The sequence below is a fragment of the Zingiber officinale genome, chromosome 7A, assembly GCF_018446385.1.
Source record: "Zingiber officinale cultivar Zhangliang chromosome 7A, Zo_v1.1, whole genome shotgun sequence".
Classification (NCBI taxonomy): domain Eukaryota; kingdom Viridiplantae; phylum Streptophyta; class Magnoliopsida; order Zingiberales; family Zingiberaceae; genus Zingiber; species Zingiber officinale.
The window spans coordinates 78,552,805-78,624,893 of record NC_055998.1 but is presented as its reverse complement, the minus strand read 5'-3'; the positions used below and the strand labels follow the sequence as shown (position 1 = coordinate 78,624,893).

At 39.1% G+C, this 72,089-nt stretch overlaps 1 protein-coding gene, 1 long non-coding RNA gene and 1 pseudogene across 2 annotated transcripts in view; all 3 read left to right on the top strand.

Moving 5' to 3' along the window:
- Positions 1–3,826, top strand: part of LOC122000493 — a 4,197-nt gene extending 371 nt beyond the window's left edge. Inside the window, exons 2-3 of the long non-coding RNA XR_006117150.1 lie at positions 3,572–3,638; positions 3,723–3,826. This is a non-coding gene — a long non-coding RNA (uncharacterized LOC122000493). The remainder of the gene's footprint in view (positions 1–3,571; positions 3,639–3,722) is intronic.
- Positions 3,827–36,583: 32,757 nt separating this feature from the next.
- On the top strand, positions 36,584–38,702 carry LOC121999453 (annotated as a pseudogene).
- Positions 38,703–52,591: 13,889 nt separating this feature from the next.
- LOC121999452 (receptor-like protein EIX2) lies at positions 52,592–55,330 on the top strand. Its single transcript, XM_042554136.1, has one exon. It carries the CDS (start codon positions 52,592–52,594, stop codon positions 55,328–55,330), a length of 2,739 nt encoding a protein of 912 aa, XP_042410070.1.
- The last annotated feature ends 16,759 nt before the right edge of the window (positions 55,331–72,089 follow it).

The following is a 72,089-nucleotide window of genomic DNA, read 5'->3' as shown; positions in this document are numbered from 1 at the left end:
AGGACCAAACAAAAACAATTCCATACATTTTGTTAGAAAAAAATTATAATAATTAATTTTACATGGCCCTCCTTGTCCTTCTTGGTTTCTTGCTGCTGATTGTTGAAAGTGAAGGTTGTTTTAGATTTTTTTTTCTTTTACCTATAATATATGCACACACAAGCAAACATATTATATTATAAAAGATATCCATCAATGGTCCTACCATTTAGTTGTTGGGCCCGTGACTTTGAAGTAACCTAAACCTATAGATTTATCTCTATTATGACTTATGATTTATAACATTTTACTAAGAATAGAAATGTTTAAAGCCCATAATTTTACTAGATTCTTTTATTTTGTTTGCTTTTCTCCTTTTTGCTAGATTCTTTTGTTTGTTGTTCTCAAATGATTAATTTTAAGCATTTAAATTAAATCTTGTGATTTTAGAAATTAAAGTGCCTAAATGATGAAATAGTTGAAGTTGGAATTGTTGATTTAATATTTGATTAATAGAAAAAAAAAACTTGGTGTTTTTTTTATTGTATGATGTTGTTATTATTCACTGACTTAATATTTGGTTTAATATTGTTGTTATTAATTATTATTCACTTATTTTAAAATAATTTGAGTTTTTCATTGTTAAAAGTTTCATATATTTTAAATGGGAAAATCTGTTACGATTGATAAGTTTTTTCAAAGGAAGAGAGCAAATGAACCAAATCCGGCTACTCCTATAACCCCATCGACAAGATCAAATAACAATGATCTTCCATCTGAATTTTCTCCTAAAAGATTCAAAAATACAGAAATTGAAGAGGTTGATCTCGATTCTTTAGAGCGTGATCCAGGATTGCGTCGACAAATTTGGGAATATCATCCTAACCAAAGAGAGGAAATTCGTCGAGCTTATTTGAATCTGAAGGCATACCAACCTATTCTTCAAGAATATCCACTAAATAAAAATATTAAGCATCCACGAAGATTTCAATCTACTTGGTATGAACAATTTCCTTGGTTGGAGTCTTCACCAGCTAAAGATAAAGCATATTGTTTTCTATGTTTTATCTTCAATAAGTCATCGGGATGCTCAAATCAAACTGCATTTACTGTTAATGGATTTAATAGTTGGAAGAAAGTTCGAAATGGAAAAGCTTGTGCTTTCCTCAACCATATAGGGAAAGATAATGTATCTTCACCCTATTGTAATGCTGAAAAGGCATATGAGGATTTAATGAACAAACAACAACACATATCAAGGAGATTCGATAATTTTAATGATGAACAAATCGCAACTAATCGTCTTCGATTAAAGGCTCACATACATGTGGTGTTGTTGCTTGCACTTCAAGGAATTCCATTTAGAGACCATGATGAGAAATCTAGTTCATCTAATCGTGGCAATTTTCTTGAATTTTTGGATGTGCTAAGCATGTACAATGACGAACTTTCAAAGGCAATTGCGAAAGCTCTAAAAAATGCCAAGTATACAAGTCACGATATTCAGAAACAAATACTTCATGTGCTTTCAGTGAGAGTAAAAAATGCAATTCGTGAAGAAATTGGAGTGGCAAGTATTGTATAATGTTGATGAAGCCCGAGATGAGTCAAAAAGAGAGCAAGTGTCTATAGTATTGAGGTTTGTAGATACTAATGGATTCATTCAAGAACGTTTTTTTGAGCTTATTCATGTATCTGATATTGCAACTTTGACTTTAAAGGACGCTATATATTCTTCTTTGGCTCACTACAATTTGGATGCTCAAAATATTAGAGGTCAAGGCTATGATAGTGCTAGTAATATGAGGGGCGAGTTTAATGGATTGCAAGCTTTAATCATAAAAGATTGTAGAAGTGCTTATTATGTTCATTGCTTTGCTCATCGGTTACAATTGGCTTTAGTTGCAACATCAAAAAATGTGACACCTATTCATCAATTTTTTGATAGATTAACTTTTATAGTTAATATTGTTGATTCTTCGTGTAAGCGTAATGATGAATCGAAGAATACTCATGCAGATGACATTGCACATTTGATTGTTATTAATGAACTCTAGATAGGGCGTGGACTTAATCAGATAGGTACTTTATAACGAGCTACTGATACATGTCGGAGTTCTCATTTGAGATCGTTGAAAGGCTTAATTAAGATGTTTAGTGTATGGTATTGCTTAAGGTTATGGATGATGGACTTCCTTCTCAACGAGCAAATGCAACATCTGTTTATGATGAAATGACTTCTTTTGATTTTGTATTCATCTTGCATCTTATGAAAGAGATTATGGGAATCACAGATATCTTTTGTCAAGCTTTACAAAGTAAGTATTAGGATATTATAAATGCAATGGAGCTTGTATTATCTACTAAGAATTTACTTCAATAAATGAGGGATAACAAGTGGAATGATTTGCTTGCAAAAGTGAAATCTTTTTGTGAACTTCGAAATATTGATATTCCTGATTTCAGTGCTCCATATATTAATAGATGAGGTCGAGCCTGTGTTCGTCAAGACAATTTCACTATTGAGCATCATTATCAGGTAGACCTTTTTTATGCTTCAATATATTCACAGTTGCAAGAAATTAATGGGTGCTTTAGTGATGATGATATGGAATTGCTTATTCTTAGTAATGCCTTAAATCCTCAAAATGCAGTGGAGTCTTTTAGAGTTGAGGATATATGTAAATTAGTTGAAAAGTTTTATGCCCAAGACTTTACAAGAGATGAAAAAGAGCAATTAGAGATGCAATTGAAGCATTACGAGTATAATATAGTCAAAGGGCCAACTACAACAATCTTGCAACTATTTCAGAATTATGTCAATGGTTGGTGAAAACTAACAAGTCTATTACATACAATCCCATTTTTAGAGTGATTGTACTTGTGCTTACTCTTCCAGTTTCCACTGCTACTACAGAACGATCATTTTCTACAATGAATATCGTGAAAACAAGACTTCGGAGCAAAATGGAGGATGATTTTCTCTCAGACGCGTTAATGATATATATGAGCGAGAAATTGCTAGAAATGTGAGCATAGAAGCTATCATTGAAGACTTCGAAAATTTAAAAGAATGTCGAATTCCTTTTAGTTAGATAATTGTATTTGATACTTAATTGAATGTATATGAACTTCATGTTTATTCTTTGACTATGCAACTATTTTACAATTAGTTATACTATTCTGTATTTCTGTTTGAAAATAAAAATCTGTTGCTCTCTAAATTTAGCAAGCTCATAGCTTCTAAGTCTTGCTGCTATTGCCTTCAAGGTTATTTAGCAAGCCTTTCAGACGTGAGGTTGAAGTAGGGATGTCAGAATGATTCAACATTACATTTGTTGATTATTTGTGTTTATCTTTGTAGTTAAAAATGAATTATCTGATTTATTGTTCATATAATTCTCATGTTAACATGGTGTTTGTGAGTTGAAAATCTCTTGAAGAAATCTTTGTCTTCCCGACCATCATTATTCCAATCAATATGATACATGTCATCTTCAAAATTTTTTATTATAGGTTTGGCAAAATACATTTCCAAATATCGCTACTGATTTGTTGTTACACAACTTATGATGCTCTTATTACTTCATAGGACTTTCATTTGACACTAATGATGAGTTTAAAAGAAGCATTTATGAATTATGGTGAAGTTGTTGATGGTAAGTCGTTATTGTCTTTTTGATTTCTTTTTAATCTTTGCAGTACATGATTATACTCACTGGTATTTACCTATGCTGCTAAAGTGCATCATTGGCAGGGAAAGTGGAAGGTCTAGAGGGTTTTGGTTTTGTGATTTTTATATCTAGCGAAGAAGCTTCAGCTATAATCAGTGACATGGATGGGAAGGTAAGTATGCTTTGCTCTTCTTTGTGTTTATTTTATATAATGTTAATAGAATATGTAGATGTTGTTGCATTATTCATTTTAAAAAGCATGAAAGTGTCACACTTTATGGGATGCATAGCACAAATTAGTAATATGATGCATGGAATTTTATGTAGTGATTATAGTATGCTATGTTAGATTTATATACTAAGGATTATAAATGCTAATTTAGTCTCTTGTTTTTTTTAATCATAAGGTTGTGCTTAGGTCCTTGATAAGTATCTTTAGATAGTTTATGGATTTAAAGGAGTAGAGGATTTTCATTATACGACCGCCCCAAACTTAAAATCCTGGATCGCCCCTAGTAAATGGCTTGCCATCTACAAAGACAAGGGAAGTGTTTGAGGAGATTAGTTCGTATAGAAAGTGTTGAATATACGTGGAACCGCCACATCAGTGGCCCTAGAGCCGATTCCATAAATATAGAGGAAGGTAAATACAAGTACACAGTTGAAAGCGCATGACATAGACGTTAACCCAAGGTCATGACACCCCAAGGATCGAACCCTAGACCTCTCGACCACAAGACCATGTACCCCCAACTATGCTACGACCTGAGGACAAGTGTTGAATATATGTGAATGGAAAAGATACGGAAGAGGCATAAAACTCTATTGTGAATGAGACTTTAGTCTCACATTAGGAGTTTCAAGGTATGTTTGTTGGTTTATATTCATTAACATACATTGATGATGTGAATAAATGCATGGGGAGAGACTTTCTCTCATGCGTGGGTGCGCGGATGGGGGTGCAAATCCAGGGCTTGGTCAGGGCAAAATTTGGCTAAGTGAAACAATCAATATTTTGCTACGTGGATTCTTTTTGCTGCTCAAGAAGATAACGGAAGCATTAACCATTATTAATGGCAATTTTATAACCTCCCAGATAGTAATGGTTGCTGACTATCATTAATCACTGGGTATTAAATGGTCATTACTCGCCATTCAATGTTAGGAAGGGATGGTGCTCCTATATAAAAGGAGACCATGTTCTTGAGCAACACACACAGAAAAGAAGTAGTAGCTCTCCACCTCTAATCCCCTCCTCCTCTATCGTGCAACTCTAGCTCGGCGAAGCGCTCGCGATAGCAGTCGGGTACCACTCAGTTCGTCGTGACCACAGTGCTTGGTAGGAATCACGGTTAACCATTGTTCCTGGGAAACAGATGACACGAGTAAACCTCGAACTACAACCGGAGATGGGGCAAATCTGTTTCAAGGAAAATGCGACCATCACAGGCCTCGGTCCATTCTGTTGGGACCGATGTGCCCGCTAGAGGGGGGGTGAATAGCGTCTCACCCAAATCGATGGCTTCCTACATATTCGTTAGTGCGCAAGAGGAATAATACAATACAAATTACGAATACGAAAGCTAAAGATAAAGAAAAGAACAAGCAAACCAATGCACGTCGATGTAACGTGGTTCGGAGATGATGCTCCTACTCCACGGCTGTCCGTAAGGTGGACGATCCCTCAATCCGTCGGTGGATTAGTCCCCGGAAACTCCGGCTAGCTCAAACCGCTCCTTGTGGGTGGAGAAACCTCACCACAACTTCAACCAAGAACACTTGGACACAAGAGATCCTTGAGCACTTTGGTGACTACTAATTAGGCTTTAACCAAGTCTAATTTCGTCACATTGGCCGGCCATCCCAAGCTCCTTCTTATAGAGCTTGGAAGCAATCAGTAAGCTGATTTGCCCGTTACCAGTCGACTGGTCCTTGCACCAGTCGACTGGTGTCAGCCCAACGACTCTCTCAACGGCTCTCTACAGTGCACCAGTCGACTGCTACAGTACTGCTACAGTAACGCTACAGTAAACCCTAATTCTAGGATTTTACCTCGAGTACATTCACTCAGCACTCGTTCTCGCCCGACCAACCTAGACCTAGCCTTCTAGCCTCCTCCATCAGCCTTGCGTCCCTCGGATGCCTCCCCATCCTTCACGTCTTGCCGTCTGGAGCTTCCATCGACCTTGTCATTGTTGTCGGGTCTTCCTTTACCAAGAGGTCGCGCCTCCGAGACTTCATCCATTGCCAAGTCACACTTGGACTTACGTTGCCAAGACTACATGCTTGGACTTGCACCGCCAAGACTCATCCTTGGACTTTCCTCCTTTTCCAAGATCACACTTGGACTTACGTTGCCAAGACTACATGCTTGGACTTACACCGCCAAGACTCACCCTTGGACTTTCCTTGTTGTATCTATATCCTGCACACTCACAATGCATATCAAATACAACAATAAACCTAACTTAAACCTTTGCCCAAACATCAAAACTTAGGGCACCTAGATTGCTCCAACAATCTTCCCCTTTTTGATGTTTGGCAACCTGTTTAAGTTAGGGAAACATAAATGCAATACATATGCAAATAAATATGCAAATCAACTCATGCATAAATAATGGAACCTAAATCCCTAGGCTCCCCCTTCACCTAAGCTCCCCCTTGAGCTAGGATTTTCCGCAAAGGTAAACTTCTCCCCCTTTGCCTAAACAATCGCTCCCCCTTCACCTAAGCTCTCCCTCGAGTTAGGATTTCTCGCAAAGGTGTATAGGTTTCCCACTTAAACCTAGACTTCTCCTCCTTTGGCATACATCAAAAAGAGCTCCAACAATATCCCAATTGTTGAAAACATGTCATCCAAATTGACCCTAAACTCATGTATTTATCCCCCATGGATCTCATACATTTAAACGAGTTGACACGGTCAAGAACAACGTTGAAAAACACTTTTAGGCTGGTATCAGTCGACTGAACTAGGTACCAGTCGACTGCCCCCTTCGACAGAACCTTACACAAGCATTCTGTGGTCGAAATCTACTGTTACCAGTCGACTGGTATCGGCACCAGTCGACTGGTATCGACAAAATGAGCTTACAGAAACATTCTATGCTTAAAAATACTGTTACCAGTCGACTGGTATCTGCACCAGTCGACTGGCACCCTATTTCTGCAAAAATCAACCTTTTCAGGCCAACTTCAGAAATGCACCAGAAATTCCCTAGACCTCCAAAAATTCTCAAATTTTGTGGAGAGGTCTATTGTACCCTTGTCTACTTGGGAAAAATATATATAAAAATATATTTATCACAGATCCCAAGATTGACACAAAATTCAAAACTAGCTAAATAGTTCAATTGAACATTGACCTAAAGTCCTAGTTTTGACTTCCTTTTGATGTATTTGCCCATACCAACCCACAATGCATCACTAGCATTAGTTTATATGGCATCTATACATCAAAAACTAATTTTCATGTAATATGAACCCAATTCATATTTCTATGCATGAAACTCAACTCAATTGTGCCAACCCACTATGTTAGAGACTTAAGTCCGTCTCCTAACCACTTGGCACATTTGATAACCCATCTACCATGGGTCCCAAAGGCTCTTCCTAACCTTAGGAATCTTAACCTTAGTCACCTCCCTTGGTGATTCATCCACTATGGCTAGGCCACTTCGGTGCACCTCGGTTGACACTTGGCCTACTAAACTCACCTTCTTAACCTTAGACACCTTGTCTTTGATTAATTTCTTCTTGTCCTTAATCTTGGACACCTCATCCTTGCTATAATTATATGCTACCCTAGCATATTCCTTCTTATTGGCCTTGGATGACTCTCCCTTGTCCTTGGTAACACCTCTCACACCAATGTCATGTGCTACCTTAACACTTGACCTCCTTTTGGTCTTGGAAAAGATTTTTATGTTTCCAAAGCGTAACTCCCCCTAAAAATATGGTCAAACTTCCATCATTGCACCAACAATGACTTGGGATTCCTAAATAATTAGGAAAACCAAAACTCGAAGTTTTGAGGTTCAAAATTCAATAATGAAACTAAACCTCAATCGAAACTTCACTTTGATTTTTCTTAACCAATCCATACTTGTTTTCATCATGAAAACTCATGTAAACATTATTTAGGGTATACTTTATCATGAAAAAATAGTTTTCTATGAAACTACTTCCTGTTTTCAAAGATTGACACAAATTTGAAAACTCTTGAAAACTTCAATGTTTTCTCCTAATTTGTATCTAACTTTTCAATGATGATTACTATCAAAAGATAGTCTTCACCAAGGTTTTTCAAAAGTATTTTGAAATCATTTTCAAAACCAATATCCAACCACGTTCTTTGGGCTCAATGCACATGACTTATACATTAGCTTTCCCAATGATTGGAAGACACATAACTATGTGTTTTGATGAACCTAAAACTCAACAAGATGCACTAGATCAACATCTTGAGTTTTGTTCACCATCTTAACATCTCACTTGTATCTAACGTGTATTAAAGTATATACAAGTCACCATATAGTTCTTTGTGAGATGTATATTTGGTCTTGCCCTAAACTAAGGGATCATGCATCTTTATCTAGGCATTGTAAAAATCATGATCATCCATCTAGGATGTCACTTGATATGATCCCTCTCGTTGGGACACTTCCATACATAATAGATGTCTTTGTCCTTAATTACAAGAAAATTGACATACTGCATGATGATTAATGGCATACATCAAAATAAGCAAAGCATGCTATAACTACATGATATATGCATAACATGACATGGTATTTTTGTATTTTTCATAATAAAATGTGAATGCTAAATATGATGTCATGGCATATGATGGGCAAACAATCATGACAAGTTAGCATAAATAAAATGTACCTAGATAATCTATCTAAGTATCCTTAATTCTTAGCTATACCTTAAAATTAAATCCTAGATTGCCCAATTTCATCAAGAAAGTGTCAAACCCAATTTTGACATTTCTTTTTCCCTTTCTAAATTTGAGCCATTTTTAAATTAAACAAATTCCTCAAAGTATGACACATTTTATTCTTTCAAAGAGTATATGAAATCAAATTAAGGCTTAGATTCACCTTTAACCTTCTAAGAAAATGCCAAAACCCCCAACTTGGCATTTCTTATCCTTTTCCAAATGTGTCAATTTAAATTAGATTTAACTCCTCAAATTTTGACACATTTTTACTCTTCAAGGCTTTAAGCACATTTGATTAAAGCATGAGTTTTCTCTTAATTCCTTAAGAAAGTATCAAAATTCTAACTTGATTTTTCTTATACTTTTCTTAAGTGTGCCAAGTTAGATTAAGTTTAACTCTTCAAATTTTGGCAAATATATTACTCTCTCAAAGAGTAACCCAATAACCTTTTTCTTTTTCAAAGGTTAACAATAACCTTGAAAATGCTCTCAAGTGTCAACTTTACAAAGGTTGGGTTAACTACCTTTCCAATTAGAGTTGACACTCTCTAACCTATCTAGGGTGTAGAGAATATGCTCCTAGGAACCCAAAACCTATTGGTGCTCCTTGGATGCTCTAGGTACTCACTAGGGATGACTTCCATAGATACCTTCCTAAGGACCTTTCTAGGCTTCTTAGAAGCCTTGGTCACTTCCACTAGGTCACTTCTAGGGCTAACTCCCCTTGTAACCTTATTTGTGACTTTGTTTGGCCTTTTTGGAGCCTTAGTCACCTTTACTAAGTCAACTCTAGGGATGACCTCCCTTGTGACCTTCTTTGTGACATTATTAGACTTCTTAGAAGTCTTAGTCACATTGGTCTTTGCAAAAGTACTCTTAGGGACAACTTCCCTTGTACTTTTAGCTTGACCACTAAACCTAGGGTTGGTCCCATAACTATATGGAACCCTATGAAAGGAAGTCACATCCTTCTTGGCTTTAGGTTTGTATCCCAAACCTATATAGCCATTGGATGGCTCTTGTCTAGCTTTTCCTAGGTTATGCTCATTTTGACCCCTAAGAATATTTTCCATTCTTGCTAGGGTTCTTTCTAAATTATCAAGTCTTGACCTCAAGACTTGGTTTTCCGTCATTGAATCCATAGACTTGGATTTTTCTTGACCCCTATGAGCATTTCTATATCTAGGCATATATCTATAATTCTTAGAGTTATTGCCTAAATTATTATTTACCTTCCTAGTCTTAGGTGTGATAAATCTAGCATGAGGAGGGATATATTTTTCCTTAGGTTTATCATGCATTCTATTTTCATGATAAATAGCATTATAACGATTTAAATTTGAACTAGCATTCAAATTAGGGTTTACCTCCCTTACCCTTGAAGCTCTCTTCTTCTCCCACTTCTTCAAGTGCACCAATTTCTTGAGCGCTCCTCTCCTTGGGCACTTTGTGTGGTAGTGACCCCACTCACCACATGTAAAGCACCTAATGTGCTTCTTCTCCTCCTTCTTCTTCTTCCTACAACTCATATTAGTTTCTAGATTAACTTTAGTGAGTTTAGGGTTTACCTCCTTTACCTTCTTGAGTGAAGGACACCTACTCTTGTAGTGCCTCATCTTACCACACTCAAAGCATTTGATGTGGTCCTTTGTGCTCTTCTTGGTAGTTGAGGTGGAGGGTTGAGCTTCCAAGATCTCCTCTTCCTTGGATTGCTCTTCTTTCTCTTCACTTGAAGATGTCGATGATTCCACTTCTTCCTCCCTTGAAGATGTGGATGATACCTCCTCATCTTCCTTCTCCTCCTCGGATGTTGACCTTATGTCAACATCAGATTGGTCCTTCTCTTCTTGGACCAATGAGCCCTTCTCCTTGGACTCCTCTACTCCTTGGAATTGTGACGGGTCTTCATGATAGGCAATGATCTTTTTCCAAAGATCACATGCACTTGTGCATTCACCTACACTCACAATGATATTAGAAGGTAGTAAATTATGCAAAATTCTCGTTACCTCCTTGTCCGCCTCTGATTGCTCTCGTTGCTCTTCGGTCCAATGCCGAGGTCGGAGGTGTTTACCCTTCTTGTCCGTAGGAGCTTCAAATGGGTCACTCAAGACAACCCATTGATTCCAATCCATTTGGAACCATGTCTCCAACCGCTTCCTCCAATAATTGAAGTCTTCTTTGTCATACGGAGGTGGAATTCGGATATCCCATCCGAGCGGTCCTTCGGACTCCATCTTCTTCTTCCTCTAGCTTCTTGCACTCTTGGCGGTTAGTCCGTAGAAGAGCGACCTCGCTCTGATACCACTTGTTGGGACCGATGTGCCCGTTAGAGGGGGGGAGAATTGTAACGCCCGCCCTCCCTGCTAACCCTAAGGGACGGGGCTACGATACTCTACGTATAAATTTTTCTTTTTAAAATAGCGGAAGACTTAAAATAATTTTCATAGTTTTAATAAAACTTTTCTTTTAAATTTCTTTTGAACTATACTATCACATGACATCAAAATCATAACATCAAATCCAGTGGAACCATAATGTCAAGCCACACATGTTTAGGTATCACAAGTAATAAAATATCAATGCATAGTTCTTTAAAGAAACTTTAAGCAGGTTCTTATTTATTTGGTTGCCTAGCCACTGCCACACACATCTTCGTTGCCCCTCCTGCTGCTCCTCTAACTCATCCAGCTTTTTCCTTTATCTGTGGTACAAGGAAAGTAAGCTATGAGCACTCATGGCTCAGTAAGTTCCTTTCCTACTCACTAAAACCAACAATCAACACATAATCAAGAATGCATCAACAAGTCATAATCTCAACTAATCATGGCATAACATAGCATTCTATTCAAACATATCATGCATCATAATATAATCACAACTAGTCATAGCATATCAAGCATCACCATGGCCGAAACATATACATAGTGCATTGCATAAAACATAGCTAGACATGACATAACAAACAAGTATCATGGTATATCAAAGCATGGCCGAAACATGTATATCAAAGCATCATACTATGGCCGAAACATGTACATCAAGGCATCATCATATCCATGGCCGAAATTTATATATCAAGCATCCACAAATCCATGGCCGAAACATGTCTATAAGGTATAGCATGAACATAACATAATCATACCTTATCATGGCATATCATAATCAAGAGCATAACATGAAACATAGCATAATCATAAGGTGTATGCAATATGATTTTGGAAAACATGTATCCGAAAAACATGTGTATGTCTCATGATCTTTTAAACCATTTTCTTTTACATATATACTTGAAAATAATCTCAACATAAGGGGGATCCCGGCTATGTACCACTTACATATTGCGCGCAACCTTGTAGGTACAAGGTAGCAAGTCTTGAACCCTACGAGGCAAACATACTAGGCCCTTAGTCCTAGGGGCACTTAGGAGCCCATCCCTAACGAGGTCCTTAGTCCCCGGGGCGCTTATGGAGCCCACCCTTGGTACAAGTCACTCACATATAAAGTAAAGTACATGTCATACATATCATGTATCATAAAATCATGCATCACTTAGGCACACATCATATCATAAAAGTATGCATCACTTAGGAATACATCATGTCATAAAAGTATGCATCACTTAGGCATACATCATATCATAAAGGTATGCATCACTTAGGCATACATCATGTCATAAAGGTATGCATCACTTAGGCATACATCATATCATAAAGGTATGCATCACTTAGGCATACATCATGTCATATCAATATGCATTACTTAGGCATAGATCATAAAAACATGCATATCTTAAGTATAAAGCATATCGTCAAGCATGCATGATTTAACCACATATCATATCATGAAAGCATGCATATTTTAAGCACTAAACATAGCATCAAGCATGCATAATTTAACCACATATCATAACATAAGCATGCATAATTTAAGCACAAAGCATATCATATCATAAAAGTATGCATATCATATCATAAGTCATAAATCGAAAACATACATATTAAGCATAAGGGTGTATCTTGTGATTATCCTATCATAGGAAACATGGTATCATATTTATCTTGGTTTTAAGCTTCCTAAACCCTTGTGGCCGAAACCCTTTAGAGCTCAATTTAGGTTAAACACAACATCCAAGCATGTGGCACCTAAATTATCATCATAACATTTTCATAGGAAGCATTATAAACATGATTAACTTAGTTTCTAAGTTCCTCAAGTCCCTAATTTCATATGGCTGAAACCTTAAGGTGTGAAACAAGGTTCCATATGACATAAAAGCATGGACAACTTTAAATCATATTTATAACATTTTTACCAAGGAACAAGGTAAACACATTTGACACATTTGAATTAGTTCCTAAGTTCTTTAAGCCCTTAACATATGTCATGGCCGAAATTTAACAAGTTCTCATTAGGGCTACAAACAAGCATACAAGCATGTGAACTTGGACTAACATTATGTATAAATTCATACAAGGCATCATCCAATAGTTATGGCCGAAACAAACCCTAGCATCATTTTAGGTCATAAAACAACATATAGTAATTGAACCTTGGCTTTCTACTTATCATATTTCATGTAGGGTGACATGAGCATATTTAATTTAAGTCCTAGGGTTTCTAGGGCATCTAAACCTTCATGGCCGAGACTCACAATGGTCCATTTAGATCATGGAAAAATTATACAAGTATGTGACAAAATCAATACATTATCCTATTTACATAAAAAGTACTTTTAACACATTTGGTTTCATTTCTAAGGCCTCTAGGTCTTTTAAACCCTACTTGGCCGAAACTCACAGAATATAAACTTGCTTCAAATAGCCTAAAAGCATGAGAATTTATACAAGTTTCATAGCATGTATAAAGACAAGCATAATGAGTATACATATGAATTGTGTCTTAGGCTTTCTAGGTTTCTTTTTCTCTTTTTCTTTTATTTTTTTCTCATGGCCGAAACCTACCATTCTTTAGCTAGGTTTTTAAGTGGCCTAAAGCATGAAAAACCTAAGTAAGTTTCATGGCAAAAGTTACTAAGAAACATATATACAAATTGGTTCATGAATAAGCTAGGACCCCTTGTGGTTATACATGTTATATGTCATCCACTAATTTTTCTACACCCTAACTAAGCATGAGGGCATTGAACAACTTTCATATCTAAACAGCACAGAGGTCTTGAGCATATTAAAATATTGTTTAAGCTTTTCTAAGCTATCCATCTCATCATGGCCGAAAAACCCTAAGAAGGAGTTCATGGAATTCTAGCAATATTCAAGCATACCAATCCTTTAAGATCTTTGTATTCTAACACATGAGCATGGTTATTTAAATTTAAAAGTCTTTCTAACCCTAAACCCTTTCTTGGCCGAAACATATGAGTGGTTTTCTTTTAGTTTCAAATATCTTCTAAGGAAGAAACACTAATACATAACCCTTAATATTTCATAGGGAGAACCTTGTACTAGTTGGGTGAAACAATAAATTTCCCTAGCCTCTTAAGAATATTTTTGGCTGAAATTCTAGGGTTCAGTACTCCTCTGATCAAGCATCATATAGGTATAAAAGCATGAAGAAGAACCCCTTTACATAGCATAGAAAAAAAATCTATCATGTAGTGAAGACTAGTTTAAACACCATTAGATTTTGGAAGCTCTTCTTGGCCGAATTTTCTCAAACTTGTTTCTAGGTTTTAAAATTTTCATAAAATCTGAAAAACACATAAAAGCCTTGTACCATAGGTGAGGGGAAGCTTACATCCTTTTTCGCTTGTGGATCTAAGGTATGGTGAAGAAGAAGTAGCCTCTTCTTCTAGTTCCTTTCCCTTGGTTCCTTTGCTAAGTTCTCCTTGTATCCTAGGCTTCCTTAGGGAAAAAACTTGGATTTGGGGCTGAAGATGGAGGAGAGGGGACTGTGGTGTTCTCGGTGAGGGAGAGGATGAATGAGAGAAAAATAGTTTTCTCTTTTCTTGCTCCCTTTTATGTTAAGGGGGAAGAGGTAGCAAACTTAGTTTTTGCTTTCCTTCTCCCTTAGCCCTTTTTCTCTATTTTATTTTTATTTTTATTTGTTTATTTATCCTCATCATTCATGGTGAAATAAGGGGGAATGAATCCCCTTAATTAACTTCTTTTATTTTCGGCAAAATCAAAGAGGAAGAGGGAGAGGAAGGGAGGAAGGCAAGTTGCCTTTCTCTTGCTCTTTACTTGTTTCCTTTTGGCTAACTTTTACTCTTACCTTTATCATGAGTTTCCCTCCTTTGCTATCAACATATTATTCCTATCCCAACTGGTTATTACCCATTAACTCTATGAAATATAATATAAGAGGTTCAAGGTTCAATCCTTGACCTCTCCCTATTTTTATTTCTTTTTATTTCCTTTTTGGTTCAACTCACTTCCTATTATTTTTCTAAGGAAAAATCCCACATTCATATATTTATCTTACAAGCTTAGTGGGTGTTACAGTACCCCGTACCTCATAAAAAGTTCATCCTCGAACTTTAAAATAGCTCCGGGTACTTTTGTTTCATATCGTCCTCGCGTTCCCAAGTGGCTTCTTCAAATCGTTGATTCCGCCACAAGACTTTTACTAAGGGTATTTCTTTGTTCCTTAACCTCTTGATTTCTCGGTCCAGAATCTGGATGGGTTTACTTTCGTAACTTATCTGTACCGACTGCTGCTCAATTACTTGATCTGTGCTGGGAGTACACTTCTTGAGCATCGATACATGGAACACATTGTGAATGGCTGCCATGTCTGGAGGTAGTTCCAGTCTATATGCGACTTGGCCCACTCTTTCTAAAATCCGGTACGGTCCTACGTATCGGGGGCTTAACTTGCTCTTCTTTCCGAACCTCATTATCCCTTTCATGGGGGATACTTTAAGGAATACTAAGTCTCCGATGTTGAATTCTAGCGGCCTGCGCCGTTTATCGGCATAATTCTTCTGCCGACTCTGAGCAGTTTCTATTCGTTGACGGATCTTTTGTATAGCTCGGGTGGTGTCATCAATAAGTTCCGTTCGGAACCCCATTTCCTTCTTTTCACCACTTTCATACCAGCATATAGAAGATCTACACTTCCTCCCATATAAAGCTTCGTAAGGTGCCATTCCAATAGTAGCTTGGTAGCTATTATTGTAGGCGAATTCTGCCAGGTATAAATATCGACACCAGCTCCCCTTGAAATCCAGGGCACAAGCTCTTAACATATCTTCCAATACTTGATTTACTCTTTCAGTCTGCCCATCAGTTTGTGGGTGGAAGGCTGTGCTAAACAACAACTTTGTGCCAAGAGCCTTCTGAACGCACTCCCAAAAGTGCGAGATAAAACGTCCGTCTCTATCAGAAATAATGGTCTTAGGGATACCATGTAATCTGACGATTTCCTTAACATATAGTTGAGCTAGTTGTTCAATTGAATAAGTCATCTTGATCGCCAAAAAGTGTGCAGACTTCGTCAGTCTGTCCACGATCACCCATATAGCATCATACCCGTTTGTCGTCTTGGGTAGACCTGAAATGAAATCCATGGAGATTTCTTCCCATTTCCATTCTGGAATTTGGACAGGTTGTAATAATCCGTCGGGTCTCTGGTGTTCAGCTTTTACCCTTTGTCACGTCAGACAAGTACTGACGTACTGAGCCACTTCTCTTTTCATACCGGACCACCAAAATTTCTTTTTCAGGTCCTGGTACATCTTAGTGGAACCCGGGTGCATTGCATAAGGCGTTGTATGAGCTTCTTCCAGTATCTTCTTTCGCAACTCTGAATCCTCTGGAATACATAATCGATCCCTGAGGTATAATATTCCATCGTCTGCGATACGGAACCTGTCATCCTTTCCTTCTGCGGTCTCTTGTTTAATTCTTTGAAGGCTCGGGTCTTTGGTTTGCTTCTCTAACATGTTCTCGAATAACGTTGGTGTTATGGCGAGGGTAGAGAGTCGTCCGGACATGGTTTCAACTAATGGACACGAAACATGTTTCAGTTTCTCGATGGATTCCCTTATTAGTTCGCTTTCAGCATTGAATAAAAATTCTAGTATACTGACTGAAATTAGATATCTGACCTGTGACGATAGTAGAGGCGGTTTCCACATCATCCTGAGCGAGAGAGTAGACTCTGGCATTGGCCATATTGGGAGGGGCCTCTAATCTTCCTTGGCTGATCGAAGTCCCTTCTATGGCAGCTTGCATCTGGTGAAGCTGTGCAGGGGCACTCATGTTCTGGAAGTTCTGCGAAGGTAGTGCCTGAGACTGAGTAGGGCAATTTCTCGCCAAATGACCTTCCCCTCCGCAGTTGTAGCACTTTTTGGTGCTCAGAAGACATACTCCAGAATGCATCTTCCCACATGTGGCACACTGAGGGTACTTAGTCTGCTTATTGGCCGGACCACCTTTTGTTTTATTCCACTGTTTCCTCTTTCCACTTGAGTTTCCTTTCCAGTCAGTTCTGGTACTGTGCGATTTTTGTCCTCCGGTCAGTGCTTGGTTCTTGCCCTTATTCATTGCTTCCTGATAGTGCTCGGTAATCAGGGCGCTGCTGACTAGTTCCTCTGCAGTCTGCGGTCTATTAACTCCGCCGGCTACGTTCAGAGCTATCTCGGGTCGGAGCATCTTTAACATTAACCGGACCCTTTCTTTTTCGGTTCGGACCAGTTCTGGGCACAATCGGGCTAGGCGGTTGAACCTCTTAACGGCTTCGTTAACCGACAGATCACCTTGCCGGAACTCAGTGAACTCGTCATAGTGCTTGTTGGTCACTCGCATATGGAAGAATTCCTCTAAGAATTCTGTCTCAAAATCTGTCCACTGCATTTGGTTGATTTGTCTTTTTGCCTTTACTCTGTCCCACCACATCCGGGCATCTCCGGTAAGACAGAACGACGCGCATTTGACCTTCTCGTGTTCAGGCCAATCCAATAATTCCATTATGTTCTCCACGGTTTTGAGCCAGGCTTGCGCATCCCATGGTTCACAGTTTCCCGAGAATGCTTCCGGCTTAAGCCTTTGCCACTGAATCAGATAGGCCTCTAGTCGGACCATCGGAGTAGGGGCTGCCGGGGGCACTGGTGCAGCTGTAGGTACAACAGGTAGTGGATTCACCGGTGGGGTGACTGGGTTGCCTTGCTGACCCATCAAGGTAGTGATCAGCTGCTGTTGCTCTGCGATCTGATGCTGGAGGTCTGCGACTACCTGTGTCAGATCTGGTGGAGTCACTGTTCCTCCGGTTCGGGCATTGCGTGTCCTAACCATGTTTATCTAAATACGGACAAACAGACTAGTGTAAGTGGTTATCGTTTTTAGCCAATCTAACCTATTGTTTTTGTTTCTATCTATTTGTTCTGGTATTATTCCTAACCTACCAATATGTAATCCTAATCTAAATTATAACTAAAAGCATAGAATAAAGCATCAAACATAAGCAAGTAAAACATTAAATTAAAGCATAAACAACATAAGGAAAAATAAGGAATATAATGACAAACAATGTAACATAAAGAAATAAAGCATAAGCAATGTAGTAAAGAAATAAAGCATAGGCAATATAACAAGAAAGAAAAATAAATCATAAGTTATATAACAAGAAAATTGAACATAAGCATATAACAAGTAAATTAAGCATAAACATTCTTACTTGGAGCGGCAGGTAGGAGGCTTGATGTGTGTGTAGTGAGCTGGCAATAAACTTGGCTCTGATACCAACCTGTAACGCCCACCCTCCCTGCTAACCCTAAGGGACGGGGCTACGATACTCTACGTATAAATTTTTCTTTTTAAAACAGCGGAAGACTTAAAATAATTTTCATAGTTTTAATAAAACTTTTCTTTTAAATTTCTTTTGAACTATACTATCACATGGCATCAAAATCATAACATCAAATCCAGTGGAACCATAATGTCAAGCCACACATGTTTAGGTATCACAAGTCATAAAATATCAATGCATAGTTCTTTAAAGAAACTTTAAGCAGGTTCTTATTTATTTGGTTGCCTAGCCACTGCCACACACATCTTCGTTGCCCCTCCTGCTGCTCCTCTAACTCATCCAGCTTTTTCCTTTATCTGTGGTACAAGGAAAGTAAGCTATGAGCACTCATGGCTCGGTAAGTTCCTTTCCTACTCACTAAAACCAACAATCAGCACATAATCAAGAATGCATCAACAAGTCATAATCTCAACTAATCATGGCATAACATAGCATTCTATTCAAACATATCATGCATCATAATATAATCACAACTAGTCATAGCATATCAAGCATCACCATGGCCGAAACATATACATAGTGCATTGCATAAAACATAGCTAGACATGGCATAACAAACAAGTATCATGGTATATCAAAGCATGGCCGAAACATGTATATCAAAGCATCATACTATGGACGAAACATGTACATCAAGGCATCATCATATCCATGGCCGAAATTTATATATCAAGCATCCACAAATTCATGGCCGAAACATGTCTATAAGGTATAGCATGAACATAACATAATCATACCTTATCATGGCATATCATAATCAAGAGCATAACATGAAACATAGCATAATCATAAGGTGTATGCAATATGATTTTGGAAAACATGTATCCGAAAAACATGTGTATGTCTCATGATCTTTTAAACCATTTTCTTTTACATATATACTTGAAAATAATCTCAACATAAGGGGGATCCCGGCTATGTACCACTTACATATTGCGCGCAACCTTGTAGGTCCAAGGTAGCAAGTCTTGAACCCTACGAGGCAAACATACTAGGCCCTTAGTCCTAGGGGCACTTAGGAGCCCATCCCTAACGAGGTCCTTAGTCCCCGGGGCGCTTATGGAGCCCACCCTTGGTACAAGCCACTCACATATAAAGTAAAGTACATGTCATACATATCATGTATCATAAAAGCATGTATCACTTAGGCACACATCATATCATAAAAGTATGCATCACTTAGGCATACATCATGTCATAAAAGTATGCATTACTTAGGCATACATCATATCATAAAAGTATGCATCACTTAGGCATACATCATGTCATAAAGGTATGCATCACTTAGGCATACATCATATCATAAAGGTATGCATCACTTAGGCATACATCATGTCATATCAATATGCATCACTTAGGCATAGATCATAAAAACATGCATATCTTAAGCATAAAGCATATCGTCAAGCATGCATGATTTAACCACATATCATATCATGAAATCATGCATATTTTAAGCACTAAACATAGCATCAAGCATGCATAATTTAACCACATATCATAACATAAGCATGCATAATTTAAGCACAAAGCATATCATATCATAAAAGCATGCATATCATATCATAAGTCATAAATCACAAGCATACATATTAAGCATAAGGGTGTATCTTGTGATTATCCTATCATAGGAAACATGGTATCATATTTATCTTGGTTTTAAGCTTCCTAAACCCTTGTGGTCGAAACCCTTTAGAGCTCAATTTAGGTTAAACACAACATCCAAGCATGTGGCACCTAAATTATCATCATAACATTTTCATAGGAAGCATTATAAACATGATTAACTTAGTTTCTAAGTTCCTCAAGTCCCTAATTTCATATGGCCGAAACTTTAAGGTGTGAAACAAGGTTCCATATGACATAAAAGCATGGACAACTTTAAATCATATTTATAACATTTTTACCAAGGAACAAGGTAAACACATTTGACACATTTGAATTAGTTCCTAAGTTCTTTAAGCCCTTAACATATGTCATGGCCGAAATTTAACAAGTTCTCATTAGGGCTACAAACAAGCATACAAGCATGTGAACTTGGACTAACATTATGTATAAATTCATACAAGGCATCATCCAATAGTTATGGCCGAAACAAACCCTAGCATCATTTTAGGTCATAAAACAACATATAGTAATTGAACCTTGGCTTTCTACTTATCATATTTCATGTAGGGTGACATGAGCATATTTAATTTAAGTCCTAGGGTTTCTAGGGCATCTAAACCTTCATGGCCGAGACTCACAATGGTCCATTTAGATCATGGAAAAATTATACAAGTATGTGACAAAATCAATACATTATCCTATTTACATAAGAAGTACTTTTAACACATTTGGTTTCATTTCTAAGGCCTCTAGGTCTTTTAAACCCTACTTGGCCGAAACTCACAGAATATAAACTTGCTTCAAATAGCCTAAAAGCATGAGAATTTATACAAGTTTCATAGCATGTATAAAGACAAGCATAATGAGTATACATATGAATTGTGTCTTAGGCTTTCTAGGTTTCTTTTCCTCTTTTTCTTTTATTTTTTTCTCATGGCCGAAACCTACCATTCTTTAGCTAGGTTTTTAAGTGGCCTAAAGCATGAAAAACCTAAGTAAGTTTCATGGCAAAAGTTACTAAGAAACATATATACAACTTGGTTCATGAATAAGCTAGGACCCCTTGTGGTTATACATGTTATATGTCATCCACTAATTTTTCTACACCCTAACTAAGCATGAGGGCATTGAACAACTTTCATATCTAAACAGCACAGAGGTCTTGAGCATATTAAAATCTTGTTTAAGCTTTTCTAAGCTATCCATCTCATCATGGCCGAAAAACCCTAAGAAGGAGTTCATGGAATTCTAGCAATATTCAAGCATACCAATCCTTTAAGATCTTTGTATTCTAACACATGAGCATGGTTATTTAAATTTAAAAGTCTTTCTAACCCTAAACCCTTTCTTGGCCGAAACATATGAGTGGTTTTCTTTTAGTTTCAAATATCTTCTAAGGAAGAAAAACTAATACATAACCCTTAATATTTCATAGGGAGAACCTTGTACTAGTTGGGTGAAACAATAAATTTCCCTAGCCTCTTAAGAATATTTTTGGCCGAAATTCTAGGGTTCAGTACTCCTCTGATCAAGCATCATATAGGTATAAAAGCATGAAGAAGAACCCCTTTACATAGCATAGAAAAAAATCTATCATGTAGTGAAGACTAGTTTAAACACCATTAGATTTTGGAAGCTCTTCTTGGCCGAATTTTCTCAAACTTGTTTCTAGGTTTTAAAATCTTCATAAAATCTGAAAAACACATAAAAGCCTTGTACCACAGGTGAGGGGAAGCTTACATCCTTTTTCGCTTGTGGATCTAAGGTATGGTGAAGAAGAAGTAGCCTCTTCTTCTAGTTCCTTTCCCTTGGTTCCTTTGCTAAGTTCTCCTTGTATCCTAGGCTTCCTTAGGGAAAAAACTTGGCTTTGGGGCTGAAGATGGAGGAGAGGGGACTGTGGTGTTCTCGGTGAGGGAGAGGATGAATGAGAGAAAATGAGAGAAAAATAGTTTTCTCTTTTCTTGCTCCCTTTTATGTTAAGGGGCCGGGGAAGAGGTAGCAAACTTAGTTTTTGCTTTCCTTCTCCCTTAGCCCCTTTTTCTCTATTTTATTTTTATTTTTATTTGTTTATTTATCCTCATCATTCATGGTGAAATAAGGGGGAATGAATCCCCTTAATTAACTTCTTTTATTTTCGGCAAAATCAAAGAGGAAGAGGGAGAGGAAGGGAGGAAGGCAAGTTGCCTTTCTCTTGCTCTTTACTTGTTTCCTTTTGGCTAACTTTTACTCTTATCTTTATCATGAGCTTCCCTCCTTTGCTATCAACATATTATTCCTATCTCAACTGGTTATTACCCATTAACTCTATGAAATATAATATAAGAGGTTCAAGGTTCAATCCTTGACCTCTCCCTATTTTTATTTCTTTTTATTTCCTTTTTGGTTCAACTCACTTCCTATTATTTTTCTAAGGCAAAATCCCACATTCATATATTTATCTTACAAGCTTAGTGGGTGTTACATGAATAGCGTCTCACCCAAATCGATGGCTTCCTACGTATTCGTTAGTGCGCAAGAGGAATAATACAATACAAATTACGAATACGAAAGCTAAAGATAAAGAAAAGAACAAGCAAACCAATGCACGTCGATGTAACGTGGTTCGGAGATGATGCTCCTACTCCACGGCTGTCCGTAAGGTGGACGATCCTTCAATCCATCGGTGGATTAGTCACCGGAAACTCCAGCTAGCTCAAACCGCTCCTTGTGGGTGGAGAAACCTCACCACAACTTCAACCAAGAACACTTGGACACAAGAGATCCTTGAGCACTTTGGTGACTACTAATTAGGCTTTAACCAAGTCTAATTTCGTCACCTTGGCCGGCCATTCCAAGCTCCTTCTTATAGAGCTTGGAAGCAATCAGTAAGCTGATTTGCCCGTTACCAGTCGACTTGTAAAATACCGAAAATGGTAGAAAACAATAAAGGAATTTTCCGAAATTTTTAGAAATTTTTCTGGATTTTTTTCGGAGCTCGTATGGCTCAGGTTACGGGGATAGAAACGGGATCCGGAAAAGCCTGTTTGGAATACCCCATTTAAAAGAGGAAAAGTTGAATTTATTTATTTGTTTTGTTTTCTTTTTTCCTTTTCCTTATTTTTTTCTTTTTTTTTCCATTTTCTTCCCCGCGAGGCCGACCCTTGCCCTAAACCTCGCGATGACTTCTCCTCCACTGCCCTAACCGGCGCCGCGACTGTTGTTTCTTCTTCCTCTCCTCTGGCCGACGCGACGCTACTGCCTTCTTCTTCCCTCACTCTCCGCGACACCGAAGCCCTAACCAGCGCCGCTCGGCGGTTCCTTTCTCCTCATTCTAACCGGCGCCGGCTATCTCATTCTTTTTCCTCTTCCCTGTGAAGCCGAGCCACCCTCTAGCGCCGAGCAGCATCACTGCCGACCACTATCACCCTTGTGTGTCGACGCCGCCGCCGACTCTCGACCCGAGCAGTGCCGCCACGGTTTCCTCTGCATTAGCCTTAGCCGACGCCTCACTCCGACGCCAACAGCCACCACCAAGTCTATCTCCCCTTCTAATTCTTCACTACCAGTCGAGGTTGCTGCTCTCCTCTGTGACAGTCACTGGAATTGGAGTTCTCTCCGGCCACCGATCTTCTTCTTTGGGTCGTGGACAGAAGCAGAGCATCCAAGCCATTCTTGTGGTCTCGTTTTGTTGTATCATGCCTTAACAGTGATTGAATTGGGATATTGATTTGGTGGACAGCAGCCGTTGGAGTTCATACGAGGGGAATATATAGATCGGGACTGATTCTCGATGGTTGTTTGATCATGGTAACTCCGCCTTGGATCAGTGGTGGTTTGTTCCAATTTGGGGACTGTGGTTTGATTCCGACCAGCAAGCATGTGGGAGGATTTGTTGTGGTTACAACCATGAGTTACCAGCAGCATACCGTTACAACTCTTCAATTTTGGATCAACAGCAATTTATCTGTTGAGGTTTGTGTGTGTTCTTGGAGCTTATGTACAGGGAGTCATAGGACTCTGACACGAGACGAGCATCTTGACATCGGATTGGACCGGATACGATCCTCTTATCGGAGGCGGGTACCTCTTGACTTATCTTTTATGATATTGTCATTGGATATGCATAGTATTTTATAATTACAAGCAATGAACATGTTTGTCTTTGGTATGTCACTGTTTGATATCCATAGCATGTTAGGTTTGTCGCCTGTGATGTGTCCGTGCTTATTCTCGTGATTTGTTGCCATGAGTATCTTATTGCCATGAGTATCTCAGTTTCTAGAGTGACATACCATGCTTTACTGAGGTTAGGATTAGATTCTGGATTTTTGTTTCTGGCATGTGTATCCAAATTATCTGATACTTAGGTTTTTATGCCATGCCTGGATTGTGTATTTCTATTGGTATATCATATATGATTCGTGTACCTAAACCTTGTGGCTTTGATCTGTGCATATTGTTGGTACATATGCTATGGAAGGGGGATATGTTTAGGATCTAGGTTGTTATACCCTAGAGGACCTGTATACTCTAGATCCGTGGATTGACCTACTAATACTGTGGTACCCATATTATGTATATATGGATTTTTCTATGCTGATCAGGATATTCCATACTTATTATGTTCAGGACATAGGTTTTTGATATTCTATCTGACCTGTGTACTCTAGATTTTGGTATGTGACCATCGCTTTTACAGTACCCATTTTTTTTATATATGGATATAGTTATGTTGATCAGTTTTTGTTATGCATAGTGACATGCATCATGATTGCATGCTGTGCGATTGTCGGCTCCACTATTGTTGAGCTCATCGTCAGTTAGATGTACTGCACACACCCCCACTCATGGTTTAGTGGTATATCATGCAGGTGTGTGGCAGTTCTGCTGTTTGGCTCCGTTGGTCATATGACTCAGCGTGGTAGCCGGCAGTCAGTTCCGCTCTGTTTGGCTCCGCTGGCATTTAGTGTAGCAGCGTGGTAGCCGGCAGATGGTGGACTCTGTTTGGCTCCGTTGGTCAGGTGACTCAGCGTGATAGCCGGCAGAGGTACCATGAGAGCATTGAGCTCCCCCATTTATGATTTGGGGTCACAGGACAGGAGTACTCCGACAGCATTCTGTCCACTCGGTCACTGTTCAGGAGCAGTGATGTTAGAGTGCACGGTCATCACATGCATTGATTGCCTTTATTTGTTTGTGTTTGCTGCACTTATATGCTACATTTTGGTGGATGCATTTGTTTGACATGCATACAGGAGACATACTGCGTATCGGTTTGATGACCCTTTAGTTCAGGATAGGAGTTCCTGGTGAGTACAGCTTCCTTGGTTACTTTTCAGTTTTGTATATTTCCTATATATTATTCGGAAGCTGTATTCTATGTTTATTGCTGTTAGATATATCTTACTAGGCATGTCTATTGGTATTCGCTGAGTTGTTGAACTCACCCCCGTGGACACTATCTTTTCAGGTACCAGGTTATTTATGGTGTCGCTTGGAGCATCCTGTCTGCTGGTCCCCGCGTCACATCAGAAGACATATCGCTGCCTTTTTGTTGTTTTATCTTGGTATATGAAATTTCTGTATTTCGATTTGTGTTCTGATTTTGTTTCCGGGTGTTATGTTGTTGGTTGTGTAAGCCTAGCCGGCTAGCAGTTTTGTGTTTGGTTGTATTTGGTTTCTGTAAGTTTTTGTTGTGTTTTGGCTTTTGGTACAGCCGAGTGGGCTGCTTTACTTTTAACTGCGTGGTTGTGTCAGCCAGAGGCTGAATTTGATATTAACTGCGTGGTGTTTGATTTCTTTTATTGTTATGATTCCAGCCGCATGTGGCTGAGGTATATTATGCCTGTAGAAGTGCTTCAGATTGTCACCCGTACAGGGGAAGTGCTGCCGAAATTTCTTCGGACAGAGACTCCCTCGGGGCGTGACACGACTGGTCCTTGCACCAGTCGACTGGTGTCAGCCCAATGGCTCTCTCAACGGCTCTCTACAGTGCACCAGTCGACTGCTACAGTCACCAGTCGACTGCTACAGTACTGCTACAGTAACACTACAGTACTACTACAGTAAACCCTAATTCTAGGATTTTACCTCGAGTACATTCACTCAGCACTCATTCTCGCCCGACCAACCTAGACCTAGCCTTCTAGCCTCCTCCATCAGCCTTGCGTCCCTCGGATGCCTCCTCATCCTTCACGTCTTGCATTCTGGAGCTTCGATCGACCTTGTCATTGTTGTCGGGTCTTCCTTTGCCAAGAGGTCGCGCCTTCGGGACTTCATCCATTGCCAAGTCACACTTGGACTTACGTTGCCAAGACTACATGCTTGGACTTACACCGCCAAGACTCATCCTTGGACTTTCCTCCTTTTCCAAGATCACACTTGGACTTACGTTGCCAAGACTACATGCTTGGACTTACACCGCCAAGACTCGCCCTTGGACTTTCCTTGTTGTACCTGTATCCTGCACACTCACAATGCATATCAAATACAACAATAAATCTAACTTAGACCAACGACTCTCTCAACGGCTCTCTACAGTGCACCAGTCGACTGGTGTCAGCCCAACGACTCTCTCAACGGCTCTCTACAGTGCACCAGTCGACTGCTACAGTACTGCTACAGTAACGCTACAGTAAACCCTAATTCTAGGATTTTACCTCGAGTACATTCACTCAGCACTCGTTCTCGCCCGACCAACCTAGACCTAGCCTTCTAGCCTCCTCCATCAGCCTTGCGTCCCTCGGATGCCTCCCCATCCTTCACGTCTTGCCGTCTGGAGCTTCCATCGACCTTGTCATTGTTGTCGGGTCTTCCTTTACCAAGAGGTCGCGCCTCCGGGACTTCATCCATTGCCAAGTCACACTTGGACTTACGTTGCCAAGACTACATGCTTGGACTTGCACCGCCAAGACTCATCCTTGGACTTTCCTCCTTTTCCAAGATCACACTTGGACTTACGTTGCCAAGACTACATGCTTGGACTTACACCGCCAAGACTCGCCCTTGGACTTTCCTTGTTGTACCTGTATCCTGCACACTCACAATGCATATCAAATACAACAATAAATCTAACTTAAACCTTTGCCCAAACATCAAAACTTAGGGCACCTAGATTGCTCCTACACATTCACCTATCGACCACTTGCCTACTTCGCTCGTTTAGTCGCATGCTCGCCCAACCACTTGGCTTTTGCCCGACTGACTGCTCGCTCACTTGGTCGGCTGCTCGCAAGCCTCGATACGCTCACCCGATCGACCTCTCTATCCACCTGGTCGGCCTCTTAGTTCCCTTGACGACTCGACCTCTCTTCCCGACCGCCCGGTTCTCCCGCCCGACCTCTCTCATGGTCGCTCGGTTTGCCCGCCCGACCACTTTCTCAGTCTGCTCGGTTGGTCACTCGCTCAGCAGCTCACTTGGTCTATGACTCACCCGTCCGCTCACTTAGCCCACTCGGCCGCTCGCTTCACCCGCTAGGGTTGCTGCGTCACTCGGTCTGCAACTTAGCTTCTCTGCTCACCCAGTCGGGTACTCTATCCTGCTCAGCTAGTCTGCTCTGCCAAGTCGGGTGCTCTGCCTACTCGAATTCACTGCCCGACCGATCGCTCTATTGCTCAGGCCACCTTGTCTTCTACTGTGAGATCGCTCTACCCAATCAGACTCTCCTGGTTGGCCTAACTACCCGCTCGACCTCCCAGACCGGTCTGCCGCTCAACCTCTCAGCCTCTCAGCCCAATCTGTCATTCGACCATTGTGCAATCTGGGTTCAGCACTTGGCAGGAAACCAACCATTGCTAGCAACCTGGGATTATTGGTTGAGGTCATCTGGACAAATAAGTTGAATTTGATTCAGTGTAGTTTAAATTCAGTTAATTCTCCAATATCTCCGACATCAGATTATTTTGTCCAACAATCTTGAAATAGATTTGATTCTATTGAGATGACTATAGAACAAAGTGTTGAGGTATAATAGACTCAACACATAAAGGCCTCCTCTGCCCTGATTCGAATTGTGTCAATCAATCATGGGGAAAAACTAGAGAAGTTCAGTGGACTAAACTACAAGAGGTCGTAGCAGAAGATGCTCTTCTACTTGATCACACTCAATCTAACTCGGTTCTTGACCGATGACCCTCCCAAGCGTGGTGAGGATGCTGATACGCAGACCATCAGTGCAGTGGAGGCATAAACTCATTCTGAGTTCCATTGCCGAAACTGTTAGATTTTGAGGGATGTCCTAAAGCGATTACCTTATGGTTTTTTACTATTTATTTGATAAATATAGATTCACTATTTGAGTGTATATTATATGTTTGATTATCTTAAACTTATTTACTGAATATTCCCAATACAATTCATAGCATAAGATAATTTGTAATTGGATCACAACTAGTGATTATCTCTACATGTGCAATTATGAATATATCAAAATTTTCCTAGTCGTCGAATTGATACATTCAGACATCATCAATTCTGTAAGACTAGCACGAGTTATACTCCTTGACTCGTCAATTAGCTGTTTCTCATAGGCTGGAGACATTGGGATGTCGAGAATTAAACGTGGATGCTAGTTATGGTAACTAGTTCATTGGAGTGACTCGCTGTAAGACTTCATATGATTCTCTATATATATGGATATGTTTGTGAAAGTTCTTATTGCAACATGAGTGTAAATTTCCTTCGACTTGAGTTATATAAGTCATCTTAGTCATGAAGTCTTATACTTTGACATCTTAAGAAAGCATCTCATCGAGGCGTGGACCCAGGATGATTAGGTATAAATTGAAGTACCTGAAAGTGTTTGGATAGCCCGCAGAGGATTCACCACTCCTTGCGAGGAAACGTATATCCTATAACCACTCGTTATGATTATTACTCAAAGTCTTTGGCCAAAGCATCACATGTTAAGAGTATGTGACTCTTGTACACATGTACGAGTAATTTGAATTCACAGAATGAGGAAATATTACTTGGGCTAGGTGTAAGATAGTCAGCCTAGTAGGGACTGACATATAGACCATGTTCTGAACCAAGTGGGTATAAGATGAGTTAAATGAACGAGACATGACTCACTGTAGTTATTGAAGGGTTCAGAATTAATTCTGAAATCAACTATAATTTTTTGACTAATTAAGGATCATGATATATTATTAAGTGTCACACATGATAGTTCTATAATTAAGTAGTTAATTATGGATGGTTAAAATAAACCAGGAACATATTGGGTCACATGCACTATGAGTCTCTAAAAGACATAAAATAAGTTAAAGAATAGGATTTTTAGATCAAAAGATAAGTATTTGGTTGGACCATACAAAAGACAAATATGGAAATATTTGTCAAAATGGAAGTACGGATGAACCACATATTTTATATAAGAGTTAAACCAAATTGAATTAGTCATGAACCAACTTGGTTTAGTTGTGAATCAAACCAAGGGGTTAATGGACTAATTTTTTATTAAGGGATAATGGGTTGGATTTGAGTTTTCTAATCCAACTCATTAATAAGGATCATATATTGATATGGTTGAGAGAAATTATAAGATGAGATCATAATTGGCTTGATAAGGTTTTGAGAAACCTTAGCCCAATTTTTCTCCTATCCCCTCTCCCCTTCTCTCTCTCTCGCTGCCAACAAGGAGAAGTTTCTCCTTGTTGTTGTGACCATCACAAGGAAGAAATCTCTTCCTTGTGTTCTTCTCTTCTTCCTCATGATCTCTCTTTTTCACTCGTGGCTAGTAACTTCTGAAGGAGAGACTTGTATTCATGGAGTTGTCTTGAGGAGTTCGGCTTGGATACAAATAGAGGCGAGGTTCGACAATGTCGCTACGGTTGATGTCATTCTCGTTAGAGGTCATCCGTAAGGTATACCTAAAATAATGATTATTCATTTTCATTTTGTTTTATGATCTTTTCTATGCGATTATATCCTGCATGCGTGTGGTGCGTGTGTTGTAATAAATTAGATTTGTTTGCGTTAGTCTTCCACTGTGCATGTTTACAAAACATGTTTTAGCATATACCGCATCGACATATCCAAATAGTGGTATCAGAGTCTGATCGTGCTTCGACATGATTGTAAAATTGTTTATGAATGTTTGTAGTTATAGTTTTTTTTTGGATGATTAGGGAAAAATGGATTAAAAAATTATTTTCTAGTCTAAAATTAGAAAACAGAACAGAATTTGTTTCAATCGATTAGTCAATCGATCAAAAATTGTTTTGATCAATCAATTGATCGATTCAGTTTGAATCGCGTTAAAATCTTTCTCTTCAAAATCTTTCTCTTCACTGTAGCATCTGTGCACGTATCTCAAAGAGTATACACATTTTCCAAAGCATCCTATAAAAAGAAAAGTCAAAAAGTGTCTTTGACACCTTTCCCTAAGCGGACACTCAAATCTCTGACGTGACAGACGAGAAGCTTCCAAAGTATCAATTGCATGTTGGATATGCTCTGTTGTCAACGACATAAACTTTCAAAAGGGTACGTGCAGATGTGTAGGCGGGTCCTACTATAAGTCGACCGGAGGACACCTAGCGAGGAGGCCTCAACTTGACTGTCGCCCGCTCGGCCGAGATTGCTCAGCACTCCCGATGTAGGAGGGATAATTTGTGTCCGACCGGATCAGCGTGCGCCCGCTTGGCCAAGCTCACTCGGCCTGCGCCCGCTCGACGCTCCTGTTTAGCTTCCTTGTCTGTTCTATGGCCCTAAGCCTTTGACCACTTTGAGTTTGACTGCCACGTCATCCGATCCTTCTCCCATTGACCCACATTTGTAGGGATCATATTTACCGCCATATCACAAGTCTTTCCCTAAAATCTAGTTGAAAGAGAATGCAAGTTCGACTGATTGGACAATCAGTATTCCGCGAACTCCCATCCTAACTCAGCGCATTGGGTTTAAAGCTGTCACTCGCCTATACAAGAGTTTAGAGTCGTTGGTCGACTTTCATTCTCGGATTTAGAGCCGCCTCTCCGCTTTGTGACACACGCTTCACAAGGGTTTATAGTCACCTCTCGGCTGTGCTCTTGACTGCTCAAGGATTTATAGTCGTCGTTCGGCTGTTACGCTAACCCCTTTAGCATTTATTAACTTCCTGGCGACTTCTTCTCCGATCGGCCGCTTCCCTTCTGAGTGCAGTGCCACTCGAGATAACTTAGCTGTTTTCTCCTTCAATTTTCCTTTTCGAACACTCGCCCTCGCTGAGTGCCTTTTAATTATTGTTGATGTCACCCTGATTTCTTGGAAACTTCTCAAATCCCTAACCATCAATGCAAAGTACGCTGATCATGACATTTGATTATTCGCTCCCATCCCTCATTAATATTTCCTATGATGGAGCGCCATGGTTCACCACCCACTGCCGCTGCATGTGTGATGTGACAGGCGACTGTTGGGATTCGAAGTGACGGTTGCTTTTCTGATTTTAACGATTAAGAGAGAGCCTCGTTTCCTGAAGCCCTAGATCCGACAGCTCCGAGCAGCTATCCCCCAGGGTTTTTAAACTCCTAATTTTTCCTTTCGCTTCATCATCTTCCTTGCGCTCATTTTTCTCTTCCCTGCTCCTTCTTCACCTATGATTTCTTTCGCAGTAAGCTTTTTCTTCTTTCTCCCTTCTACTCCCTGGTTTCTTCTTCTTAATTCATGGCAGAATCTCCTCGTCCTCTCCCGGCCATTCCCGGCCTATAGTACACCTCCACAGAATCTAATTTTAACAGTGACGAGGTTGACCAAATAAAAATGACCTTTCGATTTCTGGACAATTACCAAATAGACATACCTTCTGCTTACACCCACCCCCAGACACCACCAGACGGTTTTCTGCCTTTTTTCAAAGACCAATTCATAATTTTCCTGTGCTTTCTCATCCACCCATTTTTTTCTAAGATTTGTAGGTACTTCCATATTCTCTTGCATCAACTAGTGGCCAACTCGTTTAGGCTTTTGTGCGAGGTTGTGATCTTGATCCGTGTATATGGAATCCCCCTTTTGCTTCGCATCTTCCCTTATTTCTATTATCCAAAACTATTCGAGCTAGAAACCTTCCTTTTCCAGGCCCGAGTGGGCTCCGTTTACTTCGACAAAATATCCACCTTGAACAAACACTGAAAGAGCATTATCTCTTCATCCATCTCCCTGGCTGACCCGCCTTTCCAACCAGCTGGCGGATAGATATGTCGGCACCTCCTCTGCTTGCGAGATACCGAGGCGACCCGACCTATCTCCAAGAAGCCAGCACTCTAACTAGTTAGAAGTACCACATACACAGACTGCTATTGGAGGGAGTCCTGTATGTGTTCAGGTTAAGCCCCATTCGGACGTGATTGCCCGTACCCCTTGGTAAGTAAATTTTATCCCTGGCACATTTGAATCTAATTGATTGTTCTTCCTTTTTTGCAGCACAAATCATGATTAGGGCATTGCTGAGCGGCAAGAGTAAGCTTGTCGATGCGGAAATCAAAGCCAAGGATGTTGCCAAGATGGAAAGTCATGGTTTACTGGCGGTTGAGCACTTTGAAGAGCCGACCGATGAAGCAAGAATAGGCTGAGCGGGCGCAAGCAATGCAGCGGCAACAACAGGGTGAGCTACCACCTGATCGGCCCTCTATGGCATCGGTCGCGGTTTCGTCATAGTTGGCCAGCTCTAGTGATCTATTGATCCAGCATCAAAGTTGGAAGAGGCTTCGATCGAAAGCATCTTCCCGATTATCGACTTCTATTCTGTAGGCTTCTACAGCTGTGAAGACCCCCATCCGAGTGGGGTGAAAGCTCCACTTTAGCGGTCCTCAGAAGGACTGTCGGTCTGCCGACTCCTCCATTGTCCAACCGAACATCCTCCCTATCTAAACTACAGGTCGAAGCCAACCCTGCTCGGACTCAATCTGCCCTACCCCCTCCCCCGATCGACCAAGCAACCCTTAGGTCCATTATTAGTCCCCTTCTAGTATCCACGCTTCGGGGCAAGTCCAAGGGTAGGTCCAGTTCGGAGCCCACAGGTCCGAGCGGTGGTAGACACGTATCGACAATTATCATACTACCGACTGATGAATGGTGTCATTCAGATGACACCGAACAATGCTCTCCTGAACACAAAATTAGGATTCAAGGTCCTGCACAGCTACAATTCCGCCTAGGGAGTTGGCTGACGATTTCAATCAAAAGGCAACTGGGGTAAGTTTAGCCAAAATTTCTCACATTTTTTCCTGATCAGCTATAATTGAACTCTTTTACTTACAGTTCTGGGTGAAGGGTCTAGCTATGTGCTAGAGGCTAGCTTTCTTGGAGTATGAGAACCGACAACTGCGAGCCCCAGTCAGGCAAACAGATGCCTCACAAGTTTGGGTAGAGCAGCTAACTACCGAGGTGTCCCAACTAAAAAGAGACTTGGACATGAGCTCTGAGCAGCTGCTTGGGTCTGAGCAGGCCCTTATGGTGGAAAAGAATAAGAATCACGATTAGGTCGTCCATCTCAATCAGCTCGCCAAGTAGTCCCTGTTGGTTGCTACTCGGAACATCGTACTGGTTCTCCTGTACAAAAATTTTGTACAAGTCCCGAATCTTTTCTAACAACCTATTGTGTTCTTTAGAAATTAAATTTGGAATCGCAAACAGAACTTAACATTATTGATTCCAAATTCAACTTATCTGTTCTTAGAGGTTTTAAACTTGGATCACAAACAATGCTTAACATTATTAATCCAAATCCACCCATGTTACAAAGTTGATTAAATATTTATTTCAGAGATCGACTTCCAGGTTAAACATGGCGAGGCATTAGGTCTTCTTGGGTATGGGACCATCCACCATTTCCTAGACAAAGCCTTTCAACAAAATTCAATATTTAATCTCCTTATAGTAACCCTAGGTTTAACCACTAAGAAAAATCGAATCACAAAATCGAAAAATAAAAAAAAACACATAATTGAAACATAAAAATCGATTGCCTAGAATTGTTAGCATCTTATGTTTGGTATTTCAAAAATTCGTACAAAGAAAATTAGTATGATGCGGAATAAAGCAACTAGTTATACCTTTCTTTGTTAACAAAAATCTCTTGACCTTCTATTGTATTCCTCTCCTTCTCTTGGACGTCATGTGGGTGACGATCTATCAAGAAGAAATCCACCTAAGCCTTCTTCTCTTTCTCTAAGCTTCGGCCACCAAAGGGATCTAGACAAGAGAGCCTTCTTTCTCTTCTTCTTCTCCTCCTAGTAACTGGCCACCGAGACTCCTAGAGGATTAGATGCCGCCGGCTACAAAGTGGAAAACAAAGGAGAAGAGAGAAAGGGAGAGGGACGACCACCAAAGGAAAAGAGAGAGGAATAATAGAATAGGTTGTATGTCATGAAGGCACCCTCTCCTTCTCTTTTATAATCCTTGGTGAATCCAAAAAAGAAAAGTTTTATAACAAAAAATAAAACTTCCTTTAATATTCATGACATGGTCGGCCACCTCTCATCAAACAAACAAGGAAAGATTTTAAACAAAAATTAAAATCTCTCTTTTAAAATATCCCTTTTGTGGTTAGCTATAAAAGGAATGTTTTATAAATTAAAATTTCTCTCTTTTAAATCCTTTTAAGGATATCTATAAAAGATAAGATTTAAAAATAAAACTCCTTTTATATCATGGTTACAAAAAGAAAAGTTTTGTCAAAAAATTAAAATCTTTCTTTCACATTATAGATAACTACAAATAAGGAAAGATATCTAATATCTCTTTTAATCCTTTGTAGAAAATCTATAAAAGGAAAGATTTTAAAATTTAAAACTCTCTTTTAAAACCGTGTGGATGAAAACATAAAAGGAAAGATTTTATCAAAATTTTATTTTTAATAAAATCCCTCTTCCCTTTCACACTTGGCCGGCCCCTTGCTTGGGCACCAAGCAAGGCTTGGCCGACCCTAGCTCAAGCACCAACCTTGGCTTGGCCGGCCCCTTGCTTGGGCTCCAAGCAAGGATAGGGGCCGACCCCTAGCATGGGCTAAGAGGCTAGACTTTGGGTGGATATAAGGCTTAAGAGACTACAATAGGGACCGAGAGGAGGAATTGGTTATGGTCTCCCGATGAACTTGAGCTTCCCGTGTTCGCCCCGAACACCCAACTCAAGTTCATCAATAATAACTCATACCACTAAAGAGCTATCATTGAACTACCGCACCAATCTCAAATATATTTTGGGCTCCTTCTTATCATGAGTGTGTTAGTCTCCCTGTGTCTAAGATATCGAATGTTCATTAATTAAATGAGTTATTGACACTCACATAATTAACGTCTAGCTCCTTCTTATTCACTAAGATTTTCCACCTGCCTAGTTTCATTCACTAAGGCTTTTCCAAATGGCCAACTTCATTCACCGGGACTTCTCATCACCTAGCTTTACTCACTAGAATTTTTTTCACTACCCAGCTTCACTCACCGAGACTTCCATACCAAGTGTCTGGTTAATACTGATCAACTTGGACTCTTATCTTCTGTCAACCTTCCCGTTGGACTTTTCCCTTGCCTAAACTCCAGTTAGGACTTCCAGTGATCGACTTTATAGTCCACCTTATTATATGTGATGTTTATTGATACCAAAATACACAACTCTTTATGTAGAGAATCATAGTGATTTCAGGTCTAAGGACTATTCATGTCAATAGTCACTATGAGAATGTTTATGACACTCATATAACAATCCATGAAATATTTTCATGGCGGATCAATTAAGTACATATTCTCTAATATATACCTATGTGTCAATTTGATATCTTATATCTATGACTTATGAGATTAAGTCATCAGTTAACGTACATGCTAGTTTCAATACATTAATATTATCTTTTTATATTAATGCTTGACTAGGAATAGTTAAGATTAATATCTATATATATATATTTATAGTCTTCCACTATCAATCCAACCAATTGATAGACTGTAGATTAGAATCTACTATCCTAGGACATTATTTTACTTATTCATCTAGCACATATATGAAGTAAATATAATAACCATTAACTTTACATTTATTAATGAAATATGATATAATGTGTCTTAAGGCAATCAACTCTTGATTGACTCTTAGGGCTTACGTTAATAATATCAGCTGCACTATACTATTTGGTTTGCTAGTACATGATCTTTGCCAACAGAGGTATAATCAAGATTCAAAATCTTGAATCATGTTGAAGCTTTAGTTTTTAACTAGAATGATGTGTTGGTATCATACCAATAATTTAGGGTGAAAGGAGGAAGAAAAAAAGTTTTATATATTTAAGTTTGGACTTTATTTTGCATTTGAAATTATATAATTGTATTATTATCTTGTATGAATACAAACTATAAAAGAAATAACATCATTATCGCAATCTATCTTGGCCTATATTGTGTACCATATTTAATAATAGAGAGAGGGAGACAATGTTGCTAAAGTTTTTATTGATCTTGCTTTGAACTCCTTGTGCAACATCTCATGGCTGCACTCTACCTTCTTCATTATCTCTTCAGGATTAGTAAATTAGATACTTAGATTATAAAAAAAATAGAGGAGGCCTCATCGGTCAGCCGATTGGTGCACAACTAAGCATTTGTTTGAGATCATAATTTCATGAGATGATGTTCTGTGCTGGTTGATCAAGAGATGCACCTACTCCTGGAGGTGATTGGTATTCAACTCTTACGATCTAACTAATCTTAGAAGTGACTAGTCTGACCCCACAAAAGTTTTCTAAGGGCCACTAGGGTAAATCAAAAAGTGCAGATGATTCCTGACGAATGACCCAATGTCACAAGTAATTCAAACTCCTCAAGTGTAATATGCCCTGAGTGAGATTAGAACTCTCGTTGCTTAGGGAGCCTGTCCCATCGTTTACCATCACACCAAAGCCCTAGGGCTAGGCGATGCGCCTATTTGAACTATATGGAGGCGAGACTAGGCTCGGTGATCGAATTATGTATGCGGATGAGATCTTGAAGGATGGTTTTTGCTTAAATATGAGTGAAACACCACTTTGTCTATTGAAAATGTTGGACAATCTGCCGGAGATTTTAGAAAATTAGCCGAATTTAAATTGCACCAAATTAAATTCAACTTATATGTCAAGAAGACTTGAGCTTATAATCTCAAGCTGTCAACAGAGACTAGTTTCTGCCAAGCGCTGACTACGGAGTGGTTGAGCAAGCAGAGCGGTCGAGTGGACAAATCGACCGAGCGAGCAAAGTGGTCGATCAAGTAGAGCGGCCGAGCTGGCAGAGCAGTAGAACGTCTAATCGGGCTAAGTGTCAGTGCGGCCGAGTAGCAAAGTGACTGATCGAATCGAGTGACTAAGTGGAAGAGTAGCTGAGTGGGCAGAGCGGTCGAGTCGCAAATTAGACCGAGTGATCGATCGAGTAGATCGACCAACCTGGTAGTGCTGTCGAGTAGCAGATCAGGGCGAGTGGTTGATCGGGGATAGGCAGGCCGACCTAAAGGCAGAGTAGCCTGAGCGACCGAAGCAGATCGAGGCCTACGAAGGATGTAGTTTTCTTGAAACATATTCGTCCCATCTCTTTATATAAGCGTATCGAGTAATGATTATTCAATACTCAAGGATTAATGAGCAGCAAACAATAACCATGGTTCATGTGGCAAAAAGTTGATTATTCTATTTGGGCAAATTTTGCCCCGACCAGTCCAACATTTGGCGCGCGCACACGAGTTAACTTGGTTTAGTGCAATCTGAGCTCTGGATTTGCATCCCCTCCTGCGCACCCACGCGTGAAAGAGAATCTCTCCCCATACATTTATTCATATCATCAATGCATATGAATCAATATAAACCAATTAATATGTGATTAAAATCTCATTTACAATGGAGTTCTTTTTCCTCTTCCACCTCTTCTCCATTCATATATATATCCAATAGAAGGTTGTTACTAACTTGCTGGAGGGCAGCGTGGAATGCTGATATTGTGGTGAATGGCTTGCCATCTACAGAGACAAGGGAAGTGTATGAGGAGATTAGTCAGTATTGGAAGGAAAGGATTAGTGTCCCGATAATAATCTCTCTTGCAAAGGGTGTCGAGGCTGGCCACTTTAATTAGATCCCATTCTGTGGATTATAACACCTACTTAGACGTCCAAATCTGCAAGTAAATTTCTCTACTCATCCTTAGCATACATTCAAATGCTTAAGAATATAGAAACTCCTACTTGCTCATTATCAGTTTTAACTCAAGAATTCTCTCTATAAAACACCAGAGTTAGAATCAATATATTCTAATACATGCTGACTTTCAAAGTTGGGAAAAAAAATGGAATCATCAATTTCCCTCAGAAAAAGTATTAGGCCATCATTCTTCTTAAATAAAAGTGTTAATATGTTTGAGTCTCCCCAAGTGATACTAGCAATCTTAACACGCATCTGTATGAAGATAATCGAATGATTTCTTTCTTCCAATCTAACAGTCTACGAAGTAAAAGATAGTTTTAGTGATTACTCTCTGCTCATATTTCAGTGTTTTGAATGTGAAACAACAGCTGGAGTTCCAACTAAGAATGTTCTTTATCTAGGAGGACATAATATAGCATCGGAGATCAATGTATAACAAGGAATACCGCGGATGCTTGGATTTGTGGGGTAGAAAAATGGAGAAACCCCCTTGCCAAATTCTTGAGGCAGGCGCATTTCATCGTGTGGGATAACAGTGATGTGGTCACCCATGAAGTGATGGGTGGCTTGAAGAATGTTTACGCCATCAACGTTTGTCTGTCGTGTTAGCTTTGATAGGTTCATCGCATTGATTTTGTTGGCATGGTAGTGTAACAACAAGAAGAAGAATAATGGGAGAGAAAGAAATAATATGAGAACAATAATAAAACTTATTGTTTACTGGTATTTGTCCTGAGAATAATAATTCCACTACCTTATCGAGTAGAAGATCCATCCACATAGATAGTTCAGGTTTCCTCTGTTTCAGGACTTGGTATTTCTGTAATAAAATCTGCCAAAGCTTGACCTTTGATGGCCACCCGAGGTTGATACTGTATAAAATACTCACTGAGCTCAGTCGTCCACTTGATCAATCTTCCGGATGCTTCTGGGTTAGCAAGCACCCGCCCGAGAGTGTTGTTAGTTAATACTATAATGGGGTGTGATAGAAAATAAGGGCATAACCTCCGAGCTGCTAGAACCAATCCATAAACTAACTTTTCGAGTGTCGTATATCGACACTATGCCCCCTTTAATAAATGACTCAAAAAATACACAGGCAATTGTTCTTTTTCTTCCTGCCTCACTAATACAAAGCCAACAACATGATCGTTAGCTGATAAGTACATCCACAAAGTTTCTCCTATTACTGGCTTAGCTAATACAGGAAGAGTAGACAAGTATTCTTTTAACTCCTCGAACGCCTTGCTGCAATTCTCATCCCATTGGAACTTAGTTGCTCGTCGGAGTACCTTGAAGAAAGGGAGACTTCGATCGACCGACCGAGAGATGAATCGAGATAGGGCAGTAATCCTCCCTGTCAATCTCTGAGCCTCCTTCAGGTTCTTTGGGGGAGCCATGTCCTGCAATGTTTTCACCTTGCTGGGATTGACTTCTATTCCTCGCTCGGTCACCATGTATCCCAGGAACTTCCCTCTCTTGGCCCCGAATAAACATTTGTTGGGATTGAATTTGAGCCCATAACTTCTCAGAGTCCTACAAGTTTCCTCAATATCAACACATAAACTAGAAGCTCGTATAGTTTTTATAAGGATATCATCCACATAAACTTCCATATTTTTCCCAATCTGTTTCTGGAAAACCTTGTTCATAAGTCGTTGATAAGTAGCCCCTGCATTCTTGAGACCAAAAGGCATAACATTATAGCAATAAGTACCTTCAGCAGTTATAAAGCTAATCTTTTCTTGATTAGCCTTACCAAGTGGAATTTGATGATAACCATGATTTAGCTTTATTATTTTGATTCATAATGCATATTTTTGATGGTCTATTCATAGCTTAAACTCACATATACATTACATTTTGTAATTGCATTTGATTTTGGACATAATTGTAAATTAGCTAATTTTCATGGTATTTGATGCTAATATTTGATTCTTATTTTGTAGGCATCAAAAGGGTCATGGACCCAATCATATTGGACCACATTTGGGCTCAAGTCAAGAGCTAATCAAGTCGATCAAGCCTCGGAGCATTATAGGCCGTTCATCCAAGATTGAACAGATCTGGACCATCCGTTGAAGATCTGGACGATCCAACTTAATGGGGAGCAGATCTGAGCCATTGATGAAGATCCAGAAGTTTTGATGCAGATCTGAGTTCATCCAGCCATTGATCCAGCCGGATTAATCTGGACCGTTCATTGAAGACTGGGCGGATCTGGACCATCCAGTGATGATCTGATCGATCCGACCTACAGGAGAGTAGATCCAGACCCTAGATCAACATCAGTACCTTCAGATCATATTTTGGATGACTTTCACCGTTGATCAAGCTCAGAACAGTATCAGCCGTCCGATTTAATTTGAAAGGGATATAAAATCTGTTGAGAAGCTACAGTACACTGGGGCTCGGCTTCGTGATTTCCGCTACAGTGTCATCGTCTTCTTCCTTGCGGCGGCCGAGTTCCCATTCCACGTTCCAGATCCGAGAGCTTGGTTTCTTCACCGACAACGATCATCAGCTGCCGGCGTTCATCTTCCGGTGGTCAGAGAGTGTTGAGAGAGGTTTCTCGGACGCAACTCAGGTTCTGCTCACTGCCGCGATTCCGATTGTGGAGGCCTCCCAATCGGCGATCTTCGCATCCACCAGAGCTTAGAGGGAGGTCTCCTGAGAGCTACTGGACCTTTTCCGATCTCCATTCCGCAGCCAAATTATGTTGAATTGGCTATTCGATCTAGTTTGCAACTTCACAGAACCTGAGCTCTGTTTCTTCGGCAGGTGAGGTTATCAGAGGAATGTGAGCTGAAGGGAGGTTTCCTGGAGCTATGATCATTCCCTGGTAATAGTTGGAAGCTTGATTATTGTTGTCGGGTGCTTGAAAGGAGGTTTCCGAGAGCACCTCTGTTTTGGAGGTTTCCTGGCAGATTGAGGAAGTTTTTGAGCTTGGATCCGGATTGTGGAATGCTAGGGTTTAGATTTCTTTGTTCTTGTCCTTGAATTGTTCATAAATTTGCTCAGATCTTCAGATCTGATACTTTCTCTTGCAATTTCAATCTCGTTTGAGTTTTTATATTACAGATTTTGATTTTGTGCTTACAAATCCAGATTTTACTAACCCATTAGAATTGATTTAGGTTCTATTATGTTTCTGAAAATCTATTACTACTTGTTTATAGGTTAGGTAAATTTGTTAGCGATTCCTTGCTCTATACAATCAATCTTGTTACTGTGATCTTGTTTTCATGTTAAATGCTACTTGAGTTTCCGATTATTACCTCTATTTCACATTATGTTGTTGAAGATTGAATGTTTAAGTTGATTGAAATTGTGAATTGATTGTTGATTTTGTCCAATAACATTGTGTTTGAACTCTTGAGATTAATTGTTGATTGTGATTGAGAATTGAAGATTTGGAAAGTGAGATGAGTATAGAATTGGATTATAATGGTGAATGCAATGTTGATTTCGGTTCACAATTGTCTTTAGTTCTTGAGTTTAATGGCTACTGAGAATTTGAATGCTTTGTTATTGTGAATTGAAAGGGTATGTGTATTAATTAACTCATTTGATGAGATGATACTTAAGAATCTGAATTCAATTGCGTTTATCTGAAGAGAAGGAAATGGATCATGTTTAGATGAGAGTTATCTTTCTTTGATACTATTCTTGATCAAGTTGAGATTAGATTTTGATTGGAACCAATAATATGATTCATACACACCTACTAGTTATCCTTGGAAAAATACGACTTGGGACTCCTTACTACACGCATTTTCTTTAGCTTAAATGGGTTCCAATCTTTATTAATTTGGAGCGCCTTGTGACATGCAAAAAGGCCGACACCAGAGCCATGTCCTGCAATGTTTTCACCTTGCTGGGATTTGTTGGTGCAACCTTAGGTCAAGGTTGACCCGACTCGAGTTGACTTGACTCGAGTTGTATTTTGATGTTTGACTTGGGAAGATTGTTGATGCAACTTTAGGTCAAGATTGACCTAGTTGAGTTGCATGTTGATGTTTGACTCTTGTGAGAGAGTTCTATTCTTGTTATGGGACAAGAATAGATGGTTGGGAGATTATTGGTGCAACCCTAGGTCAAGGTTGACCTGGTTGACCTGAAAAGTCCAAGTATGGAGACTTGGCAAACGGAAAAGTCCAAGCAGGGAGCTTGGCACGCGAAAAGTCCAAGAATGGAGACTTGGCAAACGGAAAAGTCCAAGCAGGGAGCTTGGCACGCGAAAAGTCCAAGAATGGAGACTTGGCACTGGAAAAGTCCAAGTACGGAGACTTGGCAGGGAAAAGTCCAAGCAGTAGGCGCGGAAAAGTCCAAGTATGGAGACTTGGCACGGGAAAGTCCAAACAGGAGTTTGGCACGGGAGAAAGTCCTGGTGAGTGAAGCCAGGCGGTGGAAAGTCCGGTGAGTGAAGCCAGGCGGTTGGAGAAAGTCCTGGTGAGGCAGAGGGAAAGACCTAGTGAGTGAAGCAAGGCGAAATCCTGGTGAGTGAAGCGGTGAAAATCCTAGTGAGTGAAGCTAGGTGAAAGGAAAGTCCGTGAGTGAAGCCGGTGAAAGTCCGGTGAGTGAAGCCAAGGCGGTGGGAAAGTCCTAACTGGGATGTTAGGCGGTGTGGAAATCACGTGAGTGAAGCGGTGAAAGTCCCGTAAGTGAAGCCGGGCAGGAAAATCCGAGATGGATCGGGGATGATCGGACATCCGGTGTTGAGAAAGTCCAAGTAGGTCAAAGGATTGACCGGACACTTGGCGAGGGAGTTCTAGCAGGTCGGGAGTGACCGGATGCTAGGGATGAAGTACCAATAGGTCAAGGTTGACCGGATATTGGTTTGAAGTCTTGGGACTTGGTTTGGGCAAAACCAAGCTCGGATCGGTCACCGACCGATCCGATGATATTTTCTCGATCGGTCGGTGACCGATCGATCTAAGCTCTGTTGATTCTTGTCGATGCAGCGGCCGATGAAACAGAGGCGAAAAGCGACTGATCGGTCCACGCCGATCGGGCCATCTGATCGATGCGTGGACCGATCGAGGCAAGCATCGCGAAGAAGGAAGGGATCGGTGCGTGGACGATCCACCTCTTCCACGATCGATGCGTGGACCGATCAGGGTCCTAGCCGTTGCGACGCAACGGCTAGTTTCTTCACTGTTTCTTCTTCGCAGGTATAAAGGATCAAGGGCATCTGCTGTGCGTCGCTCTCCTTCTTCTTCTTCTTCTCTTTGCCCCTGCTTCTTGCTGTGCTTGAGCTTTGCTGAGCTCTCTACTTCGTGAAGCTTCGTGTGAGCTTCCCCGGCTGGTCAGCTGCTGCTATCGTTCCGTGAAGTTGCTGCTTCGTCAACGGAAACCAGTCGAAGGCAAGATAGTGTGTGTTTTTACATTCTTATTGTTCTTGCTTCTTGTTGTATTTCTTGTACACTTATCTTGCTGTTGCAAGAGACTTTGTGGCGAGGTTTCTCCACCCAGAAGGAGTGTTTGATTTAGCCGGTTTTCCGGGGACTCATCCACCGACGGATTGATAGGGCTCGTCCACCTTACGGACACGCCGAGGAGTAGGAGTTTCATCTCCGAACCTCGTTACATCGATGCGTTGAGGTTTGATCTCTTTCTTTGTCGTTTCTACATTGTATTTTCCGCTGCGCTAACCCTAATCGTAGGAAGAAACGCGAGAATTTGGGGCGGCTATTCACACCCCCCCTCTCTAGCCGTACAAAGGATCCTAACAAGTGGTATCAGAGCGAGGTCGCTATTCATCGGATTAACACCCGTGGGAGCAAAGCTAGAGATGGATCAATTCGGAGAAGACATCACCATTCCACCCTTCTACAATGACAACTTCGCATATTGGAAGGTAAGGATGATGTATTTTCTTAGGACTAATATGTTGAATTGGTTCTGTGTACAAGAAGGTTTTACTCCTCCAATGGATAAAGAAGGAGAGCCTCTAGAGAAGAACAAGTGGACGAAGGAACAAGTCCACCAATCTACAATCAACAATGAGGTAACTAAAACAATTGAATTTTCATTACCTACTAATATTTTGTGTAAGATAGGTAAGTACAACAATGCCAAGGAATTATGGGATAACTTGGCCAAGTACCATGAGGAGAGCTCCACTTCAAGCCATGAAGAGGAGCCTAGTGAGCCAAGTAGCTCACATCATGGAGGGAGCGAATTGGGAGTTGAGGGCTACTCAACATCCAAGGAAGAAGAGGAGGAGAATTCCTCTTGTTCAAGTTCGGAGCAAGAAGAAGAAGTTTCCACCTCCGGAAGGGTTGAAGAAGAAAGCTCATCTCCATTCACAACTCTAGGTAACTCAAACACTGTGATTTCAAGCAAATTACACATAATGTGTTTTGAGTGTAGGAAACATGGACATTACAAGAGTAAGTGTCCAAAGAGGGTAAGAAAGACTCCACCGGCACCAAAGGTCAAGGAAGCCGGAGTCCCAAAACGCAAGGGCAAGGAGCACATCGTGTGCTTCCAATGCAAGCAAAGGGGACACTATAGGAGCCATTGTCCGAGGGGGAGGCAACCTCACAAGGGCAAGAGACCGGGCACATCGATAGGGGGAGCTAAGGCAAACCCTAAGGTAATCTCTAAGGTTCATTATTGCAATTCTAATAAAACTCATGCTAGTAGTTTTGTTGCAATTGTTAATAATGATAAGCATGTTAACTTTAGGAACCAATACATGTGCTTAGGAGCTAAACATGTTAGCCTAGGTAAGGATAACACTAGAAATACCAACCCTAGGATTAACGCTTCTAAAGTTAAGGAAAACCTAGGTAGAAATCCCAAGAAGACTAGACATATGCCTAGGAATACCTCAAGGAAGAGTGATAAATCAAAAATTGAGGTATTAGAAACGGAGAATCAAGTCTTGAGGTCAAGGCTTGATACCCTAGAAAAGGCCCTTAAAAATTTAGAGAAGTCAACTCTAGGGCCTAAGGGTCAAATGTTCAAGGACAAGAAAGGTTTGGGTCACAAACCTAAGTCCCAAGTGGTCAAGCCCACTTATCATAGTGTTCCATTCGATTATGGAACAAAACCTAGGGCTAGGAAGACCACCACCAAGGTCACAAGGAAAGTCACCCCTATAGTTGACCTTGATGAGACCCAAATGACCAAGGCTTTAAAGCCTAAGAGGGTCATTAGGAGGGTTGCTAGGGAAGTCATCCCTAGTGAATATTTAGTGAACCCAATGAGCTCAAATAGGTATTGGGTTCCTAGGAGCATCTTCTCTACCCCATAAATGGGTTAGAGAGTGTCAACTCCAATAAGAAGGGTAGTTAACCCAACTTTGAGGAAATTGACACTCAAGGAGCATTTTCAAGGTTTTTGGAAACCTTTGAAAATGAAATGGAATAATCTTTATCATTCACTCCTTGGAAGAGTAAAGTGTGCCAAAGTGAGAATATATTAATCTCACTTTAAGTTGACACAATTTTGAAAACCTAGAGAAATATCAAATTGGGATTTTGATATTCTCTTAGGTAATCAAGGCAATCCGGGCCTTAAATTAGAAGTGCTACTCTTGTAGAATTTTAAATGGTATAAATCAAACAAGAGATCAAGAAATGCCAATTTGGGTTTTGACATTTTCTTGGAGCACTTTGGGCAATCTAGGATTAGGACTTAAGTTAGCTAAGTGATTAAGGATACTTAGATAGGGAATTTAGGTATTTTATTTGTGCTAACTTGCCATGATTGGTTGCCATATGCCATGCCATGACATCATATTTATTTTATTATCATTTGAAATGTCATGATAATGCTTAGGTTATCTATATGTCATGTGTTAGTTTAGTTTCAAACTTTATGCCATGACATCATGACATTGGCACATGTTTTCATTTATGTTATTAATTTATGCCATGTCATCATCTCTTGCATTAATAATCAATGAAATTGATTTAAGGATGAAAAACACATTTTGATATTAAGATCAAATTTGTGTTTAGAAAATGCATGAGACCTTAGTCTAAGATACCTAAACCCATATCTCACATCAAATTGACTTGAATGTGATTTGATACACCTTAGATGTGTGTGAGATATTAGGATCATGAGTTAGGATCAAGGTGCATAGGTTTTGTACCTAGATGAGCCTAATTCAAGAAAATAGGGATCATAGGGAAAGCTTGTGTACAAGTCATGTACATTTAGCCCTAAGATTATGGTCCTAAATTCAAATGGTTTTAAAAGCATTTTAAAATTGATTTGAAAAACCTTGATGAAGCTTTCCTAGTGATAGCATTCTTCATTGAGCAAGATGATACAAAGATGACTTAACTTTGAACTATTTCAAAGTTTTCGAATTTTGTATCAAGATTTGAAAATGGAAACTATTTTCATAGAAAACTATTTTTCCATGATAATGTATGTTATGAGGAATGTATCCTCAAAATTTCACAATTTTTCGAATTTTCTGGAATTTATTAGGGGTTTCTGAATTTCGGGAGAAGAAAAATCAGAAATCCCTGTGATCAGTGTCTGGATCGGTCGCTGGACCGATCCAGGGAGGGCTGGATCGGTCACAGGACCGATCCAGAGTGCTGATCGGTCCGGTGACCGATCCAGTGAGGTCTGATAGCGTGCCAATGTGCTGAAATTCGACTGCATGTCTGAAATTTCGGCTGACAGTTGGTTTTTAGATTTATAAAGGTTTGAAACTCTTGTTTTGTTGGTGCAATGGTCAAGGGGGAGTTGGCTTTTAGGGGGAGTTTTTACTCCTTGAGGATTAGTGATATGGGATTATCATTAAGTGGATTGTTGAACTTAGTATCAAAGGGAAAATAAGAGTTTCAATGAAAGGTATGGGACTTTCATTAGGAAGAAACTCTTGACCTTGATACCCTCCTTTTTCTTTTTGATGTGTGTCAAAAAGGGGAGAGTGTTCATTGGAGAATTATTAGAGAACCCAAGTTAGGTTATCGGTTTAACCTAAGCTAGGGAAAGAATGTCAAGGAATGTTCGAGGAAGAACATTGGAATACCTTTTGATGTGTGTCAAAAAGGGGGAGAATTATTGGAGAACCCAAGTTAGGTTATCGGGTTAACCTAAGGGGAGAATGTCCAGAGAATGTTCAAGGAAAGAACATTGGACATTGGAAGATGGTTGGAAAACCTAAGTTAGGTTATCGGGTTAACCTAACTTGATTATGATTTTGTCAAACATCAAAAAGGGGGAGATTGTTGGTGCAACCTTAGGTCAAGGTTGACCCGACTCGAGTTGACTTGACTCGAGTTGTATTTTGATGTTTGACTTGGGAAGATTGTTGATGCAACTTTAGGTCAAGATTGACCTAGTTGAGTTGCATGTTGATGTTTGACTCTTGTGAGAGAGTTCTATTCTTGTTATGGGACAAGAATAGATGGTTGGGAGATTATTGGTGCAACCCTAGGTCAAGGTTGACCTGGTTGACCTGAAAAGTCCAAGTATGGAGACTTGGCAAACGGAAAAGTCCAAGCAGGGAGCTTGGCACGCGAAAAGTCCAAGAATGGAGACTTGGCAAACGGAAAAGTCCAAGCAGGGAGCTTGGCACGCGAAAAGTCCAAGAATGGAGACTTGGCACTGGAAAAGTCCAAGTACGGAGACTTGGCACGGGGAAAAGTCCAAGCAGGTAGCTTGGCACGCGGAAAGTCCAAGTATGGAGACTTGGCACGGGGAAAGTCCAAACAGGGAGTTTGGCACGGGAGAAAGTCCTGGTGAGTGAAGCCAGGCAGTCGGAAAGTCCTGGTGAGTGAAGCCAGGCAGTTGGAGAAAGTCCTGGTGAGTGAAGCCAGGCAGGGGAAAGACCTAGTGAGTGAAGCTAGGCAGTGTGGAAATCCTGGTGAGTGAAGCCAGGTGAAAATCCTAGTGAGTGAAGCTAGGTGAAAGGGAAAGTCCTGGTGAGTGAAGCCAGGTGAAAGTCCGGGTGAGTGAAGCCAGGCAGTGGGAAAGTCCTAACTGGGATGTTAGGCAGTGTGGAAATCCTGGTGAGTGAAGCCAGGTGAAAGTCCTGGTAAGTGAAGCCAGGCAAGGGAAAATCCAGATGGATCAGGGATGATCGGACATCTGGTGTTGAGGAAAGTCCAAGTAGGTCAAAGGGATTGACCGGACACTTGGCAGGGAGTTCTAGCAGGTCAAGGGAGTGACCAGATGCTAGGGATGAAGTACCAATAGGTCAAGGTTGACCGGATATTGGTTTGGAAGTCTTGGGACTTGGTTTGGGCAAAAACCAAGCTCTGGATCGGTCACCAGACCGATCCAGTGATACCTTGTTTTCTCTGATCGGTCTGGTGACCGATCAGATACCGAACAGGTCTGGTGATCGATCAGCAAGCGAACAGAGGCGAAAAGAAAGGCAGCCTGATCGGTCCACAGACCGATCAGGCCATGTCCTGATCGGTCTGTGGACCGATCAGAGACGAGCATCGCGAGAAGGAAAGGAAGGGGATCGGTCTGTGGACCGATCCACCTCTTCCCTGATCGGTCTGTGGACCGATCAGGGTCCTAGCCGTTGCGACGCAACGGCTAGTTTCTTCACTGTTTCTTCTTCGCAGGTATAAAGGATCAAGGGCATCTGCTGTGCGTCGCTCTCCTTCTTCTTCTTCTTCTCTTTGCCCCTGCTTCTTGCTGTGCTTGAGCTTTGCTGAGCTCTCTACTTCGTGAAGCTTCGTGTGAGCTTCCCCGGCTGGTCAGCTGCTGCTATCGTTCCGTGAAGTTGCTGCTTCGTCAACGGAAACCAGTCGAAGGCAAGATAGTGTGTGTTTTTACATTCTTATTGTTCTTGCTTCTTGTTGTATTTCTTGTACACTTATCTTGCTGTTGCAAGAGACTTTGTGGCGAGGTTTCTCCACCCAGAAGGAGTGTTTGATTTAGCCGGTTTTCCGGGGACTCATCCACCGACGGATTGATAGGGCTCGTCCACCTTACGGACACGCCGAGGAGTAGGAGTTTCATCTCCGAACCTCGTTACATCGATGCGTTGAGGTTTGATCTCTTTCTTTGTCGTTTCTACATTGTATTTTCCGCTGCGCTAACCCTAATCGTAGGAAGAAACGCGAGAATTTGGGGCGGCTATTCACACCCCCCCTCTCTAGCCGTACAAAGGATCCTAACAGGATTGACTTCTATTCCTCGCTCGATCACCATGTATCCCAGGAACTTCCCGCTCTTGGCCCCGAATAAACATTTGTTGGGATTGAATTTGAGCCCATAACTTTTCAGAGTCCTACAAGTTTCCTCAATATCAACACATAAACTAGAAGCTCGTATAGTTTTTATAAGGATATCATCCACATAAACTTCCATATTTTTCCCAATCTGTTTATGGAAAACCTTGTTCATAAGTCGTTGATAAGTAGCCCCTGCATTCTTGAGACCAAAAGGCATAACATTATAGCAATAAGTACCTTCAGCAGTTGTAAAGCTAATCTTTTCTTGATTGACCTTACCAAGTGGAATTTGATGATACCCCTGTTAGGCATCCAACATACTGATAAATTCGCATCCGACCATGGAATCCACCATTTGATCTATACGGGGTAGAGGATAATAGTCTTTCGGGTAGACACTGTTGAGATCTCTGAAGTCAATACACACTGCCACTTGTTACTTGGCTTAGAAACCAAAACCACATTAGTCAGCCAGCTTGAGAATTGTACCTCCCAAATGTATCCAGCCTCCAGTAGCTTATCTACTTCTTCTTTGATAATCTTATTCTGGTCAACTTTGATGTCCCTCTTTTTTGTTTGACTGGCCGAGCATCCGGATACACGTGAAGAGCGTGCTCCATAACCATTGGCGCAACACCTTTCACTTCCTTAGGTGTCCAAACGAACACATCACTGTTTTTGGTCAAGCAATTTATCAAATCCTCTCTGAGATCAGGATCTAGGTCGGAACCGATATGTGTGGCAGCTTCCGGTCGGTCAGGCTGTATTTTCACTTCCCCCTTCTCTTCCTTATCTTCCATCGAAAGAGTCTCATCTTCTTGTGTCGTTATGACCATCTTGACAAAAAACAACACTTGATCTCTAGTGTGATCGAGTGTTGGAAAAGGGAATCCGATCATGAACTTTATTAGACAAAGGAAGCACAAATTCAAGACAAACAAAGAAAAGTTATTTCGCTAAACTCGAAATAGTTGGAGTCATCCCCAAACAAAGGTTGTTTGGAAGGTATATTTTCATTTATGTTTTGATTAATTTGTATATTAATGCATATGTTAATAGTTTTATTTAGATTATGCTTAAATGATCTACTATGTTTACATTAAATAGTTTTGTATGTCTAAATAAAAAGATTAAATTGGCATTAGATGAATCAATCAGATGATAGTTTATCTTTGTTATGCTTCAAGGTGACAAAAGACGAATACGCTTACCCCCAGCGCCCCCGCCAACCTGTCCTAGGGTCAACAAGGAGGAGGTAAATCACGGGCGGCTACTTGCCTTTGGAATACTGACTAGCACATAAGGGAGACATTTACTCGGCTTTGTCGAGATTCGAACCTCAGACCTCATGATGACAACACCTTATGTGCTAGCCACTAGATTCATCCGAGGAGACATCTTTGTTATGCTTCAAGAATCTTACTTTAATGATTAAATTGTAATGTATACTTAGAATTCTAAAGATCATGATCATATTTATTTTTGAAATCCATAGGAATACTTCTTTAATTTAATTGTTAAATTATAAAATAAAATTTAAATTTCTGTTGTCTATAAGTGTAGAAATACCATATGTGAATTTTAGATTCTGTTCTAGTAGATATATTATGGTAGTCTTTCGTTTTTACCATAGAAGTTAGTTATGTCGGTTATTAATAGTTGTGTTAGTTACTTCATACTGGCTGCCTCTTTTTTCAATTTATTTTGGGAGAGCTTGACAAAATGTAGTAATGCTAGTTATTGATTCTGTATAATATATTTACTCAGTTAGATACCTCTTAAATTCTTTATATAATACATTTACTTTGGTAGGAGTTTCTTTACTTGTTTTTTTCTAAGGTTCAGAATGATATACTTCACTATTCTGAATTAATCATTAAAATTTTATTTTACAAGTGGTCCAAGTCAATAGAAAGCAAAAATTCATTTATCTTCTCAGTTATCGTAATTTATCTCCTCCGTATTAATCTTGAGACGGACAAACAAAGATACTAAAGCGAACATATTCATCCTTTTACAACACTAGTGTGACTTAATCATTAGAATTTTATTTTACAAATCTTCCAAGTCAATAGAAAGCAAAAATTAATGTTACCGGTGACAATTGTGAATGATATAAATGACCATTGTGAATCAACTATTAGATTTTTTTTTCCCAAATCTTTATAGTAGGAGGCAAATGAATCAAATTGTTCTTCAATAGGTTGTGAGCAGCTCGATCAAAACTTGACTCAAACTTGAAGTTGACCGAGCTTAAGCCAAGCTCAAGCTGGCTTGATTAGAAATCGAGCTGAGCTCGAGCCTAATTATTACTGGTTCGATGGCTCATCAAGCCAAACGAGCCAACAATAATATATATATATTTATAATAAATTAATTTATTTATTAAAAAAATAATAAAATTTTTGAGTTCGAGCATGTAATTAAATATCAAGCTCAACTCTACAGGCTCGAGCAAGTTCGAACTCGAGTCGAGTCAGTATAAATCGAGTCGAGCCGAGCTTGAGCCTAGGCTGGCTCAATATCGACTTAGCTCGTTTATGGTATGGCCCTACTTCCAAGTCAATAGAATCATTTAGGCAAAAAATTAATGCTAATGGTGAATTCCATGGATAATAAATCTCCTGTTAATTTTATCTAAATTATACGAGGGAGAGAGGGAGAAAATGTTGCTAAAGTTTACGTTAGACCGTGTACAATTATTGTTAGACCTTGTACAATTATCTTTATACAATATATCTATTTTGATAGGAATTTCTTTACCAATAATCTTTCTTTTAAATTGATCACTATCGTGAATTAAATTGATCATTAGATTTTTTTTCCCAGTCTTCCAAGTCAATAGAAACAATTAAGCAAGAAATTAATGCTAATTGTGACTTTCATGGATCATAAATTTCCTATTAATTTTATCTAAATCATATAAGGCAGAGAGGGAGAAAAAGTCAGGCAAGACGTTAATGGTTATGGTGACTTCCATAAATCATAAATTTCCTGTTAATTTTATCTAAATTATGTAAGGGAGAGAGGGAGAAAATGTTGCTAAAGTTTACAGCCTCTCTGTATAATTAATTATCTCTATTGGATATATCTATTTTGGTAGGAATTTCTTCACCAATTATCTTTCTTTTGAAAAAAGAAGACTTAGAATGATATACATCACTATCGTGAATTAAATTGATCATTAGAGTTTTATTTTCCAAGTCTATTAATTCCAAGTCAATAGAAATAGCCAAGCAAGAAATTAATTCAGATGGTGAAATAAAATGTTGCTAAAGTTTTTGTTGATCTGGTTTTGAACTCTTTGTGCAACATCTCTCTCATCTCATGGCTGCTGCTGCTACACTCAACCTTCTTCTTTACCTCTTCTGGATTTCTCTCTTCTCTGGATCTTTGCAACTCTGCGTAAAGGAGGAAAGGAAGGCTCTGCTGAGTGTGAGAAGTGGTTTCCCTGTTGTCGACAGAGGGCTATCTCCATGGGAGGGCGATGACTGTTGCAGTTGGGAACGCGTAGGATGCAACATCATAGGTCATGTTATAGAACTTGACTTCTCTTTAATTATTTATACATCTGATGATGTTTTCATCAGAAACGAGGTGCATCCTTCATTGTTTCAATTGAAGCAATTGCAGTATTTAAATATAAGTGGGAACGGCTTTGGTGGTCGTCCAATTCCTGGCTCGATTGGTTCTTTAACTCAATTGCAGCGCTTGGACCTTTCCGAATGTGATTTTGGAGGAGAAATTCCCCTCCAACTTGGCAATCTCTCCCATCTACGTCATTTATCTCTATCTGATAATCGGATTTCTGGAAAAATCCCGGCATCTTTTGTCCATCTCAGAAATCTGCAGTTCCTGTACCTGAACACTAATAACATCAGTGGAGTGATACCAGAAGATATTGGAAACCTCAAAAACATACAAGGCTTGTTCCTCCATTATAACTGTCTCGAAGGTGTAATACCGAAGAGCATAGGAAACTTGAGTAAACTGTCAAGTCTGGTCCTTTTTGGTAATGAAATTGTTGGAGGCTTACCAGAGACTATCGGCAACCTAACTGCATTGCAGAATTTGAAATTATTATCTAATCAGATTAGTGGGAAGATACCAGATTCAATTGGAAATCTCATTCAGCTAGAATTTCTCGATATCCGTTATAACAACATAAGTGGATCGATCCCTCGTACCTTAGGAAGTCTATGCAACTTGAGTGACATCTGGCTCTCTTATAACAGTATGACAGGGGGACTTGCTGAATTCTTTGAAGAACTATCAAGATGCAGAACTAACAAACTTCTTGCCGTTGACTTGCATAGCAATCGGTTAAGTGGACCCTTTCCGAGTCATTTTGAGAGGCTTCAAAGATTAATTTATCTACGCTTTGGTTTCAATCAATTGAGTGGCTCAGTTCCAGCATCCTTGGGGAAATTGTCTGCATTACAGTGGTTAGACCTAGAGTCAAACCACTTGGTTGGAGACATCACAGAAGCCCACTTTGCCAATCTCACAAATTTATATAGCATGGATATATCTGACAACAACTTGTCAGTCAAAGTGAGCCAAGATTGGCTTCCACCATTTCAAGCAAGATATATCTTAATGCGCTCTTGCAACTTGGGACCCAGATTTCCTACATGGCTGCAGAACCAAACCAGTTTACAAACGCTAGACATATCAAATAATGGAATATCAGATGCTTTTCCTGATTGGTTTTGGAGCATGTGCTTATCAGAAATGCAGCTAAATGTTTCTCACAATCATATGAGAGGGATGTTGCCACACTCTTTAGAATGCTTCAAGGATGTAGGTTCGTTTGATTTGAGTTTCAACAACTTTGAAGGCTTCATACCAAGAATGCTTGGTGAGTTTAGCATTTCCTATTTGATTTTGTCCAATAACAAATTGAATGGCAGCATTCCGACTTCCATTTGTACAATAAGAGACTTGCAAATGGTAAACCTTGCCAATAATGATTTATCTGGAACACTCCCAGATTGTTGGGGTAATGCATCAAGCCCAACGATTATTGATGTTTCCAACAACAAATTATCCGGTGGCATTCCCAAAACATTTGGGCTTTTAGCCATACTGCAATCACTGCACATGAATAACAATAGTTTATTTGGTATAATTCCCTCAACTTTACAACACTGCACTGAACTTGTAGTTATTGACTTGAGTTGGAATAAATTGTTCGGAACTATACCCAACTGGTTTGGAAGGAGACTATCAACATTGCGAGTTCTTTCTCTAAGGTCAAATAATTTTACTGGTGCAATTCCACAACAACTCTCTCTGATCCCATCCCTCCAAGTGCTAAACCTGGCTCACAATAATCTCTTTGGCTCTTTGCCTCCAAGTTTTGGCATGTTTAGTTCCATGATGACGAGCCAAAACAAAAATGAATCTACTCCATTATATGATGGTTCCTTTTATTACAAAGAGAGTGTTATGATAACTGTTAAGGATTTAGATCTTCTATTCACCACTTCGCTTTCAATTGTCACCGGCATTGACCTCTCAAACAATAATCTTTCAGGTGACATTCCTATAGAGATCACAAACCTCCATGGCCTTCGCTTCCTCAACTTGTCAATGAATCATTTCTCAGGTAACATACCAGATAAGATTGGTCTTATGGGTCAACTAGAATCCCTTGATCTTTCAACAAACAACTTATCGGGTAGAATTCCAACGAGCATTTCATCTTTGTATTCTCTGAGCATCTTAAATTTATCCTATAATAATCTTATTGGGAAAATACCAACGGGCAGTCAACTACAAACCTTCACCAACTTATCTTACATCGATAACCCTAAGCTTTGTGGGGAGCCACTCCAAATCAGGTGCCCAGGCGACATCCCAACCATTGATAATGGAGTAACAAAAGAGGAGGACATGCATGAAGATGATGAGTATGAGAGAATTTGGTATTTCATTGGCTTTGCTCCTGGATTTGTGTTTGGCTTTTGGGGATTTATAGGTGCAGTTATGATCAAGAGGAGCACAAGAATCAAATACATCCTAATCATTGATAGGATTTGTTGTTGCTTTATGTATATGTAATCAAAATTTAGTCTTAAATAGGCTTGAATTAATTCTAGAATTTATGTATACAATAAGAGTTTATACTTTTATAATATTCAGAACAAGGTTGTTGTAATGGATAAAGGATGACATTAGTATTTAAATTATGGATCATGTATGAAAAGTGTGCTTAAGTCAAACCATATTGTTTATCCACAGGTTCTTTACTCAAACATGTGGGCGAGACACTCACTGATCAACATTCATTCCATATATGACTAGATTTTCTAGCTTGAATTGTGAACCTTCATGTTGTGAACATGCATGTAATCTCCATGTTCATGTGTTTTTTTCTCTACAAAGATAACAAAGTTTATCGGAGATGAAGGCACCCCTTTTTGGGTCAAATATTTGCAATCACTTTTTAGATAGTGCCTCATTAGCATTGATCCTCTTGAGTAATATCAACTGCACTATAATATTTGGTTTCCTAGTGTTGAAGGCATTCTACATGATCTTTGCCAACACCAACAGAATCAATATTCAAAATCTTGAATCGTGTTGAAGCTTTAGTCTTTAACTAGAATGATAGTGTTTTGGTATCATACCAACGTTTTCAATATATGATACTGTGGTGAATAGAAGGTGAAAGGAGGAAGAAAAAGAAGTTTTAGTCTCTGGGTATTTGTGACTGTGCATAGAGAAGGAGAGGAAGACAACTGAGCCACCTGGATTCCTACAGTCAAATTCATCTCACCACCAATATCCAAACCTACATTTGGAAAATGTGAAGGCTCATCTCTGCAGCTGGATTTTCTGTTGCTTCGTTCACATTTGTACAATGTGAAGCAAACGGGGTAAGTGAGCAGGTTGCTTCCTTCACATTTCTGAAGGCAATGGCGTGGTTAGTGGTGGACTTGAGCTCCTCGAGGAGAGGGATAGTCATATGTGTGGGAGAGGGCTTCCGCAATCGCCGATGATGTTTGAAACTTGATGGTCGTCGCCGGAGCATGGTTGTACCGGTTTTTATTTTAGGTTTTTAGGTCAATAATATTCGTTGTTCCTAATCTGATGCCTTCTCAAAAAGCCCACATTTCAATTAAATTAGTTCAAAATATTATTCCGATTGCATTGAAAGACAAGGTGTGTATATATATACAATTTTGGTACAATGTACATTCTTACGTGAGCGACCAAGGGCGACAATTGATGTGGCCATTGACACGGGGAAAATGTAAATTTTTTAATTCCTCTCTTTGTTTGCGTGAGCTTATTTTTGCTCTTTCTCTTCCTTCACTCGCCTCTCTTTCCTAAAATGAAAGTCCTAAACACTCTTCGCTGCTCATTCAATCCTCTCTTTCCTTAGTTCCAATCCTAGATACAGGTCATCTTATTCAACTCTCAGCTCGTAGCAAGTGAGTTAAGATTTTCGTCAAAACTATATTGGTCATCTCCCTCATCTCCTTTTTCTACTTGTGTTGAAGAATGACGCAAGAAGGTGTTGCAAGGTATGTTGAGTGTTTGTCTTTAACCCATTATTGTTTCTAAGAACCAACTGTTTAAAAACCACTGCGAAATCACTTTAGTGCTTGATTTCGAAGAATATGATGGTGTTGGTTTTCAAAATGGAAACATTAGTACTGATCTTCAAAAACCAACACCAATGTGTTCTTTGAAATCAAGTACCAAAGCGTTGGATCTGGTCTTCAAAAACTAACACTAATGTTGGTGCTGCTTTTCAAAAACTCATTGATTACTACATTGGTATTGGGTTTTCAAAAATGAGCACATTAGTGTTGGTTTAACTAGCACCACTCCAATATATTGATAAAGACATAGAAGTCAGAAGATATATTATTATATCAATGTCAAAATCTTATATTTATTATTTTTGCATATGTACATTTGTTTATTTATATTAATAATGTATATTTTGAATAATTCTAATCATCAGTTGATGTTGATGATAAATTCCAATGGACCATTATTTTAGGTTACTTTAAAGGTTTTTTTTGAACGTCTAACAATGAAAGGATTGAATCATATGTTAGTTTATTTACATGATCAACACAAATCGATCATTAAATAGTTCCCTTTTGTTGTAGTTTTGGACATTCAAGATATTCAGCAAATTCATAGTCTACCGGTGAATATATTTCAAATTTGGATTCGAAAGTTAAACCCTTTATATTTTTCAGGTATATTTTCTAGTTTAAAAGTTAGAAGTACATAATAGAAAACTAATCATTGTAAATTTTCAGGTATCCCAATTGCTTTCACTAGAAGAGATGTATCTTTGTTGCTTTGTCACGCCCCGGGGTATGCTTGCCTGACAAACGGACAACATCTCTCCCCTTATGACAACATATGAAACCTAGATACATTGCCACAAGATTGTATAAATATAATAACTAGAGCCCACACGGTTGGAAACAAAGACAATGGAAGACATAAGATAATTACATAAACCATAAAATGACTAACTGCGTACCAACACGACTTAAACACAACAAGTATCATAACCAAGATCAAAATACACCACAAGGCCAAATATTACACTAACAAGTCTAAATGCTAAAAAGCAGGTAAGCACAAATAAAATAAATAAAGCGAAAAATCCTAAGGTGACATGGGACTAATCGACAGGACATCCAAGCAACTCAATAAATCCTTTATCTGCTACATGGGGAAAGGAAAATAATAAAAGGGGTGGTGAGTACAAAACACTCAACGAGTATAAAACAGATAGTGTAAGATCAAAATAGTGTAAGGAGATTAAACAATACAGTCTCAGGTAAAATACTTACTATAAAAGTAAGAGCGTCGATATAATTATCCACTAACCAAAAGCATAACCAACAATAAAATACTCCACTAACCTGCTCAACTAGGTATAACCAATAGACTGAAAGTACATACAGTACATCCAAATCACATGAACAAATATATAACCGTCACATAGCAAGCATATAACTAGTCCTAACTAGTGCAACAATATGCGATCACAAATGGGTCCCGTGGGCGGTCAGGATATACAAATAGTCACTATTCGCAGGACAACGCTCTACAACGGATGGTCCCGTGGGGGGGCAGGATGAGATAGCTATCTAGCTTCTCATCCACTAACTGTGGGAGAACACTTTACCATGGATGATTCCATGGATAGTCAGGGTATGTAAATAGTCACTATCTATAGGAGAACGCTTTACCACGAATGGTCTGTGGGCAGACAGGATATATAAGTGACTACTATCTGTAAGTATCCCGTGGTAGTTTTGATATACTTAACCAAGTTATGTTAGGTCCTATTGTATTGAATACTTGTCTCTAAGTGTGCAGGAACTTAGGAACACAAGAAATTGAGTGGAAGATGCAACTAGCGAGAATGATGGAACGAGAAAGGAGCAACAGGCTTGGTGCATCCGAAGGACCAGGTGCTACGGAAGAGTACACCGATGGACGAGAAGGACCCGCGTGGTGGTCTGAGGGATGAGAAGACAGGTAGGAAGGCTGCTCGAGGAGAAGGTCGGAGTTAAGTTCGGGTGAGCTCAACTGTAGTTAGCTAGAGCACCACCCATGCGAAGAGATCAGCTTATAGTGAGCTGATCTACCTTATGGAAGGCGCCTTCCATGGCTTGGAAGACACATTCGATGAACAATGCGAATGCGCCTTCCAGCCCATAGAAGGAGTCTTCCCTAGCTATTACCCGAGGATAATGTTTTATCCTCAGGGGGATAAAGTTTATCCGATGGAAGGTGCCTTAGACCACTTTGAAGGCGCCTTCAGGCTACGACTAACATTTTCCATGGGTTATAAAATGACTCCCTAGACCTAGAAAATTAAGAACAACTCTTGTATTCATTTCCTAACATATTTCTGAGTATTCAACAAGTATAAGAGGCTTCTTCGCCTATGCGAAGGAGACTTTTTAGTATTTTCTTTTGCTTTGGATTAACAACCACCTAGATTATATCCAAGTAATTCTTTAGCCTCTTTTATTTTATTAGTTGTTGAATTACTTTAATTTAATTGTGCTACTAATCTAAGTTGAAAGATCGAGAAAGGTTTAGCTTTATTATTTATAGGCAATTCACCCCCCCCCTCCCCCCCACCTCTTGCTGACCATGTTGTACCAACACTATCTGTGGGAGAGCACTCTACCACAAGCAGTAACAATCCATCCAAGGATAATCCTTCTCAATCTACCCTATGGTCTAACCTTGCTAGCATATAGGCATGAACCTATATAACTATATAACAACTAAAGGTTTAGTAGGATACTCGATATCCTATACCATGATGTAATCTTACTAATGTGTAGGCATGAGCCTACATAACAACCAATGATGTAGTAGGATACTTGATATCCTACACTATGGTATAATCTTACTAACATATATGTCCCCACACAAGTATACAACTATACTACATATGATATCAATTACCTATAATATAAATGCACAAACATAAGTCTATAACTAGACTATAGTCTGGTAATATACCCAATCATGAATAATAAATGAGACTGTATAGATATTAAATAAATCAAAGTATAAGGACAAGCAATAAAGTATCAAACTCAGGAACTGATTTAGATTAGAGTTAAGGTGAGCAAATCAGTACTGTCAAATCAATAAAATAGATCATGCACTAAGATCAAAGATATAAAAAAATAAGTCAAGAAATACTCACCTTAAATATAGATCATTGCTGAATATCCTCAGGTATGAGAGTCCACTTCCAATCAGAATCAAAGCCCTAAAGCATAAAACACAACGAAAATCATGATATATCATAAATCAAGTAACTAACTCTAATCCTAAACGAATTAGAATTACATGTTTAATTCTATCTAATGATCCAACACTTCTTTCACAACTAATCTTCCTATGAATTAATCTAACCCTTTCCATTAACATGCTTCAATTATCCAATCAAGACATGAATTAACCTAATCAATGAATCTACCATCCCATTATCTCTTACCACTTTAATTGATTAAACATCATGAATCAATAACCCAAATCCAAGTTCAACAACATTTACTTAACCAAACTAATGATTAGATCAATTAGATCAAGGAGTTAGTTACCCTTCGGCTCTTCCAACAATTATTCTCTGCTCTAACAGTGACTCGCGGCTTCTTCCCGACAGCACAATAGGCGGAAGGTCGGCTGCATCAACAAAACAAAAGTCGTAGAGTCGGCTGGTTGCGTCTAACCTTGTTTGGTCGTGGTGGGGGAAAGGTTGGCCATAGGAGCTGCGAGACCGGGTGTGTTAGCCGCATCTGGATGAGAAGCAGCAACATCACAGTGGCATCGATAAGCTAATGGTAGTAGGGATCTAAGGTATGACATCTCTCACACGACCAACGGTTGCGGCGTTGCCAGGTTGGCCTCACACGAAGAGCAAGTGATGGTCTATTAGTGACAGACGAGGCAAGGCGTTGAGGAAGAAGGCAATTCATAGCTGTGAGCATCATGAGCTAGCAACGTCTATCCCCCAGTGGTAGTGTATGGCCGCCCGCGTCTAGCCAGAGAAGAGGAGCTCGATGAACGGGGCGGCGATGACGAATGGGGCGACGGTGACTGAGAGATTGATCAAGAAGAAAAAAAAGGAATCTAGGAAAGAAATAGGGCTCGAGTGAGAGGAATCGGTGAGGAGTTTAAGGGTACGTTTGGTTCAAGTTATCATGTATAATCTTAGTTATGTGATTACCAAGTAATCACATAATCAAAGTTATGGGGAATAAAACATAACCAAATGTTGTTTGGTTCAATCTATGTAATATAACAAAAACTTGTTTGTTTGAAGGTTTTAATAAATAACCTAGTTTAATATTTTACTATATTACCCTCAGTTACAAAACTAACTATACATAATAATAATAATAATAATAATAATAATAATAATAATAATATTATTATTATTATTATTATTATTATTATTATTATTATTATTATTATTATTTAAACTCTATGGTTTTTTTTACTTTTTCTTTTTTACTTTTTTCTTTCTTTTTATATTTTTTTATTTTGTTTTTTATGTTTTTTATTTTTTTTTTTAAGTTTTTTTATTTTTTTATTTTTTATCTTTAAAGTTTTTTTTTTACTTTTTTATTTTTTATTTTTAAAGTTTTTTTATTTTAAATTTTTTTTATATTTTTACATTTTTTTGTTTTTTTAATTTTTTTTTGTTTTTTAAAATTTTTTATGTTTTTAACACTTTTTTATTATTTTTACTTTTTTTAAAAAAAAATTTACGTTTTTTTATGGTTTTCTCATTTTTTATGTTTTTTCTATTTTTAAATTTTTTTTATTTTTTTTAAATTTTTTTTACTTTTGTTAAATTTTTAAATTTTATTTTTTATATTTTATATTTTCCATTTTTTCCTTTATGCTTTTCTTTTTTGTCATATTTTTCTCTTATCCGAGGGTATTTTGGGTAAAAAAATTCGCTAACCCCGAAATCAAGAAAAACCTCAGTTTTCTAATTCCTGGTTGCATGCCCCTTTTGCTGATGTGTCGGGGATAGAACATTACTCAGGAATCATCGATTACCTAAATTAAACAGGGTTTTTGTTGATAACTTTAGATGGATAACCAAGGTTATTATGAATAACCCTCAACCAAATGCACCCTAAGGGTTAAGAAAATTAAAAAGTATTTAGGAAATTAAATATTTCCTCATTTAAATAGGATAGTTAAACAGACTTTTTTTCTATCCCATTTATCCCGATAAAATCTAAAAAGGTCTAGAAACATTCTCAAAAATTTCTACAAGGTTATTGTTCAATTAACTATATTATTTATTTATTTATTATTTGGTTGTTCTATTTAACATGCTTGGTATTTCAGATAGAGGTGCTTCCATTCCTATGAACTCAACTAATTCATCGAGTGATCGCATTCTTACTCACTTCTCTAATAAAAAAGAACCTACCAGATCAAAAATTGAAGAGTTGCTAAATATATATATATATATCCCAGCCTTAGCAAATTAACAGATGAATTTCTCTTAATGGATAGTTGACCTAGGAACTTTGGGCTAATGGATCGCCCGTTGCGAACAGTTCCTGATTTACCCTAGCGATCGATGGAAAACTTTCGTGGGGCTAAGCTAGTCAACCCAGAATTAGTCGGTATAAGCTAGACACCTGGTGCCAACTAAAATAAAAAAAAAAGATAAGAATACAGAAGCTGAATTAACTATGATTGACTCTATGCTTGGAAGATATGTCCAATCCCCCTCGTACTTGCTTGCCTCATGGCCAGTTATTGTTGTAATGAGCTCTATGTTTGGAAGATATATATGGTGTAGCGATTAGGTCCTCCAAACTGTTAATTAGACATCTAAGGTTTGAATCTTAGTTCTGGCGTACTGCAGGAATTTTCCTCCGGTGGAACAACATGTTAGTAATCCAAGGTAGTTTTGATGTGATCAACAAAGTTAGGTTAGGTCATGTTGGTTTTTAACCCCTGTGTCTAAGTGTACAGGAACTTGGGAGTACAGGAAGTAAAGCGAAAGACGCAGCTAGCGAGAAGGACAACACGAGAGAGAGCCGAAGGGCTCAGTGCGTCCGAGGGATGAGGTGCTGTGGAAGAGTACATAGGCAGATGAGAAGGAGGTGCGCGGCGTTTTCTGAGGAATGAGAAGCTAGAGCGGAATATTGCTCGAAGGATGGAAAATGGGTTCGGATGAGCTCTATTCCAGATGGCTGAAATCATCCAAGCAAGAGGAGTCGGAGCTTGAGCGGAAGACCTAGACCCAAGCTAGCAGAGTCGGAGCAAGAACTCGGACCAAACAAGTTAACATAAGGTTAACTTTCGTCTGAGCGCTTGGACTCACTTGGACTGAGTCCAAGCGCCCAGACCATGAAAATTATCTAGATCGCGTCAAATGTGATCCTTTGTGATGGAGATAAAATTTTATCTCCCTCTAGTTACCTAGAACCCCTCCAGGCATCCCAACCAGGGCTATAAATATAGTCATGGTCTCATAAGCTTAGACAAAACACATGTAAATAATTTCCTTTGTCTAGCTTTGCATTTTGAGTGTTGTAACTACTGTAAGAGGCTTCTCTGCCTAAAGGAGACTTTGATAGTGTAACACCCCACCCTCCTCACTACTGGACTGTGAGGGTGGAGCGCTACTGGACTACTAACTTTACTTAACTATCCTTGTTCACATGTTGATAGTAAGTCCTAAAACTCTCAGAGAACTCAAAACTTACAATTAACTAGCAGCAGAAGACTAAATGACTCATCTAATACATTCTACACAACTCTTTGTTAATAAATTCTTATGCTAAATCCCAAGGCTTCTATAGTCCAGACATCACACATCCATCCGCACCTCTTTGTCGCCTTCCTTTGCTATAACTTTTCCTTTCCTTTATCTGCAGTAAGAGGAAATGCAACTATAAGCAAAATTGCTTAGTAAGCGTTATCTAACTCACAAAACTCAATATGCATGTACATATATCTATAACATGAACTAACTATTCATGTTCATCCAATAGTAAAGGAATCAAACAGGCTGAAATGCTAAACATGCTAGCATAAAAGAAAACTAAACTTGCAGGATTTTAAACTTATGTGAAGCTTGTTTTACTTGTTTAAAAACTTATACTTTAATACTTCAAAATAATAATAAACTTTCTTCTTGGGCCTGACAACTATACTTGCTATGCGCGCATCCCTAACTAGACCCGAGATAGCTGGTCCCGAATCTAGTAGGGTTTACTAGGTTATCTAAACCTAGGGACGACTATGGGAGCCCAACCCAAGGACAACTGAGAGTCCAGCACAGTGCCACTGATAAAAGTAAAATACTGATTTATAAGATGATTTATCTTAATTACTTATTCTTTAAATGCCTTGGCATTTTAACGAGCACCTTGTGTGCCAAAATCCCTAAAGTCTTGACTTTGGGATCTACTTAAGGCCTTGACCTTTTTCTTTCTTTTCTTTATCTTTCTTATACTTGTTAATACCTCTAATAAAAGAATGCTTCTTTAAAAACTGAAATGTTTAAACAAATTCTAACTTTGAAATGCATAAACAAAAATCTGCATACTATGCTAATCAAAATTCTGCATACTATTCTAATCAAGATTCTGCATTCTATGCTACACTATTTCTGCATACTATGCAAACATAAATTCTGTACTATAATACTTAACCAAACTACACTATAATCTTTTTCTTTAAAAATTGCATTATAAGTTCCACCAAAAATCTGCACTATAAGTTCCACTAAAAATCTACACTATAAATTCCACCAAAAATCTGCACTATAAGTTCCACAAAAAATCTGCACTATAAACTTTAAAGAAATCTGCACCATAAACTCTTAAGAAATCTGCACTACAAGCTCTAAAGAAATCTGCTCTAAAGAAATCTGCATTTTAAGCTCTAAAAAAATCTGCACTACAAGCTTAATTAAAATCTGCACTATAAGCTTACATAAAAATCTGCACTATAAACTTGATTGAAATCTGCACTATAGGCTTAATTAAAATCTGCACCTATAAACTTAATTAAAATATGCACTATAAGCTTAATTAAAAATCTGCACTATAAGCTTAATTAAAATCTGCACTATAGGCTTAATTAAAATCTGCACTATAAGCTTACATAAAAATCTGCATTATAAGCTTAATTAAAATCTGCACTATAGGCTTAATTAAAAATCTGCACTATAAGCTTAATTAAAATCTGCACTATAAGCTTAATTAAAATCTGTACTATAGGCTTAATTAAAAATCTGCACTATAAGCGCTTAATTAAAATATGCAATATAAGCTCTACATAAAAATCTGCATTATAAGCTTAATTAAAATATGCACTATAGACTTAATTAAAAATCTACACTATAAATGCTTCTTATGCTTCGAATTCAAGAAGAACAAAGGTCCGAAACTACTCTTACTGCAGGTGAGAAGCACTTACCTTGATTCTTGGACTCACAACCGAACAAAAAGGGCTTCTAGGACCTTGGCTGGCCGCCGGAGATGATGCCCTAACTCCCTTTCATTTTCTGCCCGAGCTCCGCTATCGTACGTAGAAGAGAAGGAGAGAATGGTTTAAGTCACGGGAAAATAGAGCATCAACTTATCCCTTTTTATAACTTAATATTTCTGTTAACTCCTTAAATAAATTCGCTATCTTTTCTAAACAGACAAATCCAACATCAACTTATCCCTTTTATAATCTAATATTCTGCTAATTATCTTAAATAAATTCGCTATCTTTTCTAAACAGACAAATCCAACATCAACTTATCCCTTTTATAACATTCTGTTAACTATCTTAAATAAATTCGCTACCTTTTCTAAACAAACAAATCCAAGATCAACTTATCCCTTTTATAATCCAATATTCTGTTAACTATCTTAAATAAATTCGCTACCTTTTCTAAACAGAAAAATCTATTTGCCCACCTGGTCAGCCGGGTTTTGATCGAGTCAAAGGTCGTGGGTTCAATTATCGGCTTGGACATTTTTTTGTCGAAACTTCCTTCGTTTAGTAAAAATACCAAACGACCTCCAAAAATTATATAAAAATACTCTAAAAATCTCTAGAATATTTTAAAAGCATTTCCAAATATTTTTAAGGATATTTAGAACTCGAAATAGGGAAATTTGGGTTGTTACAGATAGTGAACTTCAACTTCCTTGGATTAACAACCTCCTTGGTTGTAACCATTTAAACCCGGTTGTAACCATGTAAACCTCGTTGTGCCTCTTCTTCTAATTTCTTATTTAATTTATACAAGTGTTAGTTTAATTAAGCTATAACTTTCGAGGAAGGTTCATATTATTTTTGCAGGGCTATTCACCCCCTCTAGCCAACCGCAAAGGGTCCTACAATTGGTATCAGAGCGGGTTTGCTTCAGGAGGACTAACCGTCGAATGAAGCATACGAGATGGTTGGATCAAGTATCAACCCACTGAAGTTCAAGAGGGAATTCGTGAGCTAGAAGAAAAAGATTGAGGTATTTTTTTAGAACAGATTTTGAATTATTAATAATTATGAAATATGATTTTGTAGTCCCGAAAGACAAAGAAGAATATCAATAAACGAAGAAGGAGTAAGCCGATTTCATGTCAAATGGCAAAGAAGAGTTTCATCTGCTTAGCATTTTATCACCTTAAGAAGTCAAACATATCGGAGCCTACGAGTTAGCCAAGGAGCTTTGGGAGAAATTCCTAGAACTACATGAAGGGACCTTAGAGGCAAAACTAATGAGACGAGACCTGCTCCAGAACCATATTAGCAACCTCCGGTTAAAAGAAGGCAAAGTTGTCGCACGCCTCCACTCAAGAATCAAGGAACTCATCACTGGACTCACAAATCTCGGAGAAAAGATAAGCAGCCGAGATTCGCTAAGGTACGCGCTTAACGCATTTCCTAGAACTACTGAATAAGCATCATTTGTAGATGCTTATTATATATCTAAGGATCTAGAATCAAGTACTTTAGAAGAAATATTTTCAACTCTTGAATTCCATGAAACGAGATGTGCAGATCTAAAGAAGGAGCCAAAGCACAATATTTCCTTAAAGGCAAAGATGGATGAACGAGATTTTGAATCTTCTCTCAAGGATGATGAAATGACATTCATGGTAAGTAGATTTAAAAAATTACTTAAATCTAAAAGATTTAATCAAGTGCAGGCACCAAAAGGAAAAGAAAGGTAAAGTGCTACCACTACAATGAAGAAGGACATGTGAAAGATAACTATCCAAAATTGAAGAACAAGGACAAGGAAAAGAATAAGAAGGCATCCCAGAACAAGTATAAAACTCTAAAGGCGACATAGGACGAAACGTCATTCAAATTAGAGATCAAAGCAATCATCGGACTTGCGCTAGTAGCAAGTTACCAAGAAGACAAAGATGAAGCAAGCTCATCCGAAATGAGCATCGAGAGAATCAATAAACGGGGAGTGACATTTGAAGAAAGCAGCACTTCAAGGGGAGCTTCAGATTGCGGAATCGACAAGGTAAGTTAGGTACGACCTCTTCCTCCTAACAAGTCATTTCAGTTTATAAAATACTTATTGAAAAATTACTGTAAATTAGAAAAAGAAAATAAAGAGTTAAAATCAACCTTAGCTATATCTTGTCGATTAGAAGATCTTGACAAAATTAAAACTAAAAATGAAAAATTAAAAATTAAGAATATAAATTTAAAGGATCAAATAAAAAACTTAAAAAATTCTGCATGTTTAAATTTGTCAACTTCAACTTTTAGGAACTATAAAGGATTAAATTGGTAATTTAGATATTATAAGGGGAAAATAGAAAATTATCTAGAAAATATATTCCTCTGAAATTTTTAATTAACCCAGTAAGAAGGAACCTATATTGGGTTCCAAAAATATGCTTAAGTTAATTGTTTTTTTGAGCTTTCAGAGAGAAAGTTAAATATTTAATTTATTTAAAAAACTTTGTCTAGAAAATAGTTGTTGTTCCAATATCTAAGAAAGCCTAGTGTCTCGCAGCAGCCTGGAAGCAAAATAAAATGTTTAATTGACTAACTATGAAGCATTTAATCAATTTAACTTATGCTTTAAATAGTTTGTCAAAATTTCTGTTAGAAAAATTCTGGTTGTTATAATTTATTTAACAAAAATCATATTTATTAGAGTTCTTTTAGCAAATTTATTTTTTTGACTTTATCCAAACAATCCGTTAGAAAATTTTTTATGAAGAACTATGTCTTATTGAATCAAAATTTGATCTGGTTAAATCAACTAATGATTTAAACTAGACTTGGGTCAAAAACCCAATCCGACAATCAATTTTGGATCAAAAAATAGATCTGGTTCGATGAACCATTAAATAATATATATATCATATATTTTTTTTTTGTTTTCTTACGTTTTGATTTTATAAAGAAAATGTGCATGCAGATAACTTTTCCTTTTTTTATTGCAAAAAACTAAGATTATTGTGCATGCATGAAGAAACTGTTCGTCTTCTTCATCGCTTTCACCACACGCCTTCACGCCTCATGAACCGCGACAAACACAGTCGTTGACAACAGTAGCCAAGCGTCGACATCCTGGGGCAGTTGCCGGCCCTTTTCGATGTCGGTCACCCATGGCCCAACGTAGTCGTCGGTGTACATCGGCGTATGCTTGCACAGAAACAACGAGAGGCAGCCCACAGCCACATCAGCGACCACAGGCACATCCCCGGCCAACCAGGATTCTCTTCCTAGTCCCCCGAAAAAAACATTGTCAGCAACCTTCCACCATGTGAAGCCCGACTTCGATGGAAATTGTGACGTTGTCGCATTTTTTTTCGACCCGACGCAACACTGTTCACAACAACAATGTTTCTCCCGACGAATGATGTTGTCGCTCTCTCTGACAACATCCCTCTTTCGAGATGTTGTCGCCGGCAAGCAATGATCTCCCGACATAGGGGTAAGTTTCATGAGTTTTTTAAACTAATGCTCTAATACCATTGTTAATTCTAATAGCATGAAATATAAAAATAGAACTCACAGTGATCTCCGTATTAGATTTTGATTTTCACTTTTCATACAAAAAAAAAAATTCACAGTGATGCTCGGAAAAGATATCGAAGAATAACTTGTCGTCGAAAGAACGATTGCGAACGAATCAGAAAGCTCTTTAAGATTCCACGAGTCAAATCTTTCTGTAATGGATGTTCTCCTCATACAGTCTTGTGCTCATAGACAAACCTTGCACAGAGACCTTTCTTATATTAGACGAACCCTTTCTCTTTGACTTTGCACCAACCTCGCGCACATCAAACCCCCTTTTTGTCTTCTTTGACTTGGACCCATATATATAAGAGGAAGATTACTCTGCCTCTCTCTCTATTAATGGAGGAATTAAATGAGCTAGAATATGAAGGGGAAGTGGTGTCTTTTCATCTTTTTAACTCTAACATTTACGCTAGTAATACTCCTAACGACGGGTGGATAAACTTTGCATTGTTTTTCCATGTTGCAGTTTCTCCTTTTACAGATCCGTGCACGAGCAATATCGTATATCAACTGCAGCGGATATAAGCTTCAGCCTTACCCATTGAAGCATTTGTGTGAAGTTCTTAGAATCAAGGTAACTTGTGGTTTCTTCGCCTGCCGAATCAAGTTAATCAAGGAAATAATGTGATGCTTAAATCTAGTATTAACCAGTAAGTACCTAATTAGGAGTCAGAGCTGGAAGAGCTTTGCCATGTCTGTGGCCTTGAAACCACTATGGATGAAGCAGGGATGAAAACATTGCCTGTCAAACAAACAAGCTTCAGCTTACCCAAACTCAAGACTGCCGGTCCATTCACTTTCGACTCCTTAGGATATTATTAAGAGGTATGCCAACATTGTTTGCAACTCTTCCCCATTTTCTCATTTCGCTGATTTAAATGGTGAACTATTTTCAGGTGTACATTGAAGATTTGAGTGCCCAATCTGTATTTAACTTGTTTTCATCAAACATTTGTCTTCATTTTTTTTATTGACATCATATATCTAACTTACACCGATTAATCTTAAAAATAATCGGACTGGTCCTACGAAAATTTTTCACTAACCACCAAGATAAATCTAGAAGTACTCGGAACGGACAACACATCAATCCATATTCTTTGATCAATCACATATAAATTTATCTAATAATTCGATCAAAACTAAAATTTAGCCAAAACTTCTTTTGAAATATGATGATAGGGTGTAAGCCTGGTTCAGGTGGGTCATATGTTTGGTCAAGTTGAATTGGACTGGGTTGAGTTGTTGTTCTGGTTTGACTGGTACTAAGGTAGCTTCCTCCATGGCCTTCCAGCCATTCTTGTCCAGTTCCATCTTCCTCCTCACCATCTCCTCCACCACCGAGCACGTCGTCTCCACCTTCCCGATAGCGCATAGGCCATTCGTCAGGCACTTGAAGGTCTCCTCGCGCGGGCAGTGCCATCTGGCGAGCATCACTGTCACCACCCGAGACGCCATCTCGAAATCCCCCGCCCAGCACGGGCCGTCCGCCACCATGAGGTAGTCGCCCCTCCTCCCGCGATCGCTCATCAGCACGCCCTAGTTGACGAGCCCCGCCTTGCACCCCTGGTACTCCATGGTGAACATCATCTTCTTCGCCACGGTGTAGTTGCCCTCCCAGCACAGGGCGTCTATCATCAGCAATGCCACTATGTGAATTTTATTGATAGACTTTGCTGCTGTTTACTTCAGTAATTATTAATTATGAAGTAATATATAATAATTAACTTTAGTAATAAATTTGATGTAGTAAATACTATTTTAAACTTCGTAGAATAAAAAATATAGACACATTTTTAATTTTATCTAATATTTTACTTTGTAGTATTTATTTAATGAAGTAATAAGTTATCAAATAAAATTAATATGTATAATTACTGAAGTATTAAGTTGGAAAGGTTAAAATATTTTTTCATAAATTGAATCTGTTTATAATTCTTCCATTCCTTGCTAATGAGTTGACCTCATTTGTTGGGTGCTAGGGTTTTGTTCTCCTCTTTTTCATCAGCGAAGTTCTTGCCATCGATGGCCAATACATGAGCATCACCCAGTCCACGCCTCCCGCTACACCTTTGGTGCTACTCTAGCTCGTGAGCCCCCCATCCCAGGCATAGACTTCAACTCCAAGTGCCCAATTCAGGATTCTTTGCGGCACTTGGCTGCCTCGGCCTCATCTCGGCTGTCGACAACCACATAAAAGGTTTTAGTGCCTCATTCATCTCCCCTAAATAATCTGCCCACTTTATGTTTGATCATGTTCTTGTACACCAAACTCTCTTCTCTCAAGATCTACCGATCCTGCTATTGCTTCTTCTCGATCAACCAAAAATCTGAACCATAAATATACTCAAAATCCAAACTTTGCAGTTACAATCAAGTAATTCCAATGTTTTATCATCTTTGAAGAATATTATCAAAATCCGGCACTTCCTTTCACTATACCAACCACACAAATCACTCACTCAATTCCAGTTCATATGCTTACTAGAATTATAGTGGCAAAAACGTTTAAAAAAATATTTGCAGGCATATTTTCTGATTGGGGTTCAGCTAAACAAGTTATGCTTCGTTAGTCTTGGTTTATCATATACCATATAGAAGTTGCATTGGTGGTTATAAGCTAATCTAAGTGAAACAAGATGTGTTTGTTCTTTTTGTTGGACCCCGTGATAGTTTTGATATGATCAACCAAGTTGGTTAGGTCCTGCGTTGTATTTGCTCCCTGTGTCTGAGTGCACAGGAGCTTAGGAGCACAGGAAGTCGAGCGGAAGACGCAGCTAGCGAGAAGGACGACACGGGAAGGGAGCCGACGGGCTCGGTGCATCCGAAGGACGAGAGAGCTGCGGAAGAGTACTCTGGTGGGCGTGAAGAGCGTGCGCGGCGTTCGAGGGACGTTAAGCCGGGACGGAAGGCTGCTCGAGGAAGGCCGGAAATTGGGTTCGGGTGAGCCCTATTTCGGTTGGCCACAATCATCCAAAAGATCGGAGCATCGGAAGTCGCAACAAGCTGGAAACGAAGTCAAAGGAGCTGAGCTGCCAGCTTGGAGGCGCCTCCAGCTTGAAGGCAGGAATACTCGATCCAACCGAGTAACTAGGAATACTCAATCTAATTGAGTTTGTATTCACCCATGCGTTGATAGGCGGGACCAAGATTGTCCCTCCGTACCCTACCAAGATAATATGTATTGCTCTGCTTTGGCAGATTCAACAATACATGTGATCGAGGTAGTGATAGGTATCACGGCACAGTTAGGCATTAGAGTTGAGTC

Coding starts and splice junctions, on each gene's coding strand:
- LOC121999452 (XM_042554136.1), top strand. CDS start 52,592: ATGGCTGCTGCTGCTACACTCAACCTTCTTCTTTACCTCTTCTGGATT.